Here is a 72,089-nt window from a genome sequence, read left to right on the forward strand (position 1 = left end):
CGATTAACTTCCGTTCCGGCAAATTCGGGTACTCCATATGTCCTATTTTCAGCAAAGGTCATGCTGAAATTTTCCGTGAATTTTAGCATGACTTTGCTAAAAATAGGACATATGGGGTACTTGTGACTAATGCATGGGGCGGGGTATCTTAGTAGGTAATTAAGTAGGATCAAGTGCCCCGGCGTACTTGTGACTAATGCATGGCTTTTAGGGTGCCTCGGTGTCGATAAAAACCGAAATGATGAAAGCTTAGGCTTTTAGGGTGCCTCGGCATCGAAAAACCCTCAATGATAAAAGCTTAGCTTTTAGGATGCCTCGGTGTCGACAAACCCTAAATGATGAGACCATGATCTTGTTCCTTTACAATAACCAACTTTTTGACCAAACTTTGTTCCTATTTAGAGAGAAACATGGCCAACAACAATGAGGCCGGGGGTTCGAGCGTCAAGCCATTCTGGAAGCTGTCCCAGGAGATGGAGGAACAACCTCACTTGTATGAGGACGCCGCCTTCCCCACCGATCCTGAGACCACTGATGGTACCGCCGAGGATGACCCCACTGATGCCACCACTGATGGTGCCGCCGAGGATGCCACCACTGATGATGGCGGCGCACGCACAGATGGCAGCCAACCGAAGAGGCAACGGAAGGACCGGCGCCCGACCGTGCTCCGCACCCTCAAGGAGGAAGTTACTGAAGTGGACTCCAACGGGAATCCAACGGCGCCCGAACGAATAGTCAAGGGGTACTCGCTTCAGCTTGGGTGCATTCTCCGGAGCACCGTCTCGATCAACACCGAGAACCTGAGGCATCCTGACCGAGGGAATTTGCGCAACCTCCTCTTCACGAAGCTGCACGAACGATACAAGTTCCCCGCTGAATTTGAAAACACAAGCCTCAAAGGGAATAAATTGAACAATGCTGCCCTCACGAAGATGAGCAAGGCCCTGTCTACTTGGAAAAGCAATGTGAAGAGAATGATCGAGAAAGGTGAGAGTTATGAGAAGATCAAGGAGAAAAATCCTTCGATCATCGAAGATGACTACAACGACTTCAAGATCAATTGCTCGAGCACCGCAAACTCCGAATCAAGTAAGTGGGGGAAAGAAATGCGGGAGCTGAACTTAGGGGAACACACACTCGGTCCCGGCGGTTACAGAGTGGCGGAGCCTATATGGGACAAGGAGGAGGCGGACCATGCCGAGCAAGGCCTACCGCCCCTCTTCGATAAATACGGTGACAAGCAGACCAGGAACTTTGTCAGGGCCCGGTACAAGAAGGACCCGAAAACAAAGGAGCTTACCACGGATCCGAAGACCAGGGCGCTTGAGCTTGTTCTGGTAAGGAATGCACCCCCTCGTAATTAGCTCCATATGGTTGCATTCTAATTAATGAAGCCAAATTTCTAAATGGTTCACATTCCTTCCGCAGGCGACTGAAAGCAGTAGCGCGGGGTCGACTAAGAGCAACCCTTGGGACACCACTCTAAATAGGGCGTTGAATGTAATGAAGAACAAGGATAAGCTCAGTAAGCCGACGTCAGCTGGTCGTGTGGCCGGCAAAGGCTTGTCGACAAAATGGCCGTCATACTATGACACTGCTGGGCGAAAGGAGAAAAAGACCAGCTCGGAAAGCCAGGCGCGCGAGGTTCAAGAACTCAGGGCACAGGTGGCGCGGATTCCAGAGATTGTCCAAGAGCAAGTGCAACAACGACTCGGAGCGACGATCACCGCCATTGTGCCTACCTTGATCCAGGGGATTAGTGCGTGGATTGCGGGCGGCCAACAGGGGCCGCCCCCGATTCCTAGCTTCACGGCCAGCAACTCGCACAACGCGATGGCGGGGCCATTGGTGTCTCCGGCGGAGGCGGCATTGGTGTCTCCGACGCCGGCACGGGAGCTTAATGCACCCGGGTGTACGCCGGCCGGCACCTCTGCAGCAAGCGGCCCCTCCGTCAACTGCACGCCCGCCGTTGGCGGTGCCTCGACATTAGCCGAGCTCGACGCCATCATCACGGTAACTAATTAAGCCTCTCTCGGCCGAGGACTTCATCTCCTTGCCTTTGACTGGGCATCCCTAACGCCCTACATGTTTTCGCAGGGCGCCGCCGACGTTCCGTGCACTCTCCTGCACTTCGTGAACAACGAGTTGGTCGATGTCGCCAAGGGAAAAATTGTTCAACCGGGCAACCCCTTGTTCCACGGTACCCAGATGCCACCCAACTTGTTTAGGGTTCAACTGGTTCGGGTGCTGCCAGGCTGCGACGAGGTGTTACCTCCGATTCGACCCATCGGGGCCGACGATGATGACGTGATGAACCTCAGCGCCTGCCTGAGCTGGCCCCTGCTTTGGCCGAAGAGCCAGATTCGTTTGGGGGCGGGGGACACCACCCCAAAGACAACACCGCCAGTCGTGCCGGCGCCAAGTCGGCCCCATGGCAAGACCGCCGCAACGGTGCCGGACATCCCTATGCCACTGGATCCAAACATGCATATGGCACAGGATCAGAACGACGACGACGATGATACATTTGCCGATCATGGGGATGGTGGCGACTTCATGGGGCCTCCTTCTCAAGAACCCAACCCAACAAAAGACGTGTGCGATCTAGCTGGTACCGCGGAGAAGCCAAGTTGCAACAGGCGTCGTCTGCAGTTCAGCTCTCAGGAGACGCCTCCAGCTGCCGACTTCACCGAGCCTCAGATAGGCGAGGTGCCAAATATGATCAGCCCCAACACACTCAAGAAGGCGGTCTGTGAGCAGAACTCGGTCCCATTACAGGAGATCAAGAAGAAGGCACGCAAAAGAAAGACTAACAAGGGTGCGGGCCAGCCGGCACCGAGTACGATCCGTGCTCAGGACGGGCCACCTTCAACTGCGGATATCTCGAGGAGGGTGCATGTGGCGGGTAGGCCGATGCTACCGAGAAATATGCTCGATGCTGCAACCGGTGCTATGCGGAGTCTGCATGACAGTGTTCTTTCTTTGGAGAAGTGGCGTCTCCGAGAGAAGGATGTGGCATACCCGGTTTTCGTGGCCAAGGTGCCAGAGGGCAAGGGCTTTGTGGATAACTCCATCAGGGGTACGATCGTCCTGTGGTTTGATGACATCCACGCTATGTTGAACCTTCATCCGCTGCACTACACCTTCGTTTGGCTATTTTCGCTGAGTATGGAGATGCGGATCATTCGCGACAAGACCCCGGACATCGTGATAGTCGACCCCTTCTACATGCGTGCCAAGATCTTGGGCAGCGCTGGGGACCGGCAAGTTGCGAGTTCTTACCTCGAAGGCGTCATTCTGGCAAACCAAGATAAGGATAACTTCCTCGTGCCTTACTTTCCCGAGTAAGTCCTCCCCTCAACCGCCCCGTAACATATGAATTCTTAGATTTCGATCGTTTTTCTTTTAACATTCCGTGTTTTCTGCAGTGACACACATTGCACGCTCATCCTCCTAAGCCCCAAATATTCCATGGCCACGTATTTTGACCCGGACCGTCAGTCGAACGTAGACTACACAAATGTCAAGAAGGTTCTTGATGATGTTCTCCCCGGCTACGTCAAATCTGGAGGCACCTTCACCAGGCCTATTCGTAAGTACGGCAAGCACGTGTTCTCCCACAATACGACGTTCTACTGCGTCAAGCAGCCGCCTGGCGGTCAGAAGGGTGCCTACTACGCCATCCATCACATGCGGGCGATCGTACGGGACCATCATCAACTACTGCTACCGAGTAGACTCAAAGATTGGGCCGCGAGCGTGTCGGCAATCCAGGACGCGGACATCAGACAAGAATTCTTTCGCATCCAGTCGGAGTTTGCGGAAATCATCCATCAAGATGTCCTTCGTACCTCGGGGCAGTTCTACCTCAGAAATCAACCGTCCAACAGTGACATCGACACAATCCTACAAATGCAGGCTGACAACGCCCGTTGTTTCATGACTCCCACGATAGACGGCGGCTTCATCCACGCTCCGGTCCCTTGAGACGAGTCGAAAGCAGTGATGTTGTGTCTAGTTCTGAAACATCGATTGGCTCATGTTGTAATTAAACTTTAATGAACTTGTAGTATGTCTCTTTGGTTTCGAGAGTCCTTCAACTTAGATGTAATCGATGCTATTAATGTCTTGCTTTTCTCTTCCGATCGTTCTGTTGCATACTTATATATTGCTTATGTATTGTCTGTGAATTGGTACTAATGTTTCATTTGGCTACTGCATAGCGATGCCGTGGTATGTCGTGTACAAGGGTAAGGTTCCTGGAGTCTACGACGACTGGGAGGAGTGTCGGAGACAGGTTCACCGATTCAGCGGTAACAGTTACAAAGGGTACGCCACTAGGGCCGAGGCCGAATCTAGATACGCCCGCTATCTAGCGGGAGAGGGGAGGGAGCGTTGGAGGAACCGGATGAAGACGAGTTTCATCGTGATGATGCTCATCGTGATGACCGCAGCTCTCTTCTATGTGATGGTAGTTTAGATGATCGATATCGACTTGTAATGTGAAGACAAACTCGCGGTCTCGAGACTTGTAATATAATGTTCTATCTTTGTTCGGTCTTTTCAATTCGGAGACTAATATGATGAATTGTATTCGGAGACTAAAATGATGAATTGTATTCAGAGACTAATCTTCTATTGTATTCGATGAATCTGTTGTTGATGTGTGCTGTCTATATTTTGTCCAATTATACATTTTGTAACCTGTGCAAAAAACAGAAAATTAAAAAAAAAACCTAATATTCATACTAATGGCGCATCACATCATACTGCGCCATTAGTATGCCAAAGGTACTAATGGTGCATCCTGTTGTAGTGCGCCATTAGTATGCCAAAGCACCTGGGTATACGTGGCCCCCTGGGAGGCATACTAATGGCGCACTGTTGTATATACTAATGGCGCATCTGGGGTGCGCCATTAGTATACCAGATACTAATGGCGCACCAGTGGTGCGCCATTAGTAAAATATACTAATAGCATGCTACTAATGGCGCACCACTAATGCGCCATTAATGGCCAGATTAGGTGCGCCATTAGTAGGCCTTTTTCTAGTAGTGGGAGGTGCCGTCCGTTCGGCACTCGGTCATCGGTGATTTGGATCACGGCGAGTACGACTCCATCAACCCCGTTCATTGGAACGCTTCCGCTCGCGATCTACAAGGGTATGTAGATGCACTCCTTTCCCCTCGTTGCTAGTATACTCCATAGATGGATCTTGGTGATGCGTAGGAAATTTTGAAATTCTGCTACGATCCCCAACAGTGGCATCATGAGCCAGGCCTATGCGTCGTTACTATGCACGAGTAGAACACAAAGCAGTTGTGGGCGTAGATGTTGCCAATTCTTCTTGCCGCTACTAGTCTTATCTTGTTTCGGCGGTATTGTGGGATGAAGCAGGCCGGACCGACCTTACACGTACGCTTACGTGAGACAGGTTCCACCGACTGACATGCACTAGTTGCATAAGGTGGCTAGCGGGTGTCTGTCTCTCCCACTTTAGTCGGAATGGATTCGATGAAAAGGGTCCTTATGAAGGGTAAATAGAAATTGGCATATCACGTTGTGGTTTTAGTAGGTAAGAAACGTTCTTGCTAGAAACCTATACAAGCCACGTAAAAACTTGCAACAACAATTAGAGGACGTCTAACTTGTTTTTGCAGCATGTGCCTTGTGATGTGATATGGCGATCATGGTGTCATGCCGGTGACGAAGATGATCATGGTGCCCCGAAGATGGAGATCAAAGGAGCAAAATGATATTGGCCATATCATGTCACTATTTGATTGCATGTGATGTTTATCATGTTTTGCATCTTATTTGCTTAGAACGATGGTAGTAAGTAAGATGATCCCTTATAATAATTTCAAGAAAGTGTTCCCCCTAACTGTGCACCGTTACGAAGGTTCGTTGTTTCGAAGCACCACGTGATGATCGGGTGTGATAGATTCTAACGTTCGCATACAACGGGTGTTGACGAGCCTAGCATGTACAGACATGGCCTCGGAACACACGCAATACACTTAGGTTGACTTGACGAGCCTAGCATGTACAGACATGGCCTCGGAACACGGAGGACCGAAAGGTCGAGCATGAGTCGTATAGAAGATACGATCAACATGGAGATGTTCACCGATCTTGACTAGTCCGTCTCACGTGATGATCGGACACGGCCTAGTTAACTCGGATCATGTTTCACTTAGATGACTAGAGGGATGTCTATCTGAGTGGGAGTTCATTGAATAATTTGATTATATGAACTTAATTATCATGAACTTAGTCTAAAATCTTTGCAATATGTCTTGTAGATCAAATGGCCCATGTTGTCCTCAACTTCAACGCGTTCCTAGAGAAAACCAAGCTGAAAGATGATGGCAGTAACTATACGGACTGGGTCCGGAACCTGAGGATCATCCTCATAGCTGCCAAGAAAGATTATGTCCTAGAAGCACCGCTAGGTGAAGCACCAATCCCAGAGAACCAAGACGTTATGAACGCTTGGCAATCACGTGCTGATGATTACTCCCTCGTTCAATGCGGCATGCTTTACAGCTTAGAACCGGGTCTCCAAAAGCGTTTTGAGAAACATGGAGCATATGAGATGTTCGAAGAGCTGAAAATGACTTTCCATGCTCATGCCCGGGTCGAGAGATATGAAGTCTCCGACAAGTTCTTCAGCTGTAAAATGGAGGAAAATAGTTATGTTAGTGAGCACATACTCAGAATGTCTGGGTTACACAACCGCTTGTCTCAGCTGGGAGTTAATCTCCCGGATGACGCGGTCATTGACAGAATCCTTCAGTCGCTCTCACCAAGCTACAAGAGCTTTGTGATGAACTTCAATATGCAGGGCATGGAAAAGACCATTCCTGAGGTATATTCGATGCTGAAATCAGCGGAGGTGGAGATCAGAAAGGAACATCAAGTGTTGATGGTGAATAAAACCACTAAGTTCAAGAAAGGCAAGGGCAAGAAGAACTTCAAGAAGGACGGCAAGGGAGTTGCCGCGCCCGGTAAACCAGTTGCCGGGAAGAAGTCAAGGAATGGACCCAAGCCTGAGACTGAGTGCTTTTATTGCAAGGGAAGTGGTCACTGGAAGCGGAACTGCCCCAAATACTTAGCGGACAAAAGGCCGGCAACACCAAAGGTATATGTGATATACATGTAATTGATGTGTACCTTACCAGTACTCGTAGTATCTCCTGGGTATTTGATACCGGTGCGGTTGCTCATATTTGTAACTCAAAACAGGAACTGCGGAATAAGCGGAGACTGGCAAAGGACGAGGTGACGATGCGCGTCGGGAATGGTTCCAAGGTCGATGTGATCGCCGTCGGCACGCTGCCTCTACATTTACCTACGGGATTAGTTTTAAACCTCAATAATTGTTATTTAGTGCCAGCTTTGAGCATGAACATTGTATCTGGATCTCGTTTAATTCGAGATGGCTACTCATTTAAATCCGAGAATAATGGTTGTTCTATTTATTTGAGAGATATGTTTTATGGTCATGCCCCGCTGGTCAATGGTTTATTCTTGATGAATCTCGAACGTGATGTTACAAATATTCATAGTGTGAATACCAAAAGATGTAAAGTTGATAACGATAGTCCCAGATACTTGTGGCACTGCCGCCTTGGTCACATTGGTGTCAAGCGCATGAAGAAGCTCCATGCAGATGGACTTTTGGAGTCTCTTGATTACGAATCATTTGACACGTGCGAACCATGCCTCATGGGTAAGATGACCAAGACTCCGTTCTCCGGAACAATGGAGCGAGCAACCAACTTATTGGAAATCATACATACCGATGTGTGCGGTCCAATGAGTTTTGAGGCTCGCGGAGGATATCGTTATGTTCTCACTCTCACTGATGACTTATGTAGATATGGGTATGTCTACCTAATGAAACACAAGTCTGAAACCTTTGAAAAGTTCAAGGAATTTCAGAGTGAGGTTGAGAATCAACGTGACAGGAAAATAAAATTCTTACGATCAGATCGTGGTGGAGAATATTTAAGTCACGAATTTGGTACACACTTAAGGAAATGTGGAATCGTTTCACAACTCACGCCGCCTGGAACACCTCAGCGAAATGGTGTGTCCGAACGTCGTAATCGCACTCTATTGGATATGGTGCGATCTATGATGTCTCTTACCGATCTACCGCTCTCATTTTGGGGCTATGCTTTAGAGACTGCCGCATTCACTTAAATAGGGCTCCGTCGAAATCCGTTGAGACGACACCGTATGAATTATGGTTTGGGAAGAAACCTAAGCTGTCATTTCTAAAAGTTTGGGGATGCGATGCTTATGTCAAGAAACTTCAACCTGAAAAGCTCGAACCCAAGTCGGAAAAATGCGTCTTCATAGGATACCCTAAGGAAACCATTGGGTATACCTTCTACCTCAGATCCGAAGGCAAGATCTTTGTTGCCAAGAACGGGTCCTTTCTGGAGAAAGAGTTTCTCTCGAAAGAATTGAGTGGGAGGAAAGTGGAACTTGATGAGGTGATAGTCACCCCTTCCGAACCGGAAAGTAGCGCAGCGCGGGAAGATGTTCATGTGGTGCCAACACCGACTGGGGAGGAAGTTAATGATGATGATCATGTAGCTTCAGATCAAGTTACTGCTGAACTTCGTAGGTCCACAAGGACACGTTCCGCACCAGAGTGGTACAGCAACCCTGTCCTGGAAATCATGTTGTTAGACAACGGTGAACCTTCGAACTATGAAGAAGCGATGGTGGGCCCGGATTACGACAAATGGCTAGAAGCCATGAAATCCGAGATAGGATCCATGTATGAAAACGAAGTATGGACTTTGACTGACTTGCCCGATGATCGGCGAGCCATAGAAAATAAATGGATCTTTAAGAAGAAGACAGACGCGGATGGTAATGTGACTATCTATAAGGCTCGACTTGTCGCTAAGGGTTATCGACAAGTTCAAGGGGTTGACTACGATGAGACTTTCTCACCCGTAGCGAAGCTGAAGTCCGTCTGAATCATGTTAGCAATTGCCGCATTCTATGATTATGAGATATGGCAAATGGACGTCAAAACGGCATTCCTTAACGGCTTTCTTAAGGAAGAATTGTATATGATGCAGCCGGAAGGTTTTGTCGATCCTAAGAATGCTAACAAGGTATGCAAGCTCCAGCGCTCCATCTATGGACTGGTGCAAGCATCTCGGAGTTGGAACATTCGTTTTGATGAGATGATCAAAGCGTTTGGGTTTACACAGACTTATGGAGAAGCCTGTGTTTACAAGAAAGTGAGTGGGAGCTCTGTAGCATTTCTCTTATTATATGTGGATGACATATTATTGATGGGAAATGATATAGAATTCTTGGAAAGTATAAAGGCCTATTTGAAAAAGTGTTTTTCAATGAAGGACCTTGGAGAAGCTGCTTATATATTAGGCATCAAGATCTATAGAGATAGATCAAGACGCCTCATTGGTCTTTCACAGAGTACGTACCTTGACAAGATATTGAAGAAGTTCAATATGGATCAGTCCAAGAAGGGGTTCTTGCCTGTATGGCAAGGTGTGCAATTGAGCACGGCTCAATGCCCGACCACGGCAAAAGATAGAGAAAAGATGAGTGTCATCCCCTATGCCTCGGCCATAGGGTCTATTATGTATGCCATGCTGTGTACCAGACCTGATGTAAACCTTGCCGTAAGTTTGGTAGGAAGGTACCAAAGTAATCCCGGCATGGAACACTGGACAGCGGTCAAGAATATCCTGAAGTACTTGAAGAGGACTAAGGATATGTTTCTCGTTTAAGGAGGTGACGAAGAGCTCGTCGTAAAGGGTTACGTCGACGCTAGCTTCGACACAGATCTGGATGACTCGAAGTCACAAACCGGATACGTGTATATTTTGAATGGAGGGGCAGTAAGCTGGTGCAGTTGCAAGCAAAGCGTCGTGGCGGGATCTACATGTGAAGCGGAGTACATGGCAGCCTCAGAGGCAGCGCAAGAAGCAATCTGGATGAAGGAGTTCATTACCAACCTAGGGGTGATTCCCAATGCGTCGGGTCCGATGACTCTCTTCTGTGACAACACTGGAGCTATTGCCCTTGCCAAGGAGCCCAGGTTTCACAGGAAGACCAGGCATATCAAGCGTCGCTTCAACTCCATTCGTGAAAGTGTTCAAAATGGAGACATAGATATTTGTAAAGTACATACGGACCTGAATGTAGCAGATCCGTTGACTAAACCTCTCCCTAGAGCAAAACATGATCAACACCAGAACGCTATGGGTGTTCGATTCATCACAATGTAACTAGATTATTGACTCTAGGGCAAGTGGGAGACTGTTGGAAATATGCCCTAGAGGCAATAATAAATGGTTATTATTATATTTCTTTGTTCATGATAATTGTCTATTGTTCATGCTATAATTGTGTTATCCGGAAATCGTAATACATGTGTGAATACATAGACCACAACGTGTCCCTAGTAAGCCTCTAGTTGACTAGCTCGTTGATCAACAGATAGTCATGGTTTCCTGACTATGGACATTGGATGTCATTGATAACGGGATCACATCATTAGGAGAATGATGTGATGGACAAGACCCAATCCTAAGCATAGCATAAAAGATCGTGTAGTTCGTTTGCTAGAGCTTTTCCAATGTCAAGTATCTTTTCCTTAGACCATGAGATCGTGTAACTCCCGGATGTCGTAGGAGTTCTTTGGGTGTACCCAACGTCACAACATAACTGGGTGACTATAAAGGTACACTACGGGTATCTCTGAAAGTGTCTGTTGGGTTGACACGGATCGAGACTGGGATTTGTCACTCCGTGTGACGGAGAGGTATCTCTGGGCCCACTCGGTAATGCATCATCATAATGAGCTCAATGTGACTAAGGAGTTAGCCACGGGATCATGCATTACGGTACGAGTAAAGAGACTTGCCGGTAACGAGATTGAACAAGGTATTGGGATACCGACGATCGAATCTCGGGCAAGTAACATACCGATTGACAAAGGGAATTGTATACGGGATTGATTGAATCCTCGACATCGTGGTTCATCTGATGAGATCATCGTGGAACATGTGGGAGCCAACATGGGTATCCAGATCCCGCTGTTGGTTATTGACCGGAGAGGCGTCTCGGTCATGTCTGCATGTCTCCTGAACCCGTAGGGTCTACACACTTAAGGTTCGGTGACGCTAGGGTTGTAGAGATATTAGTATGCGGAAACCCGAAAGTTGTTCGGAGTCCCGGATGAAATCCCGGACGTCACGAGGAGTTCCGGAATGGTCCGGAGGTGAAGAATTATATATGGGAAGTCCAGTTTCGGCCACCGGGAAAGTTTCGGGGGTTATCGGTATTGTACCGGGACCACCGGAAGGGTCCCGGGGGTCCACCGGGTGGGGCCACCTATCCCGGAGGGCCCCATGGGCTGAAGTGGGAAGGGAACCAGCCCTTAGTGGGCTGGGGCGCCCCCCTTGGGCCTCCCCCTGCGCCTAGGGTTGGAAACCCTGGGGGTTGGGGCGCCCCACTTGGCTTGGGGGGAAGCCACCCCCTTCCCCCTTGGCCGCCGCCCCCCCTTGGAGATCTGATCTCCCAGGGCCGGCGCCCCCCCAGGGGTCCCTATATATAGTGGGGGGAGGGGGGCAGCAGCACCACAGCCCCTGGCGCCTCCCTCTCCCCCTGCAACACCGCTCCCTCTCGCAGAAGCTTGGCGAAGCCCTGCCGAGATCCCGCTACTTCCACCACCACGCCGTCGTGCTGCTGGATCTCCATCAACCTCTCCTTCCACTTGCTGGATCAAGAAGGAGGAGACGTCGTTGCTCCGTACGTGTGTTGAACGCGGAGGTGCCGTCCGTTCGGCACTCGGTCATCGGTGATTTGGATCACGGCGAGTACGACTCCATCAACCCCGTTCATTGGAACGCTTCCGCTCGCGATCTACAAGGGTATGTAGATGCACTCCTTTCCCCTCGTTGCTAGTATACTCCATAGATGGATCTTGGTGATGCGTAGGAAATTTTAAAATTCTGCTACGATCCCCAACAGGATCTTCATCCAACCGCCTGAAATGGTCGAGAGACAGCTGGGAGTTGCATTCTTAATGCGCTCCGGTTCATCATGTGTGGGCACTGCGCAACCAACATTTTATTATCCAAAATCTGCTTGCTCTTCTTTACCATGTTCCTTTTCCGTTCTTCTTTAATATGTACTCTCTCCGTTTCTAAATACAAGTCTTTGTATAGATTCCACCATGGACTACATATGGAGCAAAATGAGTGAATCTACACTCTAAAATGTATCTGGATACATCTGTATGTGATCCATAGTGGAAATCTCTACCAAGACTTATATTTTGGAACGGAGGGAGTATGATAGTAGTACAGTATGTTCCTTGTACTGAAGATGACCAGGGACATTTGCAGTGTAGAGGTCTATACGGTCGGTTGTGATGGACACTTTGAGCCTCTTTGATTTGTAGGATCTTGTAAACATAGGAATAGGATTTGTAGTGGCCTGCCCACTTGAATCCTATAAGAATAGCAAGGAAATGCGGGGAGCTGTGTCGCCTTTGAGAGTTACACTGATATTAACAGTACCGCACCTTCACTTGAAGAGAGCTGGTATCCGAAGCCTTTCTAGTCGTACCGGCAATACTAGCACATATATTCCAGCAAGTTCCACTTTGCTGATTTTACTCTGATGCTTAAGGATTTCCCGTTATATCTACACTATGATCTGTGTAGCTGCTTTGTGTCGCACTAGCAGCAGTCCACTCTTGAAGCTAAACACTGCAATGACTTACAAAATTGGCACCAAGGCATTGAGTGCCATTCTGGATGCAATGAAACTCATACGCTCCCCACCTGTTGATTCTTGTTCAGAATATGATCCTAATGACTATTCTAACCTCGAGGAGTCAAAGGCGGATGGCCTGTCCTGTTCACCCATCAAGGTGCCTGTTCTAATTTGGCAATGTTTTATTGATTGCGGGTATCTTGCATATGTTGTCTTGCATTTCTTCTACTTTGTTGCACCGCCATCTGCTTAGTTTACTCATCATATATGTCGAGATGCCATGCCCATCCATTATCAATACATATTCCATCTGTCATCATACGATGTTTTTCCACTCAAATTATGTTCTTGTGCATCAGACATCAAAAAGGAAGAGGGTGATTGCCGAACCTGAAGGAGCACCAGCAAAGTCCTTGAAAAACGTGGTGGTGCCGGAGAAATCAGACAGCACCCCACTTATATTGGTTGTACAACCAGTGACACAAAACGTAGGACCGACTCCAGCAGACTGTACCCATACTTCACTGGCCACACCACTAGCCCCACCACACAGGACCTGCACTCCAACAAAAGGTATACCGATTTCATTTGCCATAGCACCAGCTGTACCACAGAAAAATCCCACTCCAGCAAAAAGTACAGCAAGTCCACCGGCCGAAGACCTATCCCAACTGCAGAGACGGCCAATTCCTGCAGATTGGAACCCCATTCCATTTATTCCCAGTTTAAAAGACAATGCTTTCAATGTTGTTAGGGACTACGTGCATATATTCCCATCATGGGAAGATTATTGTGAAGACAAACACCATTTTCACATCTTCCTGTCCAACTTACGTGTAAGTGATATTATTCATGGTTATTATTTTCCTGTTTTCTGCTGATTGAACACATCAATGATTTACATTACATTGTTGTAACTAGGCGAGGGTCAATCTGGATAGTCATGACGAGCAAAGCTTGCTTGTGCTTTTCAAGGAAGCATTGCAGCAGTATCGGTGTTACGTGAGGAAATCACACTTTGATGGCAAGTCTATAAACGAATTTCCTGTGAAGTCTCCTGTGCTAAATTTAGAATACATTGAATGGAAAAACCTTGTTATGCACTAGTCTCATTCCCAGGATGAGGTACTGTCTATGAAATCACATGAAAATTTGAACTTCTACTTTTCTGCATGTGCCTTACGGATCTTTTTTGCAGGAAATCTGCTCGAAGAAGAATTCCGGTTTGACAAGAAAGACAGGATATCGCAAATATGCTGCCCGCTGCTTTGCTCTTGTTAGTACCTGTTGTCCTGTATCACTGTACTTGCATACATAGCTGGTTCATTATGTGACAGTAGTATGCATGATAGCTTGCTTATCAATTGTTCGCTCGAAATTATCTGATCTGTATGAATGGTTACATTAGTGTAGAATATATCCAATGCCAATGTTTTTTTAGCTCTGCATTGTTCTTGTAAGTACATGTTGTCCTTTATCAGTGTACTTATAATGACAGGTAGTTGTTCATGTACCATCACTCTGCAGCTTATTTTCCTTTGCCCTCCATTTTCTACACATCAGATCTATATTTACTCTTACCATAAGGTTGGTACTGAAGAAGTTTAGCTGTGCATTGCTCTTGGCTGTACCTTTTGCCTGTATCGCTGCACTTACATTTATAGCTACTTGGTTATGTAGCATCACTCTTCATCTTATCTTAAATATTCTCCATTTTTTCGTATATTATCACATCTATATTTACTCTTAACAAAATGTAGAATAAAGGCAATGCTTTTGAAGAAGATTCTGTGGTAAACTTCTTGTTCCCCCCCCCCATCAGCATGGACAAGGCCTTTGTAGAGCCTGTCTTCACCAATAATGTAAGTTTGTCCATCTCAAGCCTTCAAACTTTGTTGTATATATTTGGTTAGGCATGACTGCAACAGCTGTTTATTTTTGGTGTTTGCATCAAATTCTTGTTTAAAGTTTATTATGTAGTTCATAAACAAAAGTTTGTCCTTTCTCAATTTAAGTTTTCAGTTGTACAACCAAGTTCCTTCTTCATACCATGTAAATTAAACTATACAGAGCAAGTGATCTTCTTTTGCACTGCATGTATGCTTCTGTTCTTCATCCGTAATCCAGTGGTGTGGTGAACCTACCCACTACAGCACAATGTCATATTCTGGAATGTCTTAACTATGAACAATGTCATATCATTCTACTATTATTTAAACCATCTCTTTATTTGCCAATCTGAAATGGTATAAATTGACAGCACACTAACCATTGATACTTATGAGTTCTTGATCTGTAATCCAGTGGTGTCGTGAAGCTGCCAACTCCTTCACAATGTCATTTCCTGCCATGTCTTGACCTGAACAATACCATATTGTGTTAATGCAATTTTAAACTGTGTCACTTTATTCGTCAGTAAGAAATTTGATGAATTGTCAGCACTGATACTTTTATGTGCAAAACCTGTCATCTGTCTGCTTGTTTATCTTTCGGAGTGAGGAAGATATAAGTGTTGAACAAGCGCAGTCTCATCATCTTGCTCAGCTGCTTGCACTGCAGCTCCCCAGCAGGGCTAACCTTTCTTGAACTCTATTGAAGTGCTGCCAGTTTTGTATATTATTTTGTCGGCGTGTTTATTTGCACTGGTGGCGATCTTTGATGCCCAGTGTATGTAATCTGCTGTCTGCTTGTGCTTTATTATCATAGTGGCGAACTTTGATGCCCAGTGGATGTAATATGCCATAATTTCTTTATTGTATAGTCTAGGTTTTTTCTTATTCACGATGTTGCAGTTATTTTACTGTATATATATCCTATCTTCGCAGTAAACCGGCCAAATCGTAAACTTACGGTACATAATCGGGCCGTCATGCAATCACGATGTAGGTTGGGCCTGAAACGTGCCGAACAGCACATGGGCCGACAGCAGCCCGAAATGAACCCTGGCCCATGATTGTGTGAATCAAATCACGGGCTTTTAACAGGCCAAAATTGTCTCGGTCCTTGTTTGGCCCAATCAGATATCGGCTGCGAGCAGGCCGGATGCAAACCGGCCCGTAGTTAGGCCCAACTATATGACGGGCTTTTAACAGGCCGAAATTAATATAGGGCTAAAATGTTAAACGGGCCCTTAACAGGACAAAACTAATATCAGGCCGAATTACTAAGTGGGCCTTTAGCAAGTGGGCCCAAAAGCATATTGTCCAGTTGATGGGCCGAATCTGATATGGGCCATAATTGAGCCCAAAGCCTCTTAAAGGGCCGGACCTGATCTGGGCCGTAATTTGGCCCAGAACGTGGTAGGCTTTTAACGGGCCGGATCTCATATGGGCCACTATTAGGCCCGGAGCGTGGCAGGCCATTAATGGACCGGATCAAATATGGGCCGGCATTTGGCCCAAAACATGGCAGCCAGTAAATGGGCCGGCCTACTAGGGTCCTCAAAATCTTGTGGGCCTATAGCTGGGCCGGCCCATTAATGTCGGCGAAATCTCGTGGGCCTTTAGCTGGGCCGGCCCATTATGATCCGCAAGAATCTTGTGGGCCTTTACCTGGGCCGGCCCATTATGGCACACAAAAATCTTGTGGGCCTTTACCTGGGCCGGCCCATTATGGCCCGCAAAATCTTGTGGGCCTTTAGCTGGGCCAGCCCATTATGGTCCGCAAAATCTCGTGGGCCTTTAGCTGGGCCGGCCCATTATGGTCCGCAAAATCTTGTGGGCCTTCAGTTGGGCCGGCCCATTTAAACTTGATGGGCTGGTCCACGTGTCAACATATCATAGGCGTGTCTCGCCCATTGGATGAGTGACACCTGTGCCAACGCGGACCTGACACGTGTCTCCTCCAGCCAATGATGATTTTACACGTGGAAAATCCCCATTGGTCGGGGCTGTTAACGGGTTATCGGATCCAAAACCCGACCCGATAGCTTAACGGCGTTCCGTTACGGTGGATGCCACGTGTCGGTCACCCTTGACGAAAGCACTTCTGTGACGCGCGATTTATCGTCATGGAAGTGGACACTTCCGTGATGATAATTTTGGTAATGTCATGGAACACTTCTATGACAGCACAGGTATGACTATCTTGATTCTGTCATAAATTTGTCATGGATGTACATGCATGACAAAAACGCGACCTACTGTGACAAACACGTATCATCACGGAACTGTATTTTTTTTGTAGTGTACCGTACCGAAGAGTTGATCTTCGAAACCGTCCCTTTCCACAGTGATTATCAGGCACTGCTCGGACGAACCGCGTTCGCTTGATTCAATGTGGTGCCACATTATGCCTACTGTAAGCTCAAGATGCCCGGTCCACGCGGCGTCATCACGGTCAATGTCAAGGCCGGACCTTCCCCCGGCACAAACAAATACACCACTGCTTTAGCAGCAGAAACAACGAGCAGCACCTTGCAGCCAAACCTCGAGTCAACGTCTAGGCTCCCGGACACCGTCAAGGGACTCCGAACTACTTCGCAGAAGGATAGCCGGCTCGTCCAGAGCTTGATTAAACACTCCGGCGAAGGCCAGGACAGGCCGAACTCAGCGGCTAAACCGCTCTTCGGCACACAAATATTTCTTATGTTTCCATTCGCAGGTTCACCTTTGCGCCGACCAGGACGGACTATACGGAGGCAGCTCGAACGCGTAAGGGAATCCTTAGATATTCCCCGCAATGACCATCCGGCTATAGCACGGATCCGCACTCAGCTTCTTCCCCCCTGGTCTCAGCAGGTTCCGCCATCATATTCCATTTTTATCACATTACTTGTACTCATACGCATAGACGTACTATTAAATACAACATGTGGATTTATATGACGTTTACCTGCCGTTATTTCTTATTGAAATTCTTACGTCAAGTGGCATCCGTACACAGCGATACGCCTTAAAATATGCCAGGGGCTTCGTTTTGCCCATAATACGGCAACAAAGTCCGAACACCTTCATGGAAGTTCGGCACCCCAAACCTATAGCATTATATACATCAGCTCCAAATCATGTCTTGGGTCAATAGTTGGGTTTGCCCGGCTCCCACGTTTTGGTACCTTACGTTCCGCTATATCGGCTAAGGTATCGCTGGGAGAACTACTGCGATTGTGTCCCGGTTCTTCCGGACGAGCACCTCAGTAGAGAAAGCCGAAAACTGACTGTCATGATACGGCGAGAGCTGGTCAGCTGTTCGAGAGGTCACAAAATCTTTAAGGATTTTTCCCGCATAATGCCATAACCAATGCAGCGTGCGATGAATCGGTTTTTTCCCGATCAGGTGCTTATAAAGCCCCTAGTACGGTCTTCGGAACACCAGGGGCTGCGCCTACCATACTAAAGCTCCTATGGCTAAGTGAGAGTGATAAAGCCCTATAGTCTGATTGCCTGGTTCATTGTGCTAAGCGCCTCCTTCGAAGGACCCAAAACTAGGATAAAGAGTGCTCAGGTTTATCCCGAACACCCCCGTACTTCTTACGTGGGGGCAGAAGCCGACGACTGGCCAACTCTCAGGTTTAACATATAAAACGGCCGCACAGGAGGGTAAACTTTTATATGACAAGCAACAAATCAATAACCTTGTTCAAACATTACAAAGGACAACATGATGTGCATTCATGGGAATATAATGTCCTTGGTACATAGCTCCGCTGCAAGGTAGGATCCTTTCCGGACACTCTCATAATACAATTCGGGCTTGCGGTGCTCCTTTCCCTCTGGCGGCCCTTCGGTCATCAGCTTCTCAGCATCCATCTTCCCCCAGTGCACCTTTGCGTGGGCGAAGGCCATCCGCGCACCTTCTATACAGACCGACCGCTTGATGACGTCAAGTCGAGGGCAAGCGCTTACAAGCCGCTTCACGAGCCCGAAGTAGCTGCTTGGAATCGGCTCAGCAGGCCATAGCCGGATAACCAAATCTTTCATGGCTAGTTCCGCCGCCTTATGCAGTTCGATCAGCTGTTTCAGTTGATCGGCAAAAGGCACCGGATAATTCGGTGCCAAATACTGCGACCAGAAGAGCTTATCTACGGTGCTCCTTTCTTCGGCTCGGTAGAATTGGCGGCATCTGATATGCTGCGGGGTAGCTCGGCAAATACCCCTGAGAAATCCGGATTAAAAATTAGAAATATAGTTTTCCCCTCAAATACTTGCTTTACATGGAAAAAGCCTTACCCGCCGCGATCTTCCTCGCCTCTTGGATCCCCTGCAGGGCGCTTTGGGTTTCCCCCCGGGCATCGCTCGCAGCCTGATGCGCCTGGGTGAGTTCGGATTCCCTCTCCGTTAGACTCTGCTCCAAGGTCTCGCACTTCCTCACGGCCTCTTGCAGCTCCTGCTCAGCTTTAATAACCCTGGCCTCGTGCTTCTCACGAAGAGCCTATTCTGTGGCCCCCTTTTCCTCGGCCTCGGCCACGGCCTTTTTAAGGGCCTCGACTTTGGTCACAATACCTAGCACAAATCATGAAGCTTATTTCATACTGAAAATTCATTCGCAATAAACGCGAGCAAGGCTTGTGCATACCTTGTTTATCTCTCAACTGCATTCTCAATTGGCCAAGTTCTTCTTTGGCCCGCTCCAGACTTTGATTCAGTCCAGAGATCTCTGCAGTACGAGAGGCAGCAGCCGCTACAGACGCCTGCTTATAACAGAAGAGAAATCAATATCATTCAATTAGTCTTCCTGTGATCATAAATTCGATCCCCTGTCCGGTTCTTTCTTTCACCGAACAGTGTATCATGAGCTACTATCTATACTATGACACTCTTCGAAAACTCGTAAAACATACCTCAAAGCCTCTTATAAGGCTGATACAGGCTTCGTTCAGTCCACTCTCAGTTGACTGAATCTTCTCAATCACCGCACCCATAAGGGCACGGTGTTCATCAACGATGGAGGCGTTCTTCAATGCCACCAACAAAGCATCCGACGCCTCTGGTTGGACAGAGGTCGCCGATGGAACAGGCACGCCCCCTCCAGCCGAGGGAGGCTGCCTGCTCAATTCTGGAGCCGTACAGATCTCCAGAATCGCATCCGGCTGGGAGCCGAACTCAGGATGGCCCCCGCCATCAGCTCCCATGGGAATCTTTTCCCCCACGTGTCCGGCTCCTGAGGTTTGACCTTCAGGCGCCGCCTTCACGGTTTTTCCCTTTCCTCCTTGGCCAGGGTCCTTCTGGGACGAAGCCTCGGTGTTATGCACCTATTTGGAGGAAGGGGCCTTTGGGGGCGTCCCGCTCTCCATAGCATTTGAGCTCAGCAAGTCGTCTGATGAGGATTGTTTGGTACGGGACCTCGCCGGACTACAAAAAATATGGCTTAGGTTGAAATACTATGCCATGATAAGTCCGGACGCCTAAAAAGTGCTCGGACTTTATATACCTACGAGTTCACCAGGGGCTGGGCCCTGGGATCCCATGCCGGGCCGCGGCGGCAGTGGACTCCTCCGGAAGAGGAGCCTTTCCCCTTTTGGGCAGCTCGGCCTCCAAGTGTACTGAGGCCGTCCTCTTCCTTCTTCCCTCGCAGGGGATTTGTCTTCCTCCTCCTCCTCGTCCTCTTCGGAGGCGGAATGGGCATCGGAGCCTACGGATATTGTGTCCGAGGTGCCGCGGCGACGAAGGCCGCCCCGGGTCTTTTTGGCCTCCTTCTCGGCCGTCTTCTTCGTCACCTTGTAAGGCGCCGGGACCAGCATCTTCGTCAAAAGTGGGATGGCCGGTTCTTCGGGCAGCGGGGCCGGACAGTGGATCCGCTCCGCCTTCTTTGCCCAGCCCTGGGGGAGTTGTATAAAACACGTTAAGCGCTTCCTTTGGTTTACGCGGATAGAAAAGTTTGATAACTCACCGAACTTGCAGGGCGGGACAGTTGGTACTCGCGGTCCTCGGCGGAGTCCGGCCACGATTTGCTGGACTTGAAAAGCACCTTCCAGATGTCCTTGTGCGAAGAGCCGAAGAGCTCTCGCAGGGTTTGGTGCCTGGCCGGATCGAATTCCCATAGATTGCAAGTCCGGTGCTGACAAGGTAGGATCTGGCGAACTAGCATCTCCTGGACCACGTTGACAAGTTCAATGTTCTTGTCTCCCATATCTTTAACGCACGTCTGGAGCACCGACAGTTCGTCGGACGAGGACCAGTCCAGGCCTTTCTTGACCCAGGACGCGAGCCGCAGGGGGGCGCCGAATCAGAACTCGGGAGAGGCGGCCCACTCTGTACCGCGCGGCTCAGTGATATAAAACCACTACTGTTGCCACTCCTTGACAGAATCATTAAAGGTTCCCGTTGGCCATATAACGTTGGGCATCTTGCTCACCATGGCGCCCCCGCACTCGGCGTGCTCGCCACCCACCACCTTGGGCTTCACATTAAAAATCTTCAGCCATAAACCGAAGTGTGGCGAAATGCGGAGAAAAGCCTCACACATGACAATGAATGTCGAGATGTTGAGGAAGGAATTAGGGGACAGATCGTGAAGATCGATCCCATAATAATGCATGATGCCGCGGACGAACGGGTGGAGGGGAAACCCTAGCCCGCGGACAAAATGAGGGAGGAATACGACCCTCTCATGGGGTTCCGGAGTATGGACGACTTGTCCCGCCGTCGGGAGACGGTGGCTGATTTTCTTGGCCAGGTACCCGGCCTCCCGAAGCTTTTTGATATCCTTCTCTCGGATGGTAGAGGCCATCCATTTGCCTCCTGCTCCGGATCCGGACATCTTCGGAAGGCCTTTTGTGGGCAGAGAAGATGAATGCTTGGGCGCTGGAGCTTGAGCGGAGGGGAATGAATCGGGAAGAGGCGTGGGTGCGAGAGGGAGTCCTTATCCCCTTATAAAGGTAGCAGGGATTCTGCGCCTCCCCACTTACCTGGTAAAATCGCTCATTCCCCAAGCGCCGTAATTGATGGCACGGTTGGGTTACCCACACCCATATTGATGAGAATCCCGTGATAAGGGGACATGATCTCTGCTTCGACAAGACGTGCCAAGGAAACCGCCTCGCGATATGTGCAGTGGCTGGTTGTGAAAAACGGTTCGAATAATGACCGGGCCGTGGTGTGATGTCATGCTGCGAAATACGTTAGCAGATTAGATTTGTGGAAATATTATTCTCTCTACAGTGGTATGTGGAATCTATCTTGCAGAGCCGGACACTGTCTTTGTGTTCAAAATCTTCTATGGAGTATTCGGAGGAGGAACCCGCCTTGCAATGCCGAAGACAATCTGCGCCGGACTCATCATCATTGAAGCCTGGTTCAGGGGCTACTGAGGGAGTCCTGGAATAGGGGGTCCTCGGACAGCCGGACTATATCCTTTGGCCGGACTGTTGGACTATGAAGATACAAGATTGAAGACTTCGACCCGTGTCCGGATGGGACTCTCCTTGGCGTGGAAGACAAGCTTGGCAATACGGATATGTAGATCTCCTCCCTTGTAACCGACTCTGTGTAACCCTAGCCCCCTCTGGTGTCTATATAAACTCGAGGGGTTAGTCTGTAGGACAACAACAATCATACCATAGGCTAGCTTCTAGGGTTTAGCCTCTACGATCTCGTGGTAGATCAACTCTTGTAATACTCATATCATCAAGATCAATCAAGCAGGAAGTAGGGTATTACCTCCATCGAGAGGGCCCGAACCTGGGTAAACATCGTGTCCCCCGCCTCCTGTTACCATCCGCCTTAGACGCACAGTTCGGGACCCCCTACCCGAGATCCGCCGGTTTTGACACCGACAAATCCCTACATGGTCACTTACGAGAGTGAGATCTGATAGATATGATAAGATAATATTTTTGGTATTTTTATGATAAAGATGCAAAGTAAAGAAAGTAAAATAAAAACGGTGCTAGAAATAACTTGTTGACGGGAGATTAATATGATGGAAAATAGACCCGGGGGCCATAGGTTTCACTAGTGGCTTCTCTCAAGAGCATAAGTATTTTACGGTGGGTGAACAAATTACTGTTGAGCAATTGATAGAATTGAACATAGTTATGAGAATATCTAGGTATGATCATGTATATAGGCATCACATCCGAGACAAGTAGACCGACTCCTCCCTGCATCTACTACTATTACTCCACACATCGACCGCTATCCAGCACGCATCTAGAGTATTAAGTTCATAAGAACAGAGTAACGCTTTAAGCAAGATGACATGATGTAGAGGGATAAATTCATGCAATATGATAAAACCCCATCTTGTTATCCTCGATGGCAACAATACAATACGTGCCTTGCTACCCCTACTGTCACTGGGAAAGGACACCGCAAGATTGAACCCAAAGCTAAGCACTTCTCCTATTGCAAGAAAATCAATCTAGTAGGCCAAACCAAACTGATAATTCGAAGAGACTTGCAAAGATAACCAATCATACATAAAAGAATTCAGAAGATTCAAATATTGTTCATAGATAAACTTGATCATAAACCCACAATTCATCGGTCTCAACAAACACACCGCAAGAGAAGATTACATCGAATAGATCTCCACAAGAGAGGGGAGAACATTGTATTGAGATCCAAAAAGAGAGAAGAAGCCATCTAGCTAATAACTATGGACCCGAAGGTCTGAGGTAAACTACTCACACTTCATCGGAGAGGCTATGGTGTTGATGTAGAAGCCCTCCGTGATCGATGCCCCCTCCGGCGGAGCTCCGGAACAGGCCCCAAGATGGGATCTCGTGGGTACATAAGGTTGCAGCGGTGGAATTAGGTTTTTGGCTCCGCATCTGATCATTTGGGGGTACGTAGGTATATATAGGAGGAAGGAGTACGTCGGTGGAGCAACGTGGGGCCCACAAGGGTGGAGGGCGCGCCCAGGGGGTAGGCGCGCCCCCTACCTCGTGGCTTCCTGGTAGCTTTCTTGACATAGGGTCCAAGTCCTCTGGATCACGTTCGTTCCGAAAATCACGTTCCCGAAGGTTTCATTCCGTTTGGACTCCGTTTGATATTCTTTTTCTGCGAAACTCTGAAATGGGCAAAAAACAGCAATTCTGGCCTGGGCCTCCGGTTAATAGGTTAGTCCCAAAAATAATATAAAAGTGTATAATAAAGCCCAATAATGTCCAAAAAAGAAGATAATATAGCATGGAGTAATCAAAATTTATAGATACGTTGGAGACGTATCAAGCATCCCCAAGCTTAATTCCTGCTCGTCCTCGAGTAGGTAAATGATAAAAACAGAATTTTTTATGTGGAATGCTACTTGGCATGATTTCAATGTAATTCTTCTTAATTGTGGTATGAATATTCAGATCCAAAAGATTCAAGATAAAAGTTCATTTGACATAAAAATAATAATACTTCAAGCATACTAACTAAGCAATTGTGTCCTCTCAAAATAACATGGCCAAAGAAAGTTCATCCCTACAAAATCATATAGTTTAGTCATGCTCCATTTTCGTCACACAAGAATGCTCTCATCATGCACAACCCCGATGACAAGCCAAGCAATTGTTTCATACTTTAGTAATCTCAAACCTTTTCAACCTTCACGCAATACATGAGCGTGAGCCATGGACATAGCACTTTGGGTGGAATAGAATATGATGATGGGGGTTATGTGGAGAAGACAAAAAAGGATAAAGTCTCACATCAACGAGGCTAATCAATGAGCTATGGAGATGCCCATCGATTGATGTTAATGCAAGGAGTAGGGATTGCCATGCAACGGATGCACTTAGAGCTATAAATATATGAAAGCTCAACAAAAGAAACTAAGTGGGTGTGCATCCAACTTGCTTGCTCACGAAGACCTAGGGCACTTGAGGAGGCCCATTGTTGGAATATACAAGCCAAGTTCTATAATGAAAAATTCCCACTAGTATATGAAAGTGACAAAACAAGAGACTCTCTATCATGAAGGTTATGGTGCTACTTTGAAGCACAAGTGTGGTAAAAGGATAGTAAAATTGTCCCTTCTCTCTTTTTCTCTCATTTTTTTTGGGCCTTCTCTTTTTTTATGGCCTTTCTCTTTTTTTTTAATTCCTCACTTGGGACAATGCTCTAGAAAATGATGATCATCACACTTCTATTTATTTACAACTCAATGATTACAACTCGATACTAGAACAAAGTATGACTCTATATGAATGCCTCCGGCTGTGTACCGGGATATGCAATGAACCAAGAGTGACATGTATGAAAGAATTATGAATGGTGGCTTTGCCACAAATACTATGTCAACTACATGATCATGCAAAGCAATATGACAATGATGAATGTGTCATGATAAACGGAATGGTGGAAAGTTGCATGGCAATATATCTCGGAATGGCTATGGAAATGCCATAATAGGTAGATATGGTGGCTGTTTTGAGGAAGATATAAGGAGGTTTATGTGTGAAAGAGCGTATCATATCACGGGGTTTGGATGCACCGGCGAAGTTTGCACCAACTCTCAATGTGAGAAAGGGCAATGCACGGTACCGAAGAGGCTAGCAATGGTGGAAAGGTGAGAGTGTGTATAATCCATGGACTCAACATTAGTCATAAAGAACTCACATACTTATTGCAAAAATCTACAAGTCATCAAAAACCAAGCACTACGCGCATGCTCCTAGGGGGATAAATTGGTAGGAAAACACCATCGCTCGTCCCCGACCGCCACTCATAAGGAGGACAATCAAAGAACACCTCATGTTTCAAATTTGTTACATAACGTTTACCATACGTGCATGCTACGGGACTTGCAAACTTCAACACAAGTATTTCTCAAATTCACAACTACTCAACTAGCACAACTTTAATATCACTACCTCCATGTCTCAAAACAATCATCAAGCATCAAACTTCTCTTAGTATTCAAAACACTCATAAGAAAGTTTTTACTATTATTGAATACCTAGCATATTTGGATTTTTAAGAAAATTACCATGCTATTTAAGATTCTCAAAATAATCTAAGTGAAGCATGAGAGAATAATAGTTTCTATAAAACAAATCCACCACCGTGCTCTAAAAGATATAAGTGAAGTGCTAGAGCAAAAACTATATAACTCAAAAGATATAAGTGAAGCACATAGAGTATTCTAATAATTCCCGAATCATGTGTGTCTCTCTCAGAAAGGTGTGTACAGCAAAGATGATTGTGGTAAACTAAAAAGCAAAGACTCAAATCATACAAGACGCTCCAAGCAAAACACATATCATGTGGTGAATAAAAATATTGCTCCAAGTAAAGTTACCGATGGAAGTAGACGAAAGAGGGGATGCCTTCCGGGGCATCCCCAAGCTTTGGCTTTCTGGTGTCCTTATATTATCTTGGGGGTGCCATGGGCATCCCCAAGCTTAGGCTCTTGCCGCTCCTTGTTCCATAATCCATCAAATCTTTCAACCAAAACTTGAAAACTTCACAACACAAAACTCAGCAGAAAATCTTGTGAGCTCCGTTAGCGAAAGAAAACAAAAGACCACTTCAAGGTACTGTAATGAACTCATTATTTATTTATATTGGTGTTAAACCTACTGTATTCCAACTTCTCTATGGTTTATAAACTCTTTTACTAGCCATAGATTCATCAAAATAAGCAAACAACACACGAAAAACAGAATCTGTCAAAAACAGAACAGTCTGTAGTAATCTGTAACTAACGCAAACTTCTGGAACTCCAAAAAATCAGCCAAAATAGGAAGACCTAGGCAATTTGTTTATTGATCAGCAGCAATTGGAATCAATATTTTATCACGTTCTGGTGATTTTTAACAATTATTTTCGTGAACAGAAAGTTTCTGGAATTTTCTGCAAGATCAAATAACTATCATCCAAGAAGATCCTATAGGTTTAACTTGGCACAAACACTAATTAAAACATAAAAACACATCTAACCAGAGGCTAGAACAAATATTTATTCCTAAACAGAAGCAAAAAGCAAAAAATAAAAATAAAATTGGGTTGCCTCCCAACAAGCGTTATCGTTTAACGCCCCTAGCTAGGCATAAAAGCAAGGATAGATCTAGGTATTGCCATCTTTGGTAGGAAATTCTTCAATGAGGCATCTATCATCCTTAAAAGTTTCTTCCTTTTTATTAATTATCAAACTTTTAGGCACAAGATCGAAAAATTCATTTGTAACAATTGGTTCCTTAATGATAGCAAAAAGATTGGGATGAATACTTATAGATTTGAGATCCGCAGTTTCCTTACTAGAGGATTCACCCTTATTTTTAGGAACATACATAAGCTTGGCAATTTTAGTTGGAGGACTTGGAGTATTCTTTACGGAAGAAAAAGCGGTTCCCAAGTTGGTAATGGTACCCTCAAGTTTATCGATTCTAGTGGAATCTTGATTTATTCTTTCATTAACTATGGGTTCCTTCTCCTTAATATTTTTCAAAGTCTACTTTAGATCCATATTGGGTAATTTGGTTGTGGATCTTTTTATCCAAATTTTCAATTAACTCTACGGTAGCAACTTTATTTTCAATAATTTCAAGTACATGCTCCAAAGTTAACATAGTTCCATTAACCAAAAGAGGTGGTGAGCCAAACAAATCTATCATAGCATTATAAGAATCAAAAGTATGGCTACCCAAGAAATTCCCTCCGGTAATGGTATCAAGGATATATCTGTACCAAGGATTAGCGCCTACATAAAAATTGCGGAGGAGAACGGAAGTAGATTGCTTCCTGGTAGATCTATTTTGAGCATTGCAAATTCTATACCAAGCGTCTTTTAGATTTTCTCCCTCCCTTTGTTTAAAAGTGAGAACTTCATTTTTGGGAGACAATGGAGAAGATAAAGGACTAGCCATGACGACAAGGCAAGCAAAATAAAGGGAGGCGAACGAAAAAGAGAGGGCGAATAAAACGGCAAGGGTGAAGTGGGGGAGAGGAAAACGAGAGGCAAATGGCAAATAATGTAATGCGGGAGATAAGGGTTTGTGATGGGTACTTGGTGTTGAGGTTCGTAGCAGAAATTTAAAATTTTCTACGCATCACCAAGATCAATCTATGGAGTCATCTAGCAACGAGAGAGAGGAGTGCATCTACATACCCTTGTAGATCGCGAGCGGAAGCGTTCAAGAGAACGGGGTTGATGGAGTCGTACTCGTCGTGATCCAAATCACCGATGATCCTAGCGCCGAACGGACGGCACCTCCGCGTTCAACACACGTACAGTTGGGAGAGACGTCTCCTCCTTCTTGATCCAGCAAGGGGGAGGAGAGGTTGATGGAGATCCAGCAGCACGACGGCGTGGTGGTGGAAGCAGCGGGGATCTCAGCAGGGCTTCGCCAAGCTCAGCGAGAGGGAGAGGTGTTATGGGGGGAGAGGGAGGCGCCAGGGGCTTGGGTGCGCAGCCCTCCCTCCCCCCTCTTTATATAGGGGCCCTGTGGGGGGGGCGCCGGCCCTAGAGATCCAATCTCAAGGGGGGCGGCGGCCAAGGGGGGAAACTTGCCCCCCAAGTCAGGTGGGGCGCCCCCCACCCCCAGGGTTTCCAACCCTAGGCGCAGGGGGAGGCCCATGGGGGCGCACCAGCCCACCAGGGGCTGGTTCCCTTCCCACTTCAGCCCATGGGGCCCTCCGAGATAGGTGGCCCCACCCGGTGGACCCCCGGGACCCTTCCGGTGGTCCCGGTACAATACCGGTGACCCCGAAACTTTCCCGGTGGCCGAAACTGGACTTCCTATATACAAATCTTTACCTCCGGACCATTCCGGAACTCCTCGTGATGTCCGGGATCTCATCCGGGACTCTGAACAACTTTCGGGTTACCGCATACTAATATCTCTACAACCCTAGCGTCACCGAACCTTAAGTGTGTAGACCCTACGGGTTCGGGAGACACGCAGACATGACCGAGATGACTCTCCGGTCAATAACCAACAGCGGGATCTGGATACCCATGTTGGCTGCCACATGCTCCTCGATGATTCATCGGATGAACCACGATGTCGAGGATTCAATCAATCCCGTATACAATTCCCTTTGTCTATCGGTATGTTACTTGCCCGAGATTCGATCGTCGGTATCCCAATACCTCGTTCAATCTCGTTACCGGCAAGTCTCTTTACTCGTTCCGTAACGCATGATCCCGTGGCTAACTCATTAGTCACATTGAGCTCATTATGATGATGCATTACCGAGTGGGCCCAGAGATACCTCTCCGTCATACGGAGTGACAAATCCCAGTCTCGATTCGTGCCAACCCAACAGACACTTTCGGAGATACCTGTAGTGCACCTTTATAGCCACCCAGTTACGTTGTGACGTTTGGTACACCCAAAGCATTCCTACGGTATCCGGGAGTTGCACAATCTCATGGTCTAAGGAAACGATACTTGACATTAGAAAAGCTCTTAGCAAACGAACTACACGATCTTGTGCTATGCTTAGGATTGGGTCTTGTCCATCACATCATTCTCCTAATGATGTGATCCCGTTATCAATGACATCCAATGTCCATGGTCAGGAAACCATAACCATCTATTAATCAACGAGCTAGTCAACTAGAGGCTTACTAGGGACATGTTGTGGTCTATGTATTCACACATGTATTACGGTTTCCAGTTAATACAATTATAGCATGAACAATAGACAATTATCATGAACAAGGAAATACAATAATAACCATTTTATTATTGCCTCTAGGTCATATTTCCAACAGTCTCCCACTTGCACTAGAGTCAATAATCTAGTTCACATCACTATGTGATTGTAATGAATCCAACACCCATGGGGTTTGTTCATATCTCGCTTGTGAGAGAGGTTATTAGTCAACGGCTCTGAACCTTTCAGATCCGTGTGTGCTTTACAAATCTCTATGTCATCTTGTAGATGCAGCTACCACGCGCTACTTGGAGCTATTCCAAATAACTGCTCTACTATACGAATCCGGTTTACTACTCAGAGTCATCCGGATTAGTGTCAAAGTTTGCATCGACGTAACCCTTTACGGGGAACTCTTTTACCACCTTCATAATCGAGAAAATTCCTTAGTCCACTAGATACTAAGGATAGGTTCGACTGCTGTCATGTGATCCATTCCCGGATCACTCTTGTACCCCTTGACTAATTCATGGCAAGGCACACTTCAGGTGCGGTACAGAGCATAGCATACTGTAGAGCCTACGTCTAAAGCATAGGGGACGACCTTCGTCCTTGCTCTCTCTTCTGCCGTGGTCAGGTCTTGAGTCTTACTCAATATTCACACCTTGTAACACAGCCAAGAACTCCTTCTTTGCTGATCTATTTTGAACTCCTTCAAAATCTTGTCACAGTATGTATTCATTTGAAAGTACTATTAAGCGTTTTTGATCTATCCTTATAGATCTTGATGCTTAATGTTCAAGTAGCTTAATCCAGGTTTTGCATTGAAAAACACTTTTCAAATAACCCTGTATGTTTTCCAGAAATTCTACATCATTTCTGATCAACAATATGTCAACAACATATACTCATCAGAAATTCTATAGTGCTCCCACTCACTTCTTTGGAAATACAAGTTTCTCATAAACTTTGTATAAACCCAAAATCTTTGATCATCTCATCAAAGCGTACATTCCAACTCCGAGATTCTTACTCCAGTCCTTAGAAGGATTGCTGGAGCTTTGCATACTTGTTAGCATCTTTCAGGATTGACAAAACCTTCTGGTTGTATCACATACAACCTTTCCTCAAGAAAATCGTCGAGGAAACAATGTTTTTGACATCCTATCTGCAAGATTTCACAAATAATGCAGTAACTGCTAACATAATTCCAACAGACTCTTAGCATCGCTACGAGTGAGAAAGTCTCATCGCAGTCAACTCCTTGAACTTGTCGGAAAACATCTTAACAACAAGTCGAGCTTTCTTAATGGTGACACTTACCATCATTGTCCGTCTTCCTTTTAAAATCCATCTGCTCCCAACAGCCTTACGACCATCAAGTAGTTCTTCCAAAGTCTATACTTTGTTTTTATACATGGATCCTCTCTCGGATTTTATGGCCTCGAGCCGTTCATCGGAATCCGGGCCCATCATCGCTTCTCCATAGCTCGTAGGTTCATTGTTGTCTAGCAACATGACTTCCAAGACAGGATTACGTACCACTCTGAAGTAGTACGCATCCTTGTCGACCTACGAGGTTTGGTAGTGACTTGATCTGAAGTTTCATGATCACTATCATAAGCTTCCACTTCAATTGGTGTAGGTGCCACAGGAACAACTTCATGTGCCCTGCTACACACTAGTTGAAGTGACGGTTCAATAACCTCATCAAGTCTCCACCATCCTCCCACTCAATTCTTTCGAGAGAAACTTTTCCTCGAGAAAGGACCCGTTTCTAGAAACAATCACTTTTGCTTCCAGATCTGAAATAAGAGGTATACCCAACTGTTTTGGGTATTCTATGAAGATGCATTTATCCGCTTTGGGTTCGAGCTTATCAGCCTGAAACTTTTTTTCACATAAGCGTCGCAGTCCCAAATTTTTAAGAAACGACAGCTTAGGTTTCTCTAAACCATAGTTCATACGGTGTCGTCTCAACGGAATTGCGTGGTTCCCTATTTAAAGTGAACGCGGTTGTCTCTAATGCCTAACCCATAAACGATAGTGTAATTCGATAAGAGACATCATGGTATGCACCATATCCAATAGGGTGCAGTTATGATGTGCGGACACACCATCACACTATGGTGTTCCAGGCGGTATTAGTTGTGAAACAATTTCCACAATGTCTTAATTGTGTGCCAAACTCGTAACTCAGATATTCATCTCTATGATCATATCATAGACATTTTATCCTCTTGTCACGACGATCTTCAACTTCACTCTGAAATTACTTGAACCTTTCAATAATTCAGACTTGTGTTTCATCAAGTAAATATTCTTAGCATCTAGTCAAATCATCTGTGAAGCAAGAACATAACGATATCCACTACATGCCTCAGCACTCATTGGACTGCACACATCAAAATGTATTACTTCCAACAAGTTGCTTTCTTGTTCCATCTTACTGAAAACGAGGCCTTTCAGTCATCTTGCCCATGTGGTATGATTTGCATGTCTCAAGTGATTCAAAATATCTTATATCTTTTGGCATGAACATGTGTATCACTACGATCGAGATTCAATAAACCATTTATTTTAGGTGCAAGACCACTGAAGGTATTATTCAAATAAAAGGAGTAACCATTATTCTCCTAAAATGAATAACCGTATTACGATAAACATAATCCAATCATGTCTATGCTCAACGCAAAAACCAAATAACAATTATTTAGGTTTAACACCAATCTCGATGGTAGAGGGAGCATGTGATGCTTGATCACATCAACCTTGGAAACACTTCCAACACATATCGTCATCTCACTTTTAGCTAGTCTCCGTTTATTCCGCAGCTTTTATTTCGAGTTACTAACACTTAGCAACCGAACCGGTATCTAATACCCTGGTGCTACTAGGAGTACTAGTAAAGTACACATTAATATAATGTATATCCAATATACTTCTGTCGACCTTGCCTACCTTCTCATCTACCAAATATCTAGGGTAGTTCTGCTTCAGTGACCGTTCCCCTCATTACAGAAGCACTTAGTCTCGGGTTTGGGTTCAACCTTGGGTTTCTCTACTAGAGCAGCAACTGATTTGCCGTTTCATGAAGTATCCCTTCTTTCCCTTGCCCTTCTTGAAACTAGTGGTTTTACTAACCATCAACATGGCTACCAAGCAGAAGAAGCCTGCTGTGGACCAAGCTGATACATCCAGGCGGGAAGAACCTCGCATTGTCTTCCCCGCTAGTATGACAGGCGTGAAGCCTAAGGTCCCCACAGTGGCTTCAGAGCTTCAGAAGACAAGGGCAGCTGAAGCCAAAGCCAGAAAGTGCAAGACCAAGAACACCACTGACGATGCTCCACCTACCAATAAGCGTAAAACCAAGAAGAAAGATCGGGCTGCTCCCACAGAGCCCCTTGTCATCGAGCCAATTTATGTTGCTCGTCCTGCATCTGCACAACAAGAGCATCAACTGATAGTTCATGCGCCTGCTTCCCCAGAGGCTCCTGAAGCTGAAGACATTCCAGCTGTCAACCCCACCGCAGCTGAAGACATTGGTCCCCAAGACAATGTAGACAATGATGAAGTCCTTCCTCAGATCGAGCACAACGTGGTATCATCACCTGCTCTCACGAACAACGAACTCATCAGCATTGGTTGTCCTTTGACGCCAATTGCTCAGGATGATTCATGGGCTGATCACCCTCAAGTCTCCCCCTGTCAAGAAGAATCCCCAAGTACTCCCCCTACTCAAGTCACCGCTCCGGTGCTTGAAGATGACGACTTCGAGGCCCAACCTACTCCATCTCCACAAGCGTCGCCAGCGTTCCGCAGGCTTCGCAAAGGACCACGGCCACAAGTCACACCTTCGAGTGTTCCAGAAGGAGACGAGCACCAATCAGTATCTCGCCAAGTATTTCCTGAAGCCTCTCCAACTGTGAACAACTCCGAGTCTGAAGCCAAAGCAGCTAAAGATATTCCGGCTGCATCAGCCGATGAACAAGAAGAGCCAAGATTGGAAGAAGAACGTGTTGCTACACCCCCGTCCAACCCTGAAGTTGTTCTCGAGGAGAACGTGTCCTACCCTCCAGCTACTCAAGTGGAGGTTAATAATACTGAGGCTACCACAAACAACTCAACTGAAGCCAATGACATTGTCATGGCCGAAGCTAATGTGGTGCCTGAAGCTAATGTGGTGCCTGAAGTGAATGCACCTGAAGCCAATGCTACACCTCATGCAAATCTGCAGCCTGAAGTTAATGCCACTGCCATTGCTCCTGTGCCGCCTCCAAGGCCACACACCATCGAGCATGCATTTGATCGTGGTCAGTTGTGAAAGAACATGCGGTGCCCCCATGTTTGGTTTTGGTAATTGATGACAATCTCTATGGACTAATGGTTGCCTTGAGTTATATTTGAAGGATTTGTCCATAGGCATTTCTTGAAGTTCATGTGTTGGTTTCAAGGAGTTTATGTGGTGACCAAGGTGTTATTAAGGAATTATCCAAAGATTGGTCATGTGAGAGTTGAGCTTATTGCAAGCATGTCTTGGAGAAGAAGATTGTGTGATCATTCATGTATATCTTCAAGACATCATCCAAATGAAGAGAGTTGGAAAGATTCATGGTTGATCAAGACTAAGTCAAGAGTGAATCAACTTGATCAACTCACAAAGCATAGAAGATGTACCGAGAGGGATCAAGCGATCCCATGGTGTGGTAAGCATTGTCAATTACGCTTTGTGTACTAACCCATGATCTTCGTGAGAGTTCTTTGTGGGGTTAGGTTGCGCTGTGCAAGTTCAAGTGAAGCATCATGAAGAGATCAAATGCTTGAAGCTTGCCGTCCATTTTGGTGACAATGGACTTGTGAAGATGTTGCGGTGTGCAAGTTCAAGTCAAGCATCATGAAGAGATCAAATGCTTGAAGCTTGCCGTCCATTGTGGTGACAATGGACTTGTGAAGATGTGCGGAAGAGTGGCTCACCCATAGTGGAGCATGGGGGAGCAATCAACTAGTCTTCATCGAGCCAACGCAACCAAGAAAGGTGGTCCAACTTGAGGGAGTCAAGATCGTCATCATCTAGCTCAAGTGGACCATGTGCAAGGCAAAGGTTTGCTCTTGATAGGTTTTCTATTTTACCGGTCTCATGATGGTAGTTGGGAGACCGGGTTATAGGATCGATTGTCGTACTATCAAGGGGGGCTCTCGATGAGTAGCTTGATCGTATCGTTCATAGAGAGCTCAAACCATTGCATCCTTGCATCATCTTTATTGGTTCTTGTTTGGTTCTTCTCTTTGTGAGTTTTGGAGCTTATGGTCATCTTGATGACAAGCTCGAGTTCATCGAAAACGGAGTTCACTCGCATCTTCTATGATGTTTTCGATGTTGGAGGTTATGCCGGTTCTTCTCGGTTGGAGGTTTCACTCCTCTATTTGTTGGCATACCTCCCCTGCCTCTTCTTACTATAACCAGTCGCTGTTTCGATGCTACCCGTCTTCCTCTATCCAACAAGCTTGAGTTTGCTCAATTCGGAGCTCATATGCAGAAGTTATGGCAGTTTTGGTTTCCTAGCGGTAGTACCGCGGGCTGGAGCGGTAGTACCGCTTGGGTGCTACAAGCGGTAGTACCGCTCTAGAGCGGTAGTACCACTCCAGAGCGGTAGTACCGCTGGTAGCCCTCAGCCGTAGTACTGCTGCGGTCTCGTGCTAGTATCGCCTCGATTCGAGGGGTCTTTTTCGTGTCGGGTTTTACGGTACTAGCCGCGGTAGTGGGGCCGTAGTACCGCTCGTATGCGGTAGTACCGCCCTGACCACCGCGGTAGTACCGCTCTAGGCCCAGCGGCAGTACCGCGAGGGGGAGCGGTAGTACCGCTGGCCAAGCGGTAGTACCGCTCTCTGCGGGGCTGGTGTGGGGGGGGGGTAACGGTTGGATTGTTCCCCCCGCTATATAAGGAGGTCTTCTTCCCCAATGAACCTTATCCGTTGAGCTCGTGTTCTTCCCCCATTGTTGACCTTCTTCGAGCTTGCTAACTCTCAATCCCTTCATGGATTCTTGCTAGTTTTTGAGGGAAAAGAGAGAGGTGATCTAGATCCACATTTCCACCAATCACTTTCTCCTCTATGTGAGGGGAACCCCTTGGATCTAGATCTTGGAGTTCTTGGTGTTCTCCTTCTTGTTCTTCCTCTCTTTTTCTTCCCTAGCATTAGTTGCTTCGGTGGGATTTGAGAGAGAAGGACTTGGGCACTCCGTGTGCCCTTGCCATTGCATTTGGTGCATCGGTTTGAGTTCTCCACGGTGATACGTGGAAGTTACAAGTTGAGAAGCTTATTGCTCTTGGGTGCTTGGTGCCCTTGAGCTTGTTCCTCTTGGGTGCTTGGGCGCCCTAGACGGTTGGTGGTGTTCGGAGCTCAATCATTGTGGTGTAAAGCTCCGGGCAAGCGTCGGGTTCTCCAATTAGGTTGTGGAGATCACCCCGAGCAATTTGACGGGTACCGATGACCGCCCCCAAGGGATGCCAAAGTGTACGGGTTCGGTGACCGCCCCCAAGGGTTGCCATTTGTACGGGTTCGGTGACCGCCCTCAAGGGTCCCTTAGTGGAATCACGGCATCTTGCATTGTGCGAGGGCGTGAGGAGATTACGGTGGCCCTAGTGGCTTCTTGGGGAGCATTGTGCCTCCACACCGCTCCAAACGGAGATTAGCATCCGCAAGGGTGTGAACTTCGGGATACATCGTCGTCTCCGCGTGCCTCGGTTATCTCTTACCCAAACCCTTTACTTATGCACTTTACTTTGTGATAGCCATATTGTTTCTTGTCATATATCTTGCTATCACTTAGTTGTTTGTCTTGCTTAGCATAAGTTGTTGGTGCACATAGGTGAGCCTAGTTGTTGTAGGTTTTGTGCTTGTCAAATTAACCGCTAGGTTTATTCCGCATTTGTTCAAGCCTAAACCGTAATTATTTTAAAGCGACTATTCACCCCCCCTCTAGGCGACATCCACGATCTTTCAAGTTGGTTACTGTCAGATGGCCCATTCTGGTTCCTCCACCTGCTGTCGGTCCGCAATTTGACTATCATGTAGAGCACAGGCCTCAGGTCCAGAAGCCGAAGCCAAGGCTGCCAAGGTTTCCAGGTACTGCAACTTCACCAGGATCTTTCAATGCAAATGGCTTCATTGCGCACAACACTTTCTTTGATAGCGCCAAGAACCCCTATTCCAAGCCAAGGATTTCATCTGATCGGTTCTGGAGCTATCAGCAGCGCAGCTACTACTCTTGTGTTCTCTATGATCAATGGTGCATCTTCCCTCATATGCGTCTTGATTGTGAAGCCATTGCTGGACTGCCTTGCCTTGAAGAAGCCCTTGACTGCTTCTGTGATGCTGGATTGCTGAACTTTGTGACTGATAAGGAGCATTGGAATGAAGAGCTTCTGCTACAATTTTGTGCTACCCTCCACACTCGCGGCTACAACAGGGATCCGAAGACTTGGGTCCTTGAGTGGATGACATGCAATGTCCATCATGAAGCTAAAGCTCTTGATATCATTGAGCTAACTGGCCTGCCCACTCTAGGTGAACTCTTCGAGCCTGGTTGTCAGCTTCACCGCAATGCATTGGAGAACATCTTTCAGAAGCCAGAGCTCAACATGAGCCAAATGCTAAGCATGATGAAGCCTCTGCCACTCGACGCTGAATACCCAAGAGAGTTCTTTGTTGAAGACCTAGAGTATCTGCCCCGCACTATTTATAATATCATCAGGCGAACTCTATGGCCCATCAAGGGACATTCTTCTGCAGCAAAGCTTGAAGGAGCGATAAAGACATTGGTCTTTTATATCTTCAATGGCATCAGCTTCAATGCTCAAGACTTCTTTATCAGGCAATTGGCTGCATCAGGCTCTGATCTCTTTGTTCTGAAGTTCTACACTCCTTGGGTTATGCGCCTTATCAAGCTTCATTCAGCTGTCAACTATCAGCCTTCTGCTCGCAACCATCTTATCTTTTTGCCAGAGGTTGATATGTCAGTTGAAGCCATATACCCAGAGCCTGCCAAGGAGCCCATTTATCTTCACAATGCCGATCACCAAAGCTTCACCCAACCCATTGAAGGAGTCCAGGCCGTCACTCGTGTTTATCCTTTGGCTGGCAATACACGTGGTCCTCATCGTGCTAATACTGAAGCCACTGAGAACACAATTGCGCACAGGCCTCAAAAGCGATCTCGTGTTCTCAATGATAGAGAGCTTCTCGTTGCCCTGCATCAGAAACAGGATAGGCATCACTACTGGCTGAAGCGACAGATGCAAAGCCTCTTGGTGGATGTCAATCGCATTCGCAACCTTGCCACCAAGAATGCCTTTGTCACTCATGAAACCTGTCGGAGGTCATGGAAGAGTTTGACATTGCTGAGTGCTGAAGCTGATCTTCAAGACGATGGCTTCACTGAAAGATTCAAGTTTGACTCCACTCCTCCAAGGAATGTTGTCTTGCATCGAACTCCCTCTCTTGAAGACTCTGACTATTCCTCCTCAGCTGCAATGGTGAATGCCAGAGTCATAGATGACCAAGATGATGCTACTTCACCACCTCCAACTTCAGCGTGTGTCGACACTGCTCCAAGTTCTTCTGCACCGCCAAACGCCAACGACGACCCTGCAGCTTCACCTACTCCTTCTGGGAACGAGTAGAGGCTCTGTGTCTTCAAACCTTTTTGGTCCTTACTGACAAAAGGGGGAGAAGCATATGAGTTGATAGTCTTCAAGCGGGTCCATATGGGCGGTTGCTTTATATTTTGCCTAGTGTTTACAACTCTCGCTTTTGATACATTTGGTTCTTTGAGTTGTAACACTTAAACCTGATGGTCGTCTGCTACTTGTTTGCTATTCTGTGATGCGATGATAAATTCCGCATGTGCGATGATAAATCCCGCACGAAGTCATACTGCAGACGTCCATTTTTCATTATGCATGTCATTATCTTCGTTATATCTAATCATGCATGATGAATTGTCTTCATAAGTTGAAGAGGATCTCCACAAGTACAACCTGCCATGTGCATTTGCATTCCAAAAGCAAATTATTTATATGCACATCTTCAGGGGGAGCCTTTTGCTACTTATGAAGACAATACCTTAATCTTTTACAATTTCATATACTTTAATCCCCGTTGAAAACTTCTAACAGTTTGTCATCAATCACCAAAAAGGGGGAGATTGTAAGTGCATCTAGTGCCACCCCTAGTTGGTTTTGGAGTATTGACGACAAACCTGGTCGAGGGACTAATGTGTTTGTGAGAATTGCAGGATAACACAGGTAGTAGTCCCTCATTGATTCGGTTTACCTACCGGAGATGACCCCTAAAAATGTATGAAGACATTGAAGACAATGGTGGTATGTGAAGATATTCACATTGAAGACTATGACAAGAGAAGACATCACGTGAAGACTATGGAGCGCGAAGACTTAGTTGTTTCGTTGTTTCCTTTTTCTTCTTTGTTGAGTCATAGGAACCACCGTACTGTTAGGTGGGGTCCAAGTGAACAAAGTCAGAGTCACTGAAGTGATGCTCAACCAAATCATATGTCTTCGAGCGAAGACAATGAGAGCAAACCTTATCCAGAGTTGGATGAGTCACTTGTAGCCCAAGTCAAGCTGCCGCGTGTGTTTGAAATCTGACCGTTGGAACACGTGTCAGTTCCTTAGTGACCCAGGGTCATTTCAGACAAATCAGGTCGGGTTGCCTAGTGGCTATAAATAGCCCACCCCCTACACCATAAATTGGTGGCTGCTCAGAGTTAGTGCACGGCTTTTGTCGTTTGAGAGCAACCCACCTCCGAAGCTTTTGAGAGAGAGAAATCCTTGCGAGGACAAAGCCCAAACACCCAGAGCCAAAGAGTGTTAGGCATCACTGAAGTCTTTCTGTCCGCGTGACCTGAAGACTTGTTACACTTGAGGACTGTGAATCCTCCAGCCGGTTAGGCGTCGCGTTCTGAGCATCCAAGAGTCATTGTGGATCGCCGGTGAACGAAGTCTGTGAAGGTTTGGAAGTCTACCTTGAAGACTTACCAGAGTGATTGGGCGAGGACTGGGTGTCCTTAGCTCAAGAGGAATAAGGTGAAGACACGGTCTTCTGAGTTGAATCTCAGCCTCCCTAACCAGACGTACAGTTGTCACAGCAACTGGAACTGGTCCAACAAATCCTTTGTCCTCATCAAGTGACTGGTTCTATCCTCTCCCTCTCTTTACTTACAGTTTGTCTTCGTGAAGTCATTGCCTGTTTGACTTCACTGTGTGACTACTATTGTTGTTTGGCTTCATACCATCTTCCATCCTGATCTTTTCTACCTAGCTGCTATTAGTCTTCGTGCTTTCACTTCATTGAATACTTGTCTATGGCTTGCTTAGTGTAGTCTACCTTCCGCTGCATGTTTATATGTTCATTTCTATCGTTTGTCTTTGAAACTCCCATGTTTTGAAGACTTTCATAAAAATCGCCTATTCACCCCCCCTCTAGTCGATAACTAGCACTTTCAGGTAGAAATACATCCGATGAAGTTATCATTTTGTCATGAGATTTTATTGGTCTGTGTACTAGCGAGAATGAAGCTGAGCTCCGTGTCTACCTCTCAGACCTTTATATCGGTATCACCCTTCACAGTATTTTTTTAGACTGACTATGCTTTTGTTCACTCTCTCCTTGCAAATGAGAAGCCTGACAGGTCTCCTCTTGTTGATCTGAAGAAAGAGGCTCTGAGTATCTTCAGGACGATCCAAGATTTTGAAATTTCCTAAATTTATCAGCTTGCTAATGGGGTGGCACATGAGATTGCTAAGTTTAGTTTTAGTACTAGGTCTGATGGGGTTCTTGTTAATATTGTTCCGCCCTGCTTGTGGCATATGTTGTAATGAATGATTGTAATAACATTTTTTATTAGTTAATACATGGCGTGTTTTTCAAAAAGAAAAACTTTCCTCACCATTTTGCATTGGTTTTGCCATCTGGGCTTTACATAGAAACCTAGTCGGAAGCCTATTTCAAGATTTAAAATCAATAGTCTATTATTTTCCACACCGAATATAGCATGTCTTAATCTGACTCTACATAAAGTGGATATTTGCATTTTCATAATCAATCGTTTAAGGTTTTCGCATCATCAAATGTTTTTTTTCTCCTGAAAACAGTCTTGCACACAGCTTGTGATTTGGTGGAGCATGCGTGAGTGGTTCATAATTAGAGCATGTGTCCGAATAAGCTGAATTTAATTTTGAATTTTCTATTTCAAAACTTTATTATGTTTGGATTGTTATCTATGTTTGAAATATTATTTCATTAAAATATGTACTTTTGAATTGTTGATGCATGCGTCTGAATAAGCTGAATTTAAATTTAAACTTTTTATTTCAAAACTTTATTATGTCTGGATTGTGATTTATATTTGAAATAATGTTTCGTTGAAATATTAACTTTGAATTTTGAGCGGGCTGTTATCATTGCTCTATGTGACAAGATAACATTCGAAATGCCACTATTGTGGCAGTGCTACCATTTGTGTCCGTCTCGTATATTCGCTCCGGGTTCCGCCAACCTCGAAACAATCCGCACCTGCAAATGCATAGTAGAATATTCGTTCGGTCCTTGATTCACATCCCAGTTAAAAAAGAACTTTCGTCCTCAACGAACAAAGAGAGCCGTCGTCCATGTGGCCGGTCGCCGCACGCGACGGGACACCTTTGGCCCACGCGACCTCGTTTGGACCGTGGCAGCCAGCCGCGCGACGGGACCGATCGAGGCCGAGGCTGCCACGGCGGATCCACGCCGATGCACTGTCAGGACTCAGGACTGGATCGGCACCCCCGTGGCCGTGGCCGGGTCAAACTCCGACGTTGCGTGTCACGCCAATCGGCGGCACCGCGTCCACGACGTGGACGACGACGACGACTTCCGTCTATAACGGTGCAGCTGCCTGCAGGAGCCACGTTTGCCTCACGTTTGAAACGGCGGTGATGATAACGCGGTATATCTATCCGTCCGTCTGACGTGTACCCGAGGTGGAGGCGATTTGTCATCACTCATCAACGAGATAACGCTCGCACCGTTTCCACGTCACGCGTATCTTCTGGTGCTGCGGAATCAAGAAGGATGGCCGCTCGTCAATTAGGAAAAATCATTATGGTGCTAACCGTGCGAGTGGGCAGAAGAACGGATTTTTGCAAGGGCATGACAGGGTTTATCCACTCTTAAGTCTTATCACCATGTAGTAAACTAAAAACTACTGTAGCATCGTTACCAATAAGCTACGTTACATTCGCTCGCAAAAAAGAAAAATGATACGTACATCTTCCAAGGAAAAAGTGGGCACTGGGTGGTGATAGCTCCATCTACGGCCTGGGCCAAAAGTTCTCTTCAGAAAATTCAGAAGCAACAAAACGATCGAACAAAAAGCCAGAGGCACAGCCCGAACTGGAACGAATGACAGAGATGGCCACACGTACGCCCCTACGTGCGTCTCCCTCCTCCAGGTCCAGCTGGAACTGGATAGGAATAGGATAACACCGGCTTGATCAGCAGCTCGCCCTGTAGGAGGAAGACATGCTGAAGAGGCTCCCGTTCGCATCGCACTGGCCCGGTCCGTCTACGACGGCGACGCCGAATGCCGTCGTGCATGTGCCGTTTGCACCCACCCCTGCAGAGGTGGTTTGCAACTGACTGACAATGACTAAGCTAATCTTGCCCAGATTTATCAGCAAACCTACGTAACCCATCCCATCGATGCGCCACTCGCTAATAAACAACTAGTAGTATCCCGTACCAAGTTGCTGCTACTAATAAGCAAGATCAAACAGAAAGTGGCCGCCGGATGATAGCTCCGTCCACGGCCTGGACCAAAAGTTCTTCTCACAAAGAATATAAAAAAATCGCCCGTCCCCGACCAGAATGATGTGCGCATGCATGCCACTTGCGATTCTCAATCTCATCTAAAAAAATAAAAATAAAAATGCACGGCCTTCGAACCCTCGATTTCTCTCTTTCGTTCTCCTCTCCAGTTGGATAATGTTTCTTTTTTTAGGGGAGGCGTAGGCTGCAAGTGGCAATGTTGTCCCGTATCAGGCCCACGACACTCAGCAGCCCACGCGCGAGGGGAGAAGCGGCCCACGCTCGCTTGTCTGCTTGCCCGTCCGTGAGGTGCGTATCCGTCGGTTGGCTCGCTGGTGGTGCGATTAGTCCCACATCGCTCGCGGAGGGGGCGGGAGGGGGCGAGCGGGGTATAAGAAGGGGGTGCGGGCGGACGGGAGAAGGCATCTTTGCGCTTGGGGCAATGACGCAGCTAGTGAGGTTATACCGAGGCGCGTCAATTGCTGGTTGAAAACTATTTCCAAACCCCCTCTTTGGCCCTCATGGGCTACTGAGAATTTCTGTAAGGGCTCCCTCTCTTCGGAGAGGGGAAAGCCCTACAAAACTTAATTCAAAATTTACCTTTGGCCTGATTGAACTTTGCCATACACATGATTCTGAAATTTGGATATACCTCGAGGATTGTTCTTTTTACGTATTATTATATACTCTTTTTAGCGGTCTGTCGTGAGATACGTACGCTCAGAAAACCGCTTCCCCCTCTAAACGAGAAGCCGCTTTCCCTGCTGTGTTGGCGTAATGCCCGTTACCGCATACGCATCTCCGACGACTCGACCAACTGCCCCAAAACGTTCTTCCCTTTCGCGCCTCCATGGCGCCGCCGTCGGTGTCGCGGCAGGTGGCGGAGATTGCGGCGGAGCCCGACCGCGCCGCCGCGTACGCGTGCCTCCTCCACCTGCAGCGCGCGTGCGCCGACGACCCCTCCGCCGCGGCCGACCTCGCGGCGGCCTCCCCCTCCGCCCTGCTCCCGCTCCTCCTCCGCGACGCCGCCGAAGATGACGAGGCCGTCGCCGCCTCCGCACTCAAGTGCCTCGGCTTCGCGCTCTACCACCCTGTCCTCGTCTCCACCATCTCAGGTAGTAGCACCTCCTGGTAGCCCCCATCTCGCGGTTTATGTCTGTGCCGAGTTAGGCCCAGTGAAGAAATCTTGGTGGAATGTGGGCGACCACCATGTTCTACTGACAATCTGGCTCCTGTCACTCCAGGCCTTGCACGGCTGTAGGTTCACCTTCCAGTCTTCCACTGATACTATATGATTAATAAACCATTGTCTCAGATCCATTTTCCCATCATCTAGCAGTTTCATCCTCACACATTGGCCTTTCAATGAGAGCTGGTAGTTTACATTTTCTTAGGAAAACGTAGAAATTTTTCATTTCATGGCAGGTACTCTGAGTACACATGCTAAAGTTGGAGCTGATAAATTTTTGTTTTGACAGTTCATGATTTTCTACAATTAAAGAGCCTGTCCCTTTTGCTATTTTAAATCACTATACGTTGCTATCTCTTGTTTTTGATTATCATCAAATTACCTGTTGGCTTGAAGGAACAGTTATAATATTTATTTTTCTTACCCTGCAGGACAGTTGGCTCAATCGGTATTGGCTACTTTGGTTCGGCTGATCATGACCACCAAGATGAAGGTTTGTTCTGCTCACCATTTTTCGTTTTCAGGTTCTTCTTTTGTTCAGTTTTACTGGGGAGAATGTGTGTGCTCGTTCAGTAATTGAGTTCCTATTTCTTCTCTTAATTGTTATTACAGGCTATTTGTAATCTTGCAGTCTGGTGCATTTCTGTTCAACAATTGGAGGCTTCGGTGGTAGAGGATGGAGTAACTCCCTTGCTCAATGCTATTGTTTATGCCCTTGACAATCCATTTGGTTCTTTGTCTACAACATTTGAGGCTGTTCAGGTTTTCTTCCTACTTAAACTGCGTTCTACTGCATTACCTCTCTTTTGTTTGGTGAACTAAGTAATTAATCTCATAGTATGCCTATCTCTGGTTTGTTGAGCAGAGTAATTAATCTCATAGTATGTTTCTTATAGCAATAAAACAGTTCATGTGAATGATTTCTTTGCAGCATAATGTATTGCCAGTGACCAACATAGTTGGCATCTTTTTACAATTGCTGTAACTGAAGGGGTTTACCTCCAGCCCTGCAAGACATCCGTGTAACCTTTTCCAGACAGGCTTAAGTGTTAAGACTGCCGTATTAAGATACATTCTTTCTTATGAAAACAGTTTAAGTTACTAATTAATATATATGCCCACTCTCTTGCTAATGAACTTTGAGTGAATCTGTTTAATTCTATCATCACTTGAAATTGCAATGGCAACACTCTTCAGTATGTTAATTTACTAAAATACCTAGGTAATTATTAGAGTTCATTACTCTTATATTTCACGTCTTCATCAGGGAGGAAAAACAAATTGTTCATAGATGATGTCATTAGATTTTTTCCATGCCTCACTAGTTTATTTTATGTTGCCGCACCAGCTAGAAAATCATTCAAGTCGGAGGTTTTACCTTTTTAGTATGAGCACTTTTGGCGCAAATGTGAAGCACACACTTGATTCTTGTTCCTTTTTTGTGGTTTAATGTTTTACCTGCTAGTAATACTTGAACTAAGGCCGTCTTTGAAAACTCTTTCTCAAGGCTACCATGAAACTTGCTAGTCAATATCCAAAAGGAATGAGAGACCAATCAAGCATATGGGTTCCCCCAATATACCGAAGACTCTTAAGTGCTGACAAGCCGGAAAGGGATATGTCTGAAAGATGCCTCATTAAGGTGTCATCAGTTATTTTACCTCCTCAATCTCCTCTTTCTAAGGTAAATTGAATAATGACTCCTATAATGATTTGGAGCTAGATGTTTCTAACTGCTGACATTAGTTTTCTCATTGCGAACTATAGTACCCATATTGTGTCTTTATAACTGTAAGTCGGGTATCACAGACTTAATTGCCACTAAGCACTTGACTGTTAACTGTTGAAAATGTATTGGATCGAGTCTGTTACTAAATACAAATATGCTCTGGGAGCTTCATAGAAAAACAAAAGTCAACATTTGCTTTTCCGTGTAGCACTGAAATGGCCTGCAGTTTTATTTAGTTTGATATGATTATAGAAATCATTTAAGAAAGCAGACTGAAAGTTACAACAGATTAACCTAGGCCAGTTTATATTTGGCACAGTACAATAATGCTTCTCACTTACATTAATGTTTGTGCTATATTTGAAATGTAGTATTTTCATATCGTTGAATGATTTAGTCATCTCCTACTACTTTCCCTGTTGCAATGATCCTTGTGTTATTACAACAGTTATTTACCAACCTCTTATTGTACCGTTTTACTTGCTAGTGTAATATAAAAATTCCAATTTCAAATCCTTTATGTATTAACAGTCCCTCATTTGAGTTTTACTTTGTGCTTGCTGTGCAGGAAGTAGCTTTGGACCTTGAGCAAAAGCTACTCTCTTCTATGCTTGATATGCTCAATGACCCTTCAAAGAAAATTCAAGCAGTAAAGTCATGGGGATGGTTCATATCCTTACTTGGCGCAAGTGCAGCGAGCACTAGACCTCTACTTAACAAAATGCTTAAGGTCCCTGAGCAATTATTTACTGATCCTGATCCTCAAGTTCAGATAACCACAATGGCGAGTTAAACTCTTTCCTCAAGTACAGTTGTTTTCTTTTAAGACAAATATATTCCAATATAATATGATGATATTTTCAGAATTGCAGGTTATCTGGAAAAATTTGGTGGATGCATTTTTTGGGCCACAGGTTTTAGAAAATATGGATCAGGGGACAGTGATGTCTCCTATTGAACCCAGAGCACATGCTAGTGCTCAGATGAAAAAGATAAGGCTAATTATGATGCCTTTATGTGGAGTTCTGTCAAGAAGTCATAATATTGCTTTAAGTTCCTCCTGCTTGAGCACATGGCATTACCTTTTATATAAACTTGGTGATTTGATTAACCATTTATCCATTCTAGAGGCTGCTTTTGGGCCAGTACTCAAGATAATTTTCTCCACTAGATTTGATAATCAGAACAAGCCACTGTGGTCATTTTGCATCAATCTGTTTCATGACTTTATTTCAGTAAGAGCTAGGCATTTGATCTCACCCGATGATGATGTGCGTGTTCCACTGAATCAGAACTTGCTATCCCAAACTTGTGCGCATCTCAAGGCCTTGTTTGATGTTCATCAGATCAAATGGTTACCATGGGATGTTACCAGCTTTGATTTTCAGTTGGAGATCCTTGGCTCAATTGTGAATCCAGAACTACTTCATAACATGACTGCCGACATGGCCGTAACTGTTATGGACTCCACAACACAAACTTTCAGGTTGCTTCTAGAGGGAGTTCAAGTTCAGTGTAACTCAAAGTTTGCTGATGACAATGTCATGATATGCATTACTAAGGTATGCAAGTTTGTAAAGAAGGTGTTTCTGGATACGGTAGGAAAGCAAAAGAGTAACAGTTCCGCAGTGTTGGTACAGTTTTGTCTAAAGTTTGTGAAGTGTACTGTAGAGGAACTGGATAATTCTCTGTTGGCTTCTGGAAAGTACGAGTTATGCGTAGACATCGAACGGATAAAGGAGATTGAATATGCAAAATGCAGTCCAAAGCTATCTCATCCAAGGATCAGGCCACTTGCTTACATGGAGTTGGTTTCTCCAGCAGTTTACTTGACTGCACTATCTCTGTCAATCGTAGCTCAGTTTACTGGAGAATTGTCACATGGAGATGCCGAGCAATTGGCTTCAATTATCTGTCCACCTGATCTACTGGAGAACTTTCATGCTGTGGTTCCTTTTTTGTATATGCAGATCATGCGTCCAGTAGATAGCCGGCTAAGAATAAAATGGTTGGTGGTGTGGAACAAAGTGTCAAAGCGCTTGAATGAGCAAATGATCTCTTACTTGAAGGCTGGCTGTGGTGCAAGTGGCCATGATGTACTCTGTCAGTTCTTCTGTTACCCATTTTTTGCTCTTGTATCCTCTGGGAGTATATCTGCTCATTGGAATGCTGAAAATCGTTTCGAGGGTTACCTTAACATGACACAAGACTTGGAGGCGGAGCTGGTTATTGAGGTTTATCGATCCTTTTGTACAAACTCCAGTTATTGTTCAGAGCCTGTTTACATGGTTTTCCTAGAGCACTTTTTTGAATATTTGATAAACATAGTTGATGAAAACATGTCCTCAATCCAAGCCAATCTCAAGTATTGCTTAGAGAATAAGTCTAAAAACATTACTATCCTATCTGTTCTTGGTAACGTAGTTATTGGACTACTAGAGAATGCCCAAATTTTTAACTATGCTAACAAAGAGAGAGAAGTAACGACAAATGAAGATCCTGCTGGATGCAGAGAACCTAACCTTTTCTTGGGTAGCTTGAAGCTTGCTAACAGGTGCATTGAATCACACTTTTAGATGAAACACATCTAGTTATCTTGCCTACCTTAAAAAGATGCCAAGCTCAGTAATCTCTAATCTCTATGTAATATATATGCAGGTTTATGAAGCTATCAGGTCTTGCTTTCAAAGAAAATCCAGCTGCACAACACCAAGTCACAAGCAGGTAACTAACCAGATTCACAATATTGCAGATTAATTAATATTAAAAAATAATAACATTGAAGATTAATTTCAATAGCGGCAAGCTGGACTTAGTCTATTTACATCTCTGCCTTCTGTTATGTTTCAGGTATTTCTCATCTTTATCTGATTTTATTGGGCATCTTACATCGACGAAAGACGTTCTTCTACTCTTTGAGGTTTGTGCCATCTTCCCAGTCTTCAAGGGCATCAACTTCATCTCTGTCAAGCATATATACTTTGTGTGAAATGCTAACTGCATGATAAACACCACATCATCCGTGCAGATTATTGGGGATCAGTTCACTGAGTGGCTCACCTTATCTAGCACATTGTACTGCATAATACGTCAAGGAGAAACCATTGATCAGCTTGAGAAACTCTGGCTCAACAGTGTCACGCACCTGACGGCGAACCGGCTCATCAGTGACTGCTCCTTCCTTGAGAAGCATCGTCTGCTTCTCCAAGCGGCGATTAATCACCCGCACAGCCCCATTTCAGCTGCAACCACAGCAATCCAGAGATCGCCAGGATCCAGCAACGCAGGCCTGCGGCACGCTGGACGTCGTTCAGTTTCCAAGGCGGATGAGCTGTTTCTAGACAGGCCAGGGAAGGATCCTAACTGCGCCAGCAATGCCGAGAGGGTCTTCGCGCTCGAGGAATTCAACATTTCAAGGATGTCCGTGGCGCCAGTGGTGTCGGGTAGAGGGACTGTCAGGTCAAGCACGACTGACCGTAGGCAAAGTAATGGTGAATCACTCAGGGTCTCCGCTGGTTTGGGGAGGAAGAGGCTGAAGATCATGAGGTATTCAGGCAACGGGAAGGGACTCGGCAAAGTTACCGACGCCTCCTTCTCGCCGGGCTGGGCGGAAGGTGAAGTTTGCAGGAAACCAGAACTGATATTGGAAATGCTCAAGAGGAAGAGATAGTAGCTTCAACTCATCCCCATGTATGTATGCCATGGTTGTGTACTTGTATATGTATCAACAACGTGAAGCCTACGCCTGACCTCCATTAGGAAAATAGTGTACGCCTAACAAGAAATGATGCCAAGACATCACTGTGCTTTACACCAAGAGATCGTCAGCAGGGTGAGGAGCGATGCCGTCCCCATCCTGCACGCCAGCTTCGCAGTGCCCGCTCTCCATTCGTCAGCATCATCAGCACCAGTCAGGGTTGAAAAACATCATGCTCACGTATAGATTCAAATTCAGCATCATTTTCCAGTGACTTCACATTTTTTGCATGCTTCACTTTTTATTATCGCTGAGTTTGTTTTTCTCATAGCTCCCTGAGCGAGATTGATTTGAAACTGAAATTTTACATGTTTGCAGAACATCAAACTGTCCAACACACTGTATATTTTTTTTCAGAATTTTTGAGAGATCGTTTCCACGAGATAGTTTCTCTTGACTTATGAGCAGTTAACAGTTGCTACTTGCAATTGATACTGAAAAAGCTAAGCGTTTGGAGCTAGGAGTTATCTAAGCATTTCAAAACTGATACACATCAGATGTGTAGGAGTTACCTAAGCATTTCAGAACCGATACTCATCAGACGTCCGCAATACGACAATGAAACATTTCATAATAACTATAATAATATCAGGAAGCATAATCCAGGTACAAAAACATAACTTGACCACATCCAGGGGCCATACATCATATAACAAGACTGAAAAGTTCAACAAGTACGAGCTGAAAGCTAAGCATTTGGAAATAATAGTAGGAACGGAAAGCTAGGAATTTAAGCTGGCTGGCATCTGGAATTTGGAAGCTGGAGTTGAATGTGCGAGCGCACTCTAGTTTGATGGGCTTCCTGGATCACTGGAGGATCCACTCGGAGAATCACTCGGTTCAGTAGCACCTGGAGTTCCACTGGCCACATCCTGTTTGGTCTCCTCTTTTTCACCAGCTGCAAACCTTCCAATGACCACCTGCGCATCAGTACAACAAAATGCAAACCGTTAGGAGAAAGCACAAGGTTCTCAACTGCAATATATGTGCGTTTCCGTGAAACGATGCTATTTCCCAAACAAGCTATGTACCATAAAAAGAAGCACTTCATGATTTTCAGCAGGAGTATTAATTTGTAATTTTGTATACAATGTAAATCATTTGCAGCAGGCATTTTATTTCAAAATGTAGGAAGCACATATAGACTTAATAAATACTTAAAACAAACAGAGCAAGATACAATGGAAGCTATTGGTATATCTATACCAATATCAAAAGACCCAAAGGGGCAGATCCAACAAATCCCGGCCATCAAATCAGGTCAATCCAACGACTCAGGCTGCTCCAATGGTGAGCGCTCAACACGTTTAGTGTGCAGTTTATATCATACCAAATATTATTGCTAATGCTAATCACATAATTAATACGTACTCCCTCCGTTCCAAAATAGATGACTCAACTTTGTACTATAGTTAGTACAAAGTTGAGTCATCTATTTTGGAACGGATGGAGTAAATAATATCCTACCTAATATTTACATGTAATTAATATATTACCTAATATCAACATGCGTTGCACGTACACATTTACTAGTATGGAACAAAGATCTTAGTTGGTCTTTCGGTAATATGCTATTGGTATATATGGAGCAAGATACAAGTGAAAGATGGTAACCTGAACAGGTGATGCTGCAATCAGAGGTCCTGCTAACCCACCGCCGAAGATGCGGCCATCAGCACCGACAAGCGAAATGGCGAACCCACCCTTTAGAGAGCTCACTCCATCAGTTTTGGACGGCAGATACGAGCCGGTCATAGAGACAATGTCAAAACAACCCTGCATATTACATGCTAAGGATTAGATATTTTTTAGAGTTGGTAACAAATCTAGAGGCCAAACAACGATATTTCATTTTTAGAAGACCAGAACTACAAAACGCTATGTTTCCCTCGCGATATTCTCTATGGTGGTAAAGGAAACAATTAGACAATCTCTCTAATTGCTATCTCACATCTCATTTTGCTTTTATAATTCTCTTAATTTGGTTGGAGCTGAACTTTTATTTTGAAAACATACCAGAAAAAAGGGTTTCTAGTGTACAGATTCAAGCTAAAACAATAGAGCAAACCTTATGGATAACTGTTTCAAGCGGAGAAGCTGGTTGATGCAGTGTCACATTGGATACGGCGCCCTCGGCAGACATGATAAAAACTGCCCAACCATTCCCACCATACGACTTGACTTCCATTGCTACATCCTGAAACCATGAGTTCCTTATTAGAATTTTACAATACATGCATAATATGGGGTGGAATAGAGAACTTATGGAAAAGATGCGAAGGGCGATAAAAAAGGAGAAAAGAGAGGGACAACACCAAGCTCTCTTCAACATATTGTAGGATGGATATAGACATAACCGGTTGAAAAAACGTGCTGAATAATAAATCAAGAAAGAGCCAAATTTTATCTCCAAATTTTATACCAAATAAGCATTGCTATCCCGATATTTTTTCTCCGTTTCTAGTCCGAGTCCGATCCGGATCCGGTCGTTATCCACTCTGCTTTGAACCCGAAAAATAAATATGGTAAAGGATATGGGGAAATCATTACTAATCCGATCCGATCCGTTTACATCCCATCTGCCCCGAGCCAAAACGTCCCTCCTGCTTTAAAAAAATACTCCCTCCGTTTTTTTAGTTTGCATATAAGATTTGGTCAAAGTCAAACTTTATAAAATTTGACTAGCTTTCTAGGAAAATATATCAACATTCACACTATGAAATCAATATTATTAGATGCATGATAAATTAATTTTCATAACATATAATTTTAGTATTGTAGATGTTGATACTTTTTTCTACGAAGTTAGTCAAACTTTCTAAAGTTTGACTTTGACCAAATCTTATATGCAGAGTAGAAAGAAACGAAGAGAGTATATCAAGTGCAAGTCATTTCAATGTACATATGTACACCACACATATCGTTAAGTAGAGGTAACTTTGCTCAATTTTTTTTCTAATATTTAACACTAAATACATCCACAAAATAAACTTTATTTTTTTCTAAAAGGGACCACTTCAATTGGACATTCTAATATCTAGTATTCAGATACTACAAGGAAATATTAATAGAGCACTGAATGTCTCTAGGAGCACTATAAGAGTAGGAAAATTTACCTGTCCACCTTGAACTATGATGATTTGAGGAACTATTTCAGCCGCACATGGCTCTGCCAGATAAAAAATCCATTTCGAATTAGTTTTTTTGGGAAATATATTGTAATTAATGCTGGCGAACTGATGATAGCACTCATGTGCATGCGCCTATAAACAGTACTACATGATCTGAAATAAACAAACATCCTAGAAGGAGTAGGAAGAGCTACCAAGTTCAGCATCGGCCAGGCGGGCGCCGAGGGTGGGCTGTGGCTGTGGATGAAGTGGACTCTTGGGCGGTCCAGCGCCATAGGCCGCCTTGCCCGCACCCGCCGGGATGGCTCCTCCTCCTTCCATTGCCTCACGAGCACAACACACACACACACTGACACAAACAGAAGAAACCCTCGCTTGTTTTACTGGTAACTCGATGCCTGAAAATGCACAAACCCAGGGCTTTTTATAGGGCAGTGGGTGGGATGCGATTTTGACGTGGGTATTCTTTGGGGTGCATTAGATTCATTAATTACTTGCTTCCTTTTGGTTCTAAGAGGAAGTATTTTTTGGAAATTTCTTGATTGGTCACTGTGGATGTGTTCAGAACTTCAGATGATGAGCTAGGTTATTTTCTTCCTATTTCACGGATTTTCAAAAGAATCCATGGCAGAACTACAAATGAAAAATCTAAAGTTGACCAAACAATTAATGAAAACTCCAAAGATGGCACATCAGTACTAAATGAAATCCCAAAGATGGAAAACAATAAATGAAAATCCAAAGATAACCCCTATCTTTGGATTCTCATTCATTGTTTGCCATATTTAGATTTTCATTTATTACTTGCTATCTTTGGGATTTGATTTATTGCTATGCCATTTTTTGAATTTCATTTATGTTGTGCGATCTTTGGACCTTTCATTTATTATTATGCCAAATTTGGATTTTCATTTATTATTATGACATTTTTGGATTTTTAATTGTTGTTATGGACTTTGGATTTTTATGGGCATTCCTCCGCTCGAGTCTACCAATTGCTATCTTTTCAAGTGGGCCATGTTTGGATTTACAATGCGTGAATGATACGTTAGAGGGGTGGGTTTACCATCCTCTCAAGCCGACTTTATACATGACATGATTTAGGTTCGGAATGATCAGAATTTTTCATAGTAATCGTGCATCTTCATTACCAACTAACAAGTGCACACAAAAACACACTAAAGACTACTAGAGACCGAGAGAAGGCATGCGAATTGGATTTTTTTTCCAGGAAAGCCCCCACAAAATAGAAAAATAATGTCAGGTGCTTTAGGGGTCGTTGCACACACCACAAGTCCACAACCATGGTCTGCCACCAACCTCAATCACCATCAAGGTGCTCATTGGAAGAGAAGCCAAGCCTCCACTGCCGAAACTAAGGAAGTGCCATCGCTAGAGAGGATTTCAAAGGCGAAGAATACACACGTTGCAAGTAGTGAGGCACATTGGTTGTGGAATAATCCCGTGTTGACTTGGGCTTAGCTCTGTCTATATATCAGCTCAATGATATTCTAGAAGAACGCTAGATCCGCCAACTTTGAACCACCATCGCTCCAAAGCCACTATTGTTTTCCTCTCGGTTGCTTGCCTCCGAGAGGCAACAACTTCCATCAACAAACTGAAAAACAAATATCGCTGCCTAACAGAACGATGAGCCCACTAGGCCACCAGATCTTTGAAGTCACCATGGCAAAGAAGAACCGGGGAAAGATTATTAAACACTAGAGAAGCATGTTTGCCCCACCCATCGTGGGAGCGGTGGACGCGCGAGTGGGGGGGGGGGGACTCAGGTTTTCAACCGAATTTTCTAGATTGAAGGGGAGAGAGTGAAATAAAGACCCGAAAACATAAGAATTGGATCGAGTAGGTGTTCTAATGCTAGAAAAAAACTACTCCATCGGCCTATTCCGCTTATGCTTCATTAATGACCTTACTCTTCACTACCTCCATGACAGGTCGTTGCAATATTCCACAATACAAATAAAGAGATGCAAAAGAGTAAGGATCTCACCAAGTTTATAGTGTTGCCGAAGAGATTGGAGGTGACACCCTTCGTTAATTCCGTAATATGATCATTGGTGAGATGATCTGCCATGAGATTAGCAATCTTGGAATCAAATATCTAATCATCAACGAGTTGATCCACCATGCGCTTGCCCGCCTTGAACTCAACAATTTGATTGCAGAGACAATTTTTATGTGGTTGTCCACCTTGTGCTTGCAACCATTGTGACGGGTGGATCTACGTTGTACTGACATAGTTAAACTAGGAGAGTGGATTCTTTTGAGATGCAAGGAAGAAGTGACTTCATCGGAACTTAGATAGGGATGGAGGTGGTGTCGGAGTCGAGATTGAAAGGGGAGAACAGGAGGTTTGTGGCGAGACATTAGGGGCGGCGGCGGCGGGGGGGGGGGAGTTTTGAGGGAACATTTAGGGTTGAGGGAAGCGGCGAGTCTTTTATAATACTTGGTATGCGGTGGCCCCACCTAGAATAAGGCGATGAAGAATTTTGTGTCGGCTACATTGTTGAGAAAACGGTATGACATGGCAGTAAGGTGGAATCTGACATGAGTTCTTCTTTTAATTTTTTGATAGGTAGTCTGGTCCAGCTTGCGTCATATGCATGATAAGCTTTACGATCCTAGGGAACATATGACCCAACCATTAGAAGTGGACGATGATGGTGGGGGTTGTAGACTAGGAGGGGAGTATAAGATAATAATTGCGGGATGGGCGATCTAGTGAAACTAGTCCACACTATTTTTCTTTGGATGGCAATGGTTGGAGTGTTATATTTTGTTAAGATAGATGTGATATGGTAAGTTTTTCATTTCATCACCAAGAGTTTACCATTTCGAATGGGACAATCAACGTTCTTTGAAAGACTTCGGAATCTCTCTATTAAACTCATTTGAGAGCTAAATCAAACATGTAGAGTTGTTATAAGTTGTTGAGAAAATGTAACATCCCAAAAAATTCCAAAATTTGAAATGTTATGAATTATTAATAAGTTAATTTTCTCTAGGTTTTAGAATGTTGAAACTTTCTAAGGAGTAGATGAACCTGGCTCTCTTATATATCCTTGATGAGAGCTTTACAACCAAGTTCCAACGAATGAGTTCTCCCTCATTAAATATTCTATGCGTGATCAAATAGTTGACATTGGACAATGAAGACAACATAATGAGTTTCGTTTGCTTATATTCACATAGAAGTTATATTGTCACGTATCCTGTAACATGTTGTGCTTGCTCATAATCTTTTGCTAGCCAAAATTCGTACTAATAGAGATACTACTTGTGCATCCAAAATCCCCTGAACCTAGTTTATTGCCATGAGAGTCCACTATATCTACCTATGGATTGAATAAGATCCTTCAAGTAAGTTATCATCGGTGCAAAAGATAATAAAAATTGCTCCTAAATACGTATGATCTTTTATCGTAAGGGAAAATAAGCTTTGTACGATCTGCTGATGGTAAAGAAATAAAAGCGGCGGACTACATAATAAATGTTGCTATCACAACGTGCAATATAAAGTGACGTTCATTTACATTAAGAGCTTGCACATCAAAAAATAAAAAGCACATGACAACCTCTACTTCCGCTGCAAAGGTCATATCTTTTACTTTTCTGTTATGCAAGAGTCAATACCGTTCATCTCTATTCCATTTTTATTTTTTCTCTTGGCAAGCGTCATGTGATGGGGAAAGATCCAGGCACATATATCTAGTTGGATGTAGGTGATCATGATTTATTACTATTGACATTACCCTCGAGGTAAATGAGTTGGAAGGTGAAACTATAAACCGCCATCTTCCTATGTGTCTGGCTAAAACTTTTGTTCAATAAATATGTCGTGAGTGCCGGCAATTGTAGAAGACTAAATGATATTTGAGCATGTGAACTTGCTAATCAAAGCTCTTACATAGACTCTTTCTGATAATATAATTGCAATTGTTTCAATGACTGAGATCATAGTTTGTTAGTTTTCAACGAAGTTTATGGTACAAACTTTATGTTGTGAATGAATTGTTACTCGATCATGAGAAGTTTTACGATGATATACTGTTGTTATGATAATGATCATGATGCTTTCAGGTCCGTATTTTGTTTTATCGACACCTCTCTCTGTAAACATATGGTCATGATGATTATCAATTTCGGCTTTCGCTTGAGGACAATGAGGTCTAAGCTTGGGGAGTCGATACGTCCATTTTGCATCATGTTTCCCTACTGTTATTTATAATGTTTTGGTCATTATTTCACTTTATGATGCAATTCTAATGCCTTTGCTCTCTTAATTTGCAAGATTTACATGGACATGGAAATTACATGTAGCTAGAATTCTGGACCTAAAAGAGCTACAACAGAGATAGTTATTCTACGGAGCTCCAATTGGCCTGAAACTTCACGGAGATTTTTTTATTGAATATAAAAAAATACTGGAGCAAAGAAATAACATAGGGGCCACCTACTACCCACAAGGCGACAGGGCGCGACCACCCCCTGGGCACGCCCTGACGCCCTATGGGGCCCACAGCCGGCCTCTGGCCCCCTCCTTCTGCTATATGAAGTCATTTTCCCTAAAAAATAAGAGGAGGACTTTCGGGATGAAGTGCCGCCGTCTCGAGGCGGAACTTGGGTAGGAGCACTTTTGCCCTCCGGTGGAGCGATTTCGTCGGGGATACTTCCCTCTGTGAGGGGGAAATCGAAGCCATCGACATCACCAACGATCCTCTCATCGTGGGAGGACCAATCTTCATCAACATCTTCACCAACACCATCTACTCTCAAACCCTAGTTCATCTCTTGTATTCAATCTTTGTCTCAAAACCTTACATTGGTACATGTGGGTTGCTAGTAGTGTTGATTACAACTCGTAGTTGATGCTAGTTGGTTTATTTGGTGGAAGATCATATGTTCAGATCCTTAATGATATTCAATACCCCTCTGATCTTGAACATGAATATGATTTGTGAGTAGTTATTTTTGTTCTTCAGGACATGGGAGAAGTCTTTTCATAAGTAATCATGTGAATTTGGTATTCGTTCGATATTTTGATGATGTGTATGTTGTTCTTCCTTTAATGGTGTCATGTGAACATCGACTACATGACACTTCACCATACTTGGGCCTAAGGTAAGGCATTATGGAGTAATAAGTAGATGATGGGTCACGAGAATGATAGAAGCTTAAACCCTAGTTTGTGCGCTATTCCGTAAGGGGCTGATTTGGATCAATATGTTTTATGCTATGGTTAGATTTATCTTAATTCTTTTTTCATAGTTGTGGATGCTTGCGAGGCGGGGTAATCATAAGAGGTTTGCTTGTTCAAGTAAGAACAACACCCTAGCATTGGTCCACCCACATATCAAATTATCAAAGTAGCAAACGCAAATCAACTAAACATGATGAACATGACTAGACGACAATTCCCGTGTGTCCTCGAGAACGCTTTGCTATATATAAGAGAACTTTTTGGTCTGTCATTTACAATAAAAAGGATTGGGCCATCTTGCTCCACCTTTGATACTATTGTTACTTGCTACTTGTTACGAATTACCTTACTATAAAACTATTTGTTACCGCTACTTTCAGTACTTGCACAGAATACCTTGCTGAAAACCGCTTATCATTTCCTTCTGCTTCTCGTTGGGTTCGACACTCTTACTCATCGAAAGGACTACTATTGATCCCCTATACTTGTGGGTCATCAGTGGCTTTACAAAAAGCCACCAAAAAGGGGCTGTACCCTAATAGTGTTGCCTGCATCATCATCACATGATTCGTGGGATCTTGTCCCCTCACACCGGGACAAGATTTTTCTGTGACCATTATCTCTGGAAAAGTTCTCGAAGGTTTAGAACATTTTCGACTCCCCCTTAATAATTCTAGACGCGTTCTGAAACATTTTTGGTACGATGATTTTACTCCAAAACATTTCTGGTTATCCCTCCTAAACTTTTTGGTTGTCTGCGAAAATTTTCCGGTTTCTTCCTCTTAGACTCCCTGTCTAGTAATTAGCAGATAGATGAACCTTAAGTGTGTGACCTTGTAGGTTTGGTGAAGTATAAACATGACCGGAACACTTTCTAATCAATGATCAATAGAGGAACCGTGGACATCCATATTGATCCCTGTACCTACACGAATAAATATTCAAGTGAACTTGAACTTGTAGTTATTGAATGTTGTTCCTGTTGTTTCGCGATATGTTAAAAATACCCGAGGTGAGATTTAATGGCATTCCCGTGAAACAACTTGTTCATTATGGCAGTTACCTTATTACCAGTTTTGTTCTCTTTTCTCGTTCTGGCGTCCCTATGGTTATCACATTGTGTCTGGCTATACGATGATGGATACCTGATGAGTGATGATATTTTTACACTCATCTACCCTTTGTTTAAACCGAGATTCGCTCTGATATTGCTACTAATGACTAGATTCCACGAATCCTCTCTTTATCATGTTTCCAGAGGAAATGGGCTAAATATGGATGAAATCAAGTGAGAACATGGAAATGAGTGAATGAGGAGATAGAAGAAATCAGGAGGAGGCGCACTAGAAGAGACGGTGCAAAAGACGATGTTCCATGCGACCGTTACTGCTTACATGCGCGGTCGTATGGCATGAAAACCGAGGCCTCTCGTCCACTTGAACAACTTTTATAAAGGGGTCGAGGCCGAAATGTCAACAGAAGTGTTGGGAATCATTGCATGGAAAACATTTTTTTTTCTACGCACACGCAATGATCTATCCATGGAGATGCATAGCAACGAGGGGGAGAGTGTGTCTACGTACCCTCGTAGACCATAAGCGGAAGCGTTTATACAACGTGGTTGATGTAGTCGTACACCTTCACGATCCGCCCGATCAAGTACCGAACACACGTCACCTCCGCTTCTACACACGTTCAGCTCGGTGTTGTCCTCGCCATCTTAATCCAGCAAGCGGGGCAAGGTAGTAGATGAGTTCCGTCAGCATAACGGAGTGGTGACGGTGGTGGTGAAGTAATCCCGCATGGCTTCGCCTAAGCATTGCGACGATATAGAGCGGAGGAGTAAACTAGAGGCTGAGGGGTGCCGACACACGGTGTAGAATACATTGTGTATTGTGTGGCACCCCTCCCTACATATATATAGGTGTGGGAGGGGAGGAGGCATCCCCTAGGGCGCCCCAACAGGTGTGGCGACAACCCTAGGGCTCCTCCCTTTGGTGCCCCCCTTGCCAAATAATGGCACCCCCTTCTTTCCTTCCTCCCTTCTCCGGGATATGGTAAGAGGGGTGGCGCCCCCCCTTTACCATGTATTAGGTGTGGCTGCCCTAAAGGGGGAGCACCAGCCCATGTGGGCTGGTGTGTTCCCTTCCACTTGGCCCACTAAGGCCCAATACTCTCCCGGTGCCTCCGGAACCCCTTCCTGCATTCCGATAACTTCCCGGTGCATTCTGAAACTATTCCGGATACCAAATAGTATCGTCCTATATATCAATCTTTACCTCTGAACCATTCCGGAGCTCCTTGTCATGTCTGTCATCACATCCGGGACTCCGAACAACATTTGGTCACCAAACCACATAACTCATATTATACCAAATCGACATCGAACGTTAAGCATGCGGACCCTACGGGTTCGAGAAGTATGTAGACATGACCGAGACACCTCTCCGGTCAATAACCAATGGCGGAACCTGGATGCCCATATTGGCGCCTACATATTCTACGAAGATCTTTATCGGTCGAACCGTTATGACAACATCAATAATTCCCTTTGTCCATCGGTATGTTACTTGCCCGAGATTCGATCGTCGCTATCTTCATACCTAGTTCAATCTTGTTACTGGCAAGTCTCTTTACTCATTCCGTAATACATCACCTCATGACTAACTCCTTAGTCGTTTGCTTCCAAGCTTATGATGTGTATTACCGAGAGGGCCCAAAGATACCTCTCCGATACTCGGAGTGACAAATCCTAATCTTGATCTATGCCAACTCAAAAAACGCCTTCGGAGATACCTGTAGAGCATCTTTATAATCACCGAGTTACGTTGTGACGTTTGATAGAACATAAGGCATTCCTCCAGTATCCGGGAGTTGCATAATCTCATAGTCGAAGGAATATGTATTTCACATGAAGAAAACAATAGCAATAAAACTGAACGATCATTATGCTAAGCTAACAGAGGGGTCTTGTCGATCACATCATTCTCCTAATGATGTGATCCCGTTATCAAATGACAACACACAACTAGGGTTAGGAAACCTTAACCATCTTTGATCAACGAGCTAGTCTAGTAGAGGCTCACTAGGGACACGATATTTGTTTAAGTATTCACACATGTATTTAAGTTTCCAATCAATACAATTCTAGCATGAATAATAAACCTTTATCATGAATAAGGAAATATAAAATAACAACTTTATTATTGCCTCTAGGGCATATTTCCTTCAGTCTCCCACTTGCACTAGAGTCAATAATCTAGTTCACATCACCATGTGATTAACACCAATAGTTCACATCGCCATGTGATTAACACCCATAGTTCACATCATGTGACCAATACCCAAAGGGTTTACTATAGTCAATGATCTAGTTCACATCTCCATGTGATTAATACCCAAAGAGTACTAAGGTGTGATCATGTTTTGCTTGTGAGAGAGGTTCAGTCAACGGGTCTGCCACATTCAGATCCGTATGTATTTTGCAAATTTCTATGTCTACAATGCTCTGCACGGAGCTAGTCTAGCTAATTGCTCCCACTTTCAGTATGTATCCAGATTGAGACTCAGAGTCATCCGGATCAGTGTCAGAGCTTGCATCGACGTAACCCTTTACGACAAACTCTTTGTGACCTCCATAATCGAGAAACATTTCCTTAGTCCTCTTTAGGTGCCTAAGGATAATTTTGACTGCTGTCTAGTGATCTACTCCTGGATCACATTGTACCCCCTTGCCAAACTTATGGCAAGGTACACAATAGGTCTAGTACACAGCATGGCATACTTTATAGAACCTATGGTTGAGGCATAGGGAATGACTTTCATTCTCTCTCTATCTTCTGCCGTGGTTGGATTTTGAGTCTTACTCAACTTCACAGCTTACAATAAAGGCAAGAACTCTTTCTTTGACTTAAGCATCGCTACGGGTGAGAAAGTCTCATCATAGTCAACTCCTTGAACTTGTCGAAAACCTTTCGTGACAAGTCGAGCTTTGTAGACAATAACATTATCACTAGCGTCAGTCTTCCTCTTGAAGATCCATTTATTCTCAATGGCTTGTCGATCATCGGGCAAATCCACCAAAGTCCACACTTTGTTCTCATACATGGATCCTTTCTCAAATTTCATGGCCTCAAGCCATTTTTCGGAATCCGGGCTCATCATAACTTCTTCATAGTTCGTAGGTTCGTCATGGTCTAGTAACATGACTTCCAGGACAGGATTACCGTACCACTCTTGTGCGGAACATGCTATGTTCGACCTACGAGGTCAAGTAGTAACTTGATCCAAAGTTTCATGATCATCATCATTAACTTCCTCTCTAGTTGGTGTAGCCATCACGGGAACGGATTTCTCTGATGTGCTACTATCCAAATTGAGAGAAGGTACAATTACCTCATCAAGTTATACTTTCCTCCCACTCACTTCTTTCGAGAGAAACTCCTTCTCTAGAAAGGTTCCATGCTTGGCAACAAAGATCTTGCCTATAGATCTGTGGTAGAAGGTGTACCCAATTGTTTCCTTAGGGTATCCTATGAAGACTCACTTCTCCGATTTGGGTTCGAGCTTATCAGGCTGAAGCCTTTTGACATAAGTTTCCAACCCCAAACTTTAAGAAACGACATCTTAGGTTTCTTTCCAAACCACAGTTCATACGGTGTCGTCTCAACGGATTTAGATGGTGCCATATTTAACGTGAATGCAGCTGTCTCTAATGCATAACCCCAAAACGATAGTGGTAAATCGGTAAGAGACATCATAGATCGCACCATATCTAATAAAGTACGATTACGACGTTCGGACACACCATTACGTCGTGGTGTTCCATGTGGCGTGAGTTGTGAAACTATTCCACATTGTTTTAAATGAAGGCAAACTCGTAACTCAAATATTCGCCTCCGCGATTAGATCGTAGAAACTTTATTTTCTTATTACGATGATTCTCCACTTCACTCTGAAATTCTTTGAACTTTTCAAATGTTTCAGATTTGTGTTTCATTAAGTAGATATACCCATACCTTCTCAAATCATCTGGGAAGGTCAGAAAATAACGATACCTGCCGCGTGCTTCAACAATCATCGGACCGCATACATCGGTATGTATTATTTCCAATAAGTCATTAGCTCGCTCCATTGTTCCGGAGAACGGAGTTTTAGTCATCTCGCCCATGAGGCATGGTTCGCAAGTATCAAATGATTCATAATCAAGAGATTCCAAAAGTCCATCTACATGGAGTTTCTTCATGCGCTTTACACCAATATGACCTAAACGACAGTGCCACAAGTATGTTGCGTTATCATTATCAACTTTGCATCTTTTGGCATCAATATTATGAATATGTTTATCACTACGATTGAGATTCAATAAACCATTCACATTGGGTGTATGACCATAGAAGGTTTTATTCATGTAAACAGAACAATAATTATTCTCTAACTTAAATGAATAAACGTATTGCAATAAACATGATCTAATCACATTCATGCTCAACGCAAACACCAAATAACATTTTTAGGTTCAACACTAATCCCGAAGGTAGAGGGAGTGTGCGATGGTGATCGTATCAACCTTGGAATCACTTCCAACACACATCGTCACCTCACCCTTAACTAGTCTTTGTTTATTCTGCAACTCCTATTTCGAGTTACTAATCTTAGCAATTGAATCGGTATCAAATACCCAGGGGTTACTATGAACACTAGTAAAGTACACATCAATAACATGTATATCAAATATACCTTTGTTCAGTTTGCCATCCTTCTTATCCGCCAAGTATTTGGGGTAGTTCCGCTTCTAGTGACCATTCCCTTTGTAGTAGAAGCACTCAGTTTCAGGCTTAGGTCCAACTTTGGGCTTCTTCACGGGAGTGGCAACTTGCTTGCCATTCTACTTGAAGTTCCCTTTCTTTTCCTTTGCCCTTTTTCTTGAAACTAGTGGTCTTGTTAACCATCAACACTTGATGCTCTTTCTTGATTTCTACCTTCGCCCATTTTAGCATCGCGAAGAGCTCGGGAATCGTTTGCGTTATCCCTTGCATATTATAGTTCATCACGAAGTTCTATTAGCTTGGTGATAGTGACTAGAGAACTCTGTCAATTACTATCTTATCTGGAAGATTAACTACCACTTGATTCAAGCGATTGTAGTGCCCAGACATTCTGAGCACATGCTCACTAGCTGAGCTATTCTCCTCCATCTTGTAGGCAAAGTATTTGTTAGAGGTCTCATACTTTTCGACATGAGCATGAGTCTGAAATACCAATTTCAGCTCTTGGAACATCTCATATGCTCCGTGACGTTCAAAACATTTTTGAAGTCCCGGTTCTAAGCTGCAGAGCATGGTGTACTAAACTATTAAGTAGTCATCATATCGAGCTTGCCAAACGTTCATAACGTCTGCTTCTGCTCCTGCAATAGGTCTGTCACCTAGCGGTGCATCAAGGACATAATTCTTCTGTGCAGCAATGAGGATAATCCTCAGATCACGGACCTAGTCCGCATCATTGCTACTATCATATTTCAACTTAGTTTTCTCTAGGAACATATAAAAACATAGGGGAGCTACAACGCGAGCTATTGATCTACAACATAATTTGCAAATACTATCAGGACTACGTTCATGATAAATTAAAGTTCAATTAATCAAATTACTTAAGAACTCCCACTTAAATAGACATCCCTCAAGTCATCTAAGTGATACATGATCCGAATCAACTAACCCATGTCCGATCATCACGTGAGATGGGGTAGTCATCAATGGTGAACATCTCTATGTTGATCATATATACTATATGATTCACATTCGACCGTTCAGTCTCCAGTGTTCCGAGGCCATGTCTGTACATGCTAGGCTCGTCAAGTTTAACCCAAGTATTCTGCATGTGCAAAACTGTCTTGCACCCGTTGTATGTGAACGTAGAGTCTATCACACCTAATCACCATGTGGTGTCTCAACACGATGAACTATAGCAACGGTGCATATTCAGGGAGAACACTTTTACCTTGAAATTGAGTGACGGGATCATCTTATAATGCTACCACCGTACTAAGCAAAATAAGATGCATAAAAGATAAAAATCACATGCAATCAAAATATGTGACATGATATGGCCATCATCATCTTGTGCTTTTAATCTCCATCTACAAAGCATCATCATGATCTCCATCGTCACCGGCTCGACACCTTGATCTCCATCGTAGCGTCGTGGTCGTCTGATGTCTACTACGCAACTTTATTCTTGTAGACACGTGTTGGGCCTCCAAGTGCAGAGTTTTGTAGGACAGTAGCAATTTTTCCTCAAGTGGATGACCTAAGGTTTATCAATCCGTGGGAGGCGTAGGATGAAGATAATCTCTCTCAAACAACCCTGCAACCAAATAATAAGAAGTCTCTTGTGTCCCCAACACACCAAATACAATGGTAATTTGTATAGGAGCACTAGTTCGATGAAGAGATGGTGATACAAGTGTAATATGGATGGTAGACATATATTTTTATAAACTGAATAAATAAAAATAGCAAGGTAACAAATAGTAAACGGGCACAAAAACGGTATTGCAATGCTTGAAAATGAGGCCTAGGGTCCGTACTTTCGCTAGTGCAATCTTTCAACAATGCTAATATAATTGGATCATATAACCATCCCTCAATGTGCGATGAAGAATCACTCCAAAGTTCCTATCTAGCGGAGAACATAAGAAGAATTGTTTGTAGCTATTCTTTCTGATCGATCTATCCAAGAGTTCATACTAAAATAACACCAAGTTATTCTTTCTGGTCGATCTATCCAGAGTTCGTACTAAAATAACACCAAGTTATTCTTTCCGATCAATCTATCAAGAGTTCGTACTAAAATAACACCAAAGCTAATTCAGATTCATAATACTCAATCCAACACAAAGAACCTCAAAGAGTGCCCCAAGATTTCTACCGGAGAAACAAAAGACGAGAACGTGCATCAACCCCTATGCATAGATTACCCCAAAAACATCCAGGGGAGCAACGAAACCACTTTTCCACCGCCACAACCTTCTGTACCCGCGAGATCCCATCTTGGGGCCTTTTCCGGCATCCTTCCGGAGGGGGAATTGAACACGGAGGGCTTCTACAACAACACCATTGCCTCTCTAATGAAGCGTGAGTAGTTTACTTCAGACCTACGGGTCCATAGCTAGTAGCTAGATGGCTTCTCCTCTCTCTTTGATTCTCAATACAAAGTTCTCCTCGATGTTCTTGGAGATCTATTCGATGTAATACTCTTTTGCGGTGTGTTTGCCGAGATTCGATGAATTGTGGATTTATGATCAGCTTATCTATGAATATTATTTGAATCTCCTCTGAATTCTTATATGCATGATTTGATATCTTTGCAAGTCTCTTCGAACTATCGATTTGGTTTGGCCAATTAGATTGGTTTTTCTTACAATGGGAGAAGTGCTTAGCTTTGGGTTCAATCTTGCGGTGTCCTTTCCCAGTGACAGTAGGTGCAGCAAGGCACATATTGTATTGTTGCCATTGAGGATAAAAAGATGGGTTTTTCATCATATTGCTTGAGTTAATCCCGCTACATCATGTCACCTTGCTTAATGCGTTACTCTGTTCTTATGAACTTAATATTCTAGATGCAGACAGGAGTCGGTCGATGTGTGGAGTAATAGTAGTAGATGCAGAATCGTTTCGGTCTACTTGACACGGACGTGATGCCTATATTCATGATCATTGCCTTAGATATCGTCATAACTTTGTGCTTTTCTATCAATTGCTCGGCAGTACGCTACTACAGGATACTGCTAACGCGACACTACGATCAGAGACCCTTTGCCGAAACAGTGTGCGATGCAATAATCGCAAACGGTGGTGTAAAAAACCGTCAAAAAAGGTGCAAAACGTTTGCGATGGCGGAGCCATCAAACACGGTTCAGATTTTAGTTGCGTGTGCGATTCAGGGCACACGGTTAACCCGTTCGAACTGTCTGCGATGAGGAAGAACAACAGAAATGGGAAGCCATATCAATGTGTGTGCGATGCAAGACACACGGTTAATCCATTCGAACTGTTTGCGATGAGGTAGAACAACAGAAATGGGCAGCCATATCAATGTGTGTGCGATATACGGCATACGGTTAACTCGGACGAACTGTTTTTGATTAGGGAACACAATATAAACGGTTCAACTTAACAAGATGTGTGTGATATGCGGCATACAGTTCACATGGATGAACTGTTTGCGATGAGCCAAAAGAACACAAACGAGTCGTGTAAACAAGATGTGTGTGATACGTGGCAAACAGCCGACTCGGATGAACTGTTTGCGATGAGAAATTACAACACAGACGGTCAATGCAGTTACTTCGTGTGCGATTCTGTGTGTACAAAAAACTTTGAAAAATGCAAACTAGTTGCTTGCGGTGGCGGAGTATCGCACACGATGCGTCTGCGAGTACTCGTGTGCGATGATTAGTATGTTACACATACGTTTCCTTATGTTAACATGTGTGTGAATTTGCAATATGGACAGTTAATCTGCAAATGCCTTCTGGTCATCGGGCACACGCTTAAACTCAATGAACTGTGTACGATACTAATACTTTCCATGAAAATTTATGAACTTGGGTAACATCATTTGAGTAACATATATATAATGGTTACACTATTCGACAAAAGGAGGATCTTCGTTACACGGTTTTGACAACCATATGGTCCATATCTACATACTTAACATAGTAACAACTATCACATTTTAAGAGGCTAAGGGCCAACAACCATATGGTCCATATCTACATACTTAACATATATAGTAACAGCTAGCACATTTTAAGAGGCTGAGGGCCAACAACCACAACTATCCACTGGAAGCAGCTTGATCACGGCGACTCGGCATCTCGTCAATGAAAAGGAAGAGCCCTCCCGTGCCTTGGTAGATCATGTGTAGAACAGTGTCTCCAATTTTCCAATATGGATGCATTGCCACGAGAAGCGAGAACTTGTTAGTTTGAATGGTTCCATTTCTGCGGGAAATGCAGTACCTTGCAATCACTTTGGCGTTATTAGCAGGCACAAGTGTAATTCGACCACGCCAGGAAATCGATCCAGGAACTGCTACAGGGGCAATTTCTGTTGACATGTAGAATAAAAAACAATTGTAACATATCGTTGAATATATATATAGTTTATGAGCATCAATATTAAAATAAGACTTTTTACCAGCGTTTTGTGCACACAATTGGTCTTGTTCAGTGTGTGCACCATAGGTCTAATTAATCCCATCCAAAATCCAGCGTTCATACGCTGTGCTATCTCTGTCAGATTATCAACGAAGTTTATGACATGCTTCAAGTCCTTCCAGTGAAATTTGGTACGCTTAGTAACATACAGATCATTCACTATGCATCCAACATATCCTGCTTAAAAGGTGGAAATGTATTATTTATTCAGAACATGGCAGAAGAATATATAGTGCACATAAATTGGTAAGTAGAATTTGTTACTGCCTAGGAACGGAGTAAGAATATGATATCACAATTGGTTGCTTAAATAGTGATCAATTGATTGCTTAAATAGTAATATGACAGCAAGGAGAAAGTTGAAAGGACACTAACCTCGATCAGACTTTGATCGGCTGATGACGTTGGGGAAGTAAACATCCATGTTAATTAGACCAGGTTGTGGTGCACGCACTAGAATTTTATTGCCAGCTTTCATTTCATAACACTTAGACATTTTTCTCCAAAGGTCCGCATTAAAATAGGAATGACCATCTTTATCAAGTTATTACGCTAATCGTCATTGTAAATCCATGCTGCGTTGTCAATATGACATCCTGGGAGTCATCAGCAAAGTAAAGCCCAAGATTTCCTTCTACTCCTTTTCTTGCAAAGCAAGGGATGTACTGCTTGAAATGAAAATTAAGATCGTAAATTAGATATATTGAAATAACAGAGCAAGGTGCAAATATGGGAGTAACTGATAGAACAAATCCATATAATATATATATATATATATAGATGAAAGCAAAGTACAAAATTATAGAATTAAAAATAGATAATGTAACAAAGATTTGATGCAAATATATAGATAATGTAGCAACAGACGGTATATGTCCACAAATTTAGGCCATGTCGACCGTGGTAGGTTGAGATTGAACATACCGAGCGCTCACTGAAGTCATCCGGAATGGTGAGATAGAACTTCGTTTCCAACTGGCCACGACCACAGTTGCCCGATTTGTGCTCGCACTGTGGACACATGAATGAACACCCACGAATCAGCTAGAACAAAAATGATTCCACGGCGATTTCCGCCGGTTGATTAACAATGACGGACGGACTGCAATAAGATATGAGTGAATATTTTGCTAATTAAGTTGATTACCTTCTCCATGAGAAAAATCCCTGGCCCAATCCCGCAGAAAACCCCAGTCGACCAGAGTCTAGAATGTCGGTGCAGATAGGCGGCGGAAAGCGGTGGAGGCAAAATCCGGTGTCGTTTGGAGCGCGACCTACGCCCGCCGCCAACAGCCGTCGAGCTTAGGGTGCAGAGTTGCGGAGGAGTCCGCGGCAAGTGAGTGGGGACGAAGTGGGCGAGGGTTTTCTTTTCCTTTTGCATGTGTGAGTGAACACACACGGTTCGCAGAGGCGACAGAGATGAATCGTGTGTGATAGTAAATCACCGAGATTGAATGGGAATCCAAATTTCCTTTGTCCTTCATCCATGAGTTTTTTTCTACGATGAACATAAACCCTGCTAATCACCGTGTTCAAATTTGACACTTTTCCGGGTTCATTTACAATATTTAGGGGATTATGTGCATTTTGTAGGCATTAATGCACGTAATTCAAATTCAAACAATCGGTGCATGAAAGGGTGCACAAGAACGGTCTGGAAAAACCATACTCGTGGTATTTAGTAATTTCTCAAGCCTTTTACAAGGAATGGGCAGAGATTTCAATGGAATGCGTGGCAATAGTCAACCACAAACGCGTCATTTACTGGGTTATCAACTATAGAACAATGAAATATGTGCTTGAAAAACATGACGGCTGGCATGGTGCCATGGTATGGCCTCACCGTGCCCTGGTTAAAAGCTGAGAAGGTTTGATTTATGTCGTCATGCACGCCCTTCATAAATCGAACCATCACCGAGGAAGTTCAATGCTTTTGAGAGGGAAATCACCAAGATTGAAGGGGAATCCAAATTTCCGTCCTAATTTGTCATTCAGTTTTTTTCCAACGATCAACATACCGCCTCAAATGCAACGTGTTCAAATTTGACATTTTTCCGAACTCATTTACCATATTTAGGGGATTGTGTGCATTTTCTAGGCATTAATTATGCACATAATTCAAATTCAAACAATCGGTGCATCAAAAGGCGCACAAGAACGGTCTGGAAAACCATGCTCGTGCTATTTAGTACATTCTCATGTCTTTTACAAGGAATGGGCAGATATTTCAAGGAAATGTGTGGCAATAGTCAACCATAAACGCGTCGTTTACTGGGTTAACAACTATACAAAAATGAAATACATGCTTGGAAAAACATGACGCCTGGTGTGGTGTAACACCCCAAAATTTTGACCTTGTTTTATTAATTAAAATTTTGCCAGGAAATTAAATTTTTTATTTTCTGGATTTATCTTTTGATTTCAGAACCCCTCTTCTCTTTAATATTGTGGGTTTTTACCTCAAGTGGAAACTTTCCAAAAATATTATTGGACTTGTATACTCTCTCAATAAAACAATTCTTTATCAGTGGATTTATTTGCATAATAGTTTTTCCTGAGCTTTATTCTTTTAAAATGATTTTTCATAAATTTGGAGCCTCTTGTGCACTGCAACCATTTGATAAATGCATTTAAAATTTTCACCAAAATTTGGGGATGTCATGTGATGTTTCCACATCACTTTTATGCAAAAATATCTTTTGGTCATTGGAGATTTTGAGCTCTACACCAAATTTTCAAATCTGGTCCAGTAGATATTTTTGCACTACAACCTATTTAAATATTTCTTTAAAAATTCTTCCAAGTGTTTGGAGATGTCAGTAGATGCATATAATTCAACTTCATGCAAAAACCCAGGAGTGTTCTTTGAAAAATTTGAGCAAATCATCCTCTTTTGCTCTCTGGTCCAGTTCGGCTTTTTCTACTGCAACCCTAATTTAATTTGCTCTAGTGCCCATGAGCTTTTTCCTGCTTGTAGTCCTCCCTACAAAACCATTAAGTCCAGGAGAGTGGACCCATTGGAGTATTTTTGGTTCATGCAATTATAGCCTTTAGTTTCTGCCCAAAATTGGTTTTCTCAAAAACTTGCACTAACAAGTTTCTGGACTTGCCAAACTAACCTTGCCACCATCACCTACACCTAGAGAAACTATGATCTGGAGTTTATGGCCACCCCAAGAGATGCCTAGATGACCATAACATTCTGTCGAGCACCTTGTGTGCATGGCCAGTTTTGGCTTGGTTTTTGGTTTGCATTATGGACTTGATCCCCTAACCAAACCAGCATGTCTCATGGCTCTACCTTAGTCTATAGCCCCAGCCTGCTAAACCTCATGTGGATTGGAGCCCCCTGGCATGCCTTGGCATTTTGCCGAACATGTAGCGTGCGTGCTCTGGGCGCGCCCAGAGCGCACGTTTTGCACGCGCGCGCACCGAGTCGCCGCGTTCCACTGCTGTCGCCCCGCGCTCGTTCTGGCTTTCCCCCCACTTGCGGCCAACGCGCCCCAACTCCTCCCTCGCCGCAGAGCCACCCTGGCCCCCTCCTGGCGCCCTACAGCGCCACCGACGCAAGCCGCCACCGCCGCTCTGACAGCTCCTGCTGTGGACGGCGCCGCCCAAGCCATCCGCGCGCGCCAGCTGCCCCCTGGAACAGCTCGAGCTCATCCGCAAACTCGTCGGCAAGCGCTCGTCGCCGCCACGTCGCCCTGCAGCTACAGAACGGCGGTCGCCGGCGTTCTTATCCATGGCCGCCGCAGAACCGACCCCAACCGCCTATAAAAGGGACCCCGAGCTCGACCAGGCACCCATGCGACCTCGAGCCACTCCACCAAAGCCCCCACGGCCAGCCAGCAACGGCGGGAGGCCTTCTTCCCCATCTCCGGCAGGTTCGGCCGCCGCCACGCTCCGGCCCCGCTCGTCGCAACCAGAGACGCACCCATCCAACCAGTGCCACCATCCCCTTCCCCTCGGTCTCGCGGAGCCACCCAACACCTCAAACTCGCTCGGGGACCACCATAGCGCGAAGTCCCAATTCTCCCGAAGCCGACGTCCGCCGCGAAGCTCGCCGCCGGCGACTCCCTCCGTCCCCACCACCCTCTCGACCACTGGGAGGACCGCCCTGGAACCGCGGATCCATCCCTATCCTCCGGAGCCCGCGAGGAGCCGCCAATCGCCAGCGTCGATCGCCGGAGTCCCGCCTCGGCTCGGGCAGAGGAAGAGGAGGGAGAGGCGACTGGTCAAACCTGACCAGTGGGCCCCGTGGACCCACTGTCAGTGACCCCGAGTCGGCCCGCGCTGTTTTAAGTGAAAGCGTAAACCCAGAAGTACGTCTCCTCCGTCTCGAAAACGTATTTCTATTCGAACCGTTTTCTTTTCTTTTTTATTTAAAAACAAAACTTTGACTGGCTATAACTTTTTAAATATAAGTCCAAATAACTTGATTCTTTTTCTGTTGTTTCTCAAATTCTATCTAGTTTATTTTAGTATTTATTTGAAAATTTTCCAAACAACTTTTCTGTTCTGTTTTGAAACTATGTGTTAATTTGAATATTTTCAAAAATAGGATTTTTGGAGAGAGGAGAAAACTTCCAAAAGTTCTGGAATGCACCCAGCCTCTCCACAACTTGAAGGCAAGCATTCTGAACCCTGGCATGATAATTTTGGGTGTTGTTTGATACGGTCACAACACCACCTTGACATGGAGCATTCGTTA

General features: G+C 44.6%; 2 protein-coding genes and 1 pseudogene across 2 annotated transcripts; 2 read left to right on the forward strand and 1 right to left on the reverse strand.

The window, feature by feature from the left end:
• Positions 1–42,550: 42,550 nt before the first annotated feature.
• On the forward strand, positions 42,551–42,701 carry LOC123171646 (uncharacterized; annotated as a pseudogene).
• On the forward strand, positions 42,557–49,004 carry LOC123165363 (uncharacterized). The gene is made up of 9 exons (XM_044582993.1): positions 42,557–43,241; positions 43,747–43,808; positions 43,928–44,077; positions 44,823–44,999; positions 45,613–45,828; positions 45,917–47,598; positions 47,703–47,768; positions 47,895–47,964; positions 48,073–49,004. The coding sequence occupies exons 1-9, from the start codon at positions 42,977–42,979 to the stop codon at positions 48,712–48,714; spliced, it is 3,330 nt and encodes a 1,109-aa protein (XP_044438928.1). The 5' UTR covers positions 42,557–42,976; the 3' UTR covers positions 48,715–49,004.
• A 375-nt stretch (positions 49,005–49,379) lies between these two features.
• On the reverse strand, positions 49,380–54,276 carry LOC123165364 (AT-hook motif nuclear-localized protein 4-like). The gene is made up of 5 exons (XM_044582995.1): positions 52,127–54,276; positions 51,918–51,970; positions 50,870–50,998; positions 50,416–50,577; positions 49,380–49,721 (listed from the first exon to the last, which is right to left on the reverse strand). Exons 1-5 carry the CDS (start codon positions 52,251–52,253, stop codon positions 49,587–49,589), a joined length of 606 nt encoding a protein of 201 aa, XP_044438930.1. The 5' UTR covers positions 52,254–54,276; the 3' UTR covers positions 49,380–49,586.
• Positions 54,277–72,089: the final 17,813 nt, after the last annotated feature.

The sequence above is a fragment of the Triticum aestivum genome, chromosome 7D (genome assembly GCF_018294505.1).
Source record: "Triticum aestivum cultivar Chinese Spring chromosome 7D, IWGSC CS RefSeq v2.1, whole genome shotgun sequence".
NCBI lineage: Eukaryota > Viridiplantae > Streptophyta > Magnoliopsida > Poales > Poaceae > Triticum > Triticum aestivum.

Bases quoted from the DNA above. Each gene is read 5' to 3' on its own strand.
- LOC123165363 (XM_044582993.1), top strand. From the start codon at position 42,977: ATGGCGCCGCCGTCGGTGTCGCGGCAGGTGGCGGAGATTGCGGCGGAG. The intron at 44,078-44,822 runs GTTTTCTTCCTA...CTCTTTCTCAAG, and splicing joins CAACATTTGAGGCTGTTCAG to GCTACCATGAAACTTGCTAG. The intron at 47,769-47,894 runs GTAACTAACCAG...GTTATGTTTCAG, and splicing joins CAACACCAAGTCACAAGCAG to GTATTTCTCATCTTTATCTG.
- LOC123165364 (XM_044582995.1), bottom strand. From the start codon at position 52,253: ATGGAAGGAGGAGGAGCCATCCCGGCGGGTGCGGGCAAGGCGGCCTAT. The intron at 51,971-52,126 runs GTAGCTCTTCCT...TTTATCTGGCAG, and splicing joins CCTGGCCGATGCTGAACTTG to AGCCATGTGCGGCTGAAATA. The intron at 50,578-50,869 runs GTTTGCTCTATT...TGTAATATGCAG, and splicing joins TTGAAACAGTTATCCATAAG to GGTTGTTTTGACATTGTCTC.